This window comes from Mustela nigripes, chromosome 5 (assembly GCF_022355385.1).
Source record: "Mustela nigripes isolate SB6536 chromosome 5, MUSNIG.SB6536, whole genome shotgun sequence".
NCBI lineage: Eukaryota > Metazoa > Chordata > Mammalia > Carnivora > Mustelidae > Mustela > Mustela nigripes.
This window is the reverse complement of record NC_081561.1, coordinates 146317358-146389446: the sequence shown is the minus strand read 5'-3', so window position 1 is coordinate 146389446 and position 72089 is coordinate 146317358. Positions and strand designations below refer to the sequence as shown.

Genomic DNA, 72089 nt, shown 5'->3' with positions numbered 1-72089 from the left:
GAGTTGTGTAATACATATAGTAACTTAGGTGTATACATGTGTGTGCATGCAGTCTGTCTGTCTATCTCCCTGAGGCAGGAGATGAACTTGAAACAGCAAAACACAACGCAGTATCGCTGGAAGGTACCAGTGTGCACAGACCAGATGGCCAGGAGGCATTTAAATGATGGGTGGCTCTCAAGTCAGACAAAAGACCCCTTGGATTCCACATTCTGTCATCTAACAGAACACATCTAAGACATGGAGAGCTGACCAAGGGGGGTGGGTCTAAATGGGCACCGTCAAGAAAAACCTGAAATCACAGGCCGTCTGGGTGTCAGGGGGAGAGCAAGGTGACACCGAGGGAAGTGTGTTTGGGGACAAGATGGATGGCAGCTGGATTCATGCTTCAGAAGCCTCCCAGCTCCGTCTTTGCTAGAAGTGGTGAGATGCACATTCCAGGGAGTCCTGGAAAAGACCCAAATCCCAGGGTGTTTGGAGCGCCGACTCTTATTCGCTGGCCGTGGATGATGGTGAACTATCCTCAGAAGGGCTTACGTGGCAAGTCCCATTTCGACATGAAGCATTTTGTTCGTGTTTATTAGAAATGACTCATTTACGGCAGGAGTGGGACGGTGAATGACCCGTGTGGTATGCATTGGCCACTGCAAGTGTGGATACAGATATACTCGGCTCGGAGCTACAGCAGAGGTAAGTATATAAGATCTCTATTAAGAAAACTAGTAAGGTGCTTAAAAAAAGTATGCCCAAATAGTGCTGGGAACCATGTAAATTAGTGCAAATATTCTGGAGAGCAATTTGCAATGCAGATTCGCAGCATAAACATGTGTGCACTTTCGACTTGGTAAGTTCACTTCTAGGAATATCTCTGATGAAAGGAACTGAGGGGGGACACTTACCTCGCAAGGATGATGGTAAAACAACACATGTTTTTTTTTTTTTTTTTAATATTTTATTTATTTATTTGAGAGAGAGGCAGTGAGAGAGAGCATGAGCGAGGAGAAGGTCAGAAGGAGAAGCAGACTCCCCGTGGAGGTGGGAGCCCGATGCGGGACTCGATCCTGGGACTCTGGGATCATGACCTGAGCTGAAGGCAGTCGTCCAACCAACTGAGCCACCCAGGCATCCCACACATGATGTTTTTTAAAAAAGAAATGTGTTAGGGCAGCCTGGGTGGTTCAGTCGGTTAAGGGTCCGACTCTTGATTTCGGCTGAGGTCCTGATCTCCTGGTCTTGAAATCAAGCCCAAGTGTACTCAGCAGGGAACCTGCTTGAGATTTTCTCTCTTCCTCTCTCTGTCCCTCCCCCTGCTCATTCCTTCTCTAAATAAATAAATAAAATTTTTAAAAATAAATAAAAACAGATGCACCAAAAAAATCCCGTTTTTCATGTAAGAGACTATTGGGAACCAATTAGAAATCATGCTTTTGGAGAATATGTAATCGTTGGAAAAGTAAGACTCGCATCTGAAGGGTAGCTTAGAGGTGAGTTTTTCTTTCTTCACACTTTTCTCTATTTTGCAAATTTGCTGCAATTTCAAAGTAGGATTTTAGCAAATATCTCAAGCACGATTAGACAATATTTGAACTCAGCATACAAGGTCAAGGAACAAAATACTTCAGCTCTTGTATTTCTGAGTTGAATCCAATACACAAAAACATGGTTAGATTAGATATGGCTAAGAGGAGCGCCTGGGGGGCTCAGTGGGTTGAGCCTCTGCCTTCGGCTCAGGTCATGGTCTCAGGGTCCTGGGATCGAGCCCCGCATCGGGATCTATGCTCAGCGGGGAGCCTGCTTGCTCCTCTCTCTCTGCCTGCCTCTCTGCCTACTTGGGATCTCTGTCTGTCAAATAAATAAATAAAATCTTTTAAAAAAATATGGTTAGGAAAACCGGTCCCAGCTGCTGTCAACTTCATGCGTAAAGGCAGTCGCAGCTTTTCCTCCCGGATGCTCTTCATAGCATACGAGTGTATTAACGGATTTTATATATATTCTACCAGGATATTAATTATGTCTTTTAATTATGGAAATGAATGGCAACAAAGCACTTCATTCTCTCAATTAGACCAGGCCTGCCTGTCGATGACCGCGTGGGCGCGGACCACGCACGCTGATGGCACCTGTCGCATTTCGCCCTTTATTCCCAGGGTTCCCGCACACGGTGTGGGCCGTCCGTAGTGATGCATTCTTGGTGTATTCCTTTTGTTGTGGGGAACTGTCTCACCTTTGGTAATTTCTAGTGAAAAATCGGGCTCCTGGGGTGCCCCCTCGGGACTGGGGCCCCACACCGACAGGAGGCTTCCGGAGGACCCGGTGCAGGGTGGCGCTGGGCGGGCTGCCGGGGGTGGGGTACCCAAGTGCAAAGCTGGGCGATGGGAATTCTCTTCAGATTCGTGTTGGCCTCTTTTCCGAATATACTCGGACTTTTCCGTCTTAGCTTCTCTCGCACAGACTTGTCTGCATCTAACAAAACCCGTTTCTCTCGTTCCGGCGCCGTACTTGCTGTTCACGGATTTCCGATTCTCCCTGTTCCGCCGGCCCATGTCTCGCCGTCTGGAGTCTTCATGTTCTGTTGCTGGTGAACGTTCATTTCTCCACTTTGCCAGAGAAGTTCGCACCATTGCGGTGAAAGCAGTAAAGCCGCAGCAAGCAGGCATCGTGGCCCTGCTTAGGGCACACGCAGGTGTCCTGCCTCATGATGGAAGAGAGACGTGACAGTGGCGCGGAGCAGGAGCAGGCACCTGCGGCACGTTCGCTGCTGCTTGGACCATGGCTGTAGCTCAGATGTTCTGCGATTATGAAAGTTTACTCGAGCTGTACATGTCTGGAAACTTTTGTTTTGTTTTGTTTTCTGTGTAGTGTACTAGTAGAGAATTCAAAATATGTAATGTCTCACTTACTGGAAGGGTATACTTATTTTTTTTAAAAGTGTTTATTTATTCATTTGACAGAATGAGAGCACAAGCAGGGGAAAGGGAGAAACAGGCTCCCCACTGAGCAGGGAGCCCAACGTGGGGCTCGATCCCAGGACCCTGCCATCATGACGGGAGCTGAAGGCAAGCACTTAACTATCTGAGCCACCCAGACATCCCCTGGATGTGTACACTTGTAATGATATTTTTAAAAGGAAACATAAGTTCTTTATTTTTTTTTCTCTCACATACTCAGACACATATACAAGGGATATATGTATTTAAATATTTAGCCAACAGAGTTTGCTTACTTATTCTGTTTACACTCTGCTTGCTTTGGAAAACTTTGAAATTAAAAAGAAGAGTAAGACTGGAGTATTTAAATGTTGCAAAAGTGGTAACTATGGTGAGATAAAGCATAGGTACTGGCAGAAAAAAAATTTAAAAATCTGTATTAAAAGCCCTTGAACTTAGAAAATATACTTAAGAAAATAAGTTGTCAAGTTAGTTATAAGAGTCCCCCATCTTGTTCAAATGATTTGAAACTAATACTTACTAAATGTAAATTCAGAAAATAAACCCATTTATTAAAGGAAAGTACATCTTTTTCTTTGATAGATGGATGTATGCAAAGTTTATCTCTTGGATGGATTTGAGTATAAAGCGGTAAGCATTTATTTTGGTTTGTTTTTACCCAGAGGAGCTGTCTTACAATTGATGGACTATTAATATCATGCTTTGTGGTCCACAAGTAAATAATAGAGATCGGAAGGAAATTGCACCTTGGGCATCTATGTGAAATGAATTACAAATTGTGATAGTAAAGCCAGAAATGTTATTAATAGTTGATGATGACATCGGTCAATGAAAAAAAATCAATAGAACTATAGCAAATAAGTACATGAAAAGATGCTTAACCTGGCTGGACTTTAGGGAAATGCAACCTAAAACCACCATTGGCCACACCTACTACTTCGAAAGGAAGGAGCAGACTGGAGAGGGCCTGGATCTCTCGTTCGCCCCTGGCATGACTGCCGAATGGTGCATCACGGGAACAGAGTTGGGCAGTTTCTTGACAACTTAAACATATACAGGACTCAGACATCCTGCTCCTGGCATCCACTGTTGAGAAATGAAAACACACATCCATACAGAGATTTCTACGCAAATGTTCCTGGCTATCTTACAGTTGCTGCAGACTGGAAAACACAAAACAACAACAACAAAAACCCAAATGTCCATTTGTAGATGAATGATAAGCAAAATGTAGTCTGTCTGTATGAAAGGATACTAGCCAACAATAAAAAGGAATACACTATTGATACAAACCACAAGTGGATGAATCCCAAAATAACGATGCTGAGTGAAAGAAACAGAACAGAAAAAGGTATAAAATACATGGTGTTGCTTCTGTAAAATTCTTTAAAAGGCAAATATATCTGTAATGATTGAAAGTAGGCCAGTGGTTCTTGGGGATGAAGATGGAGCAGGAGGGTAGGAAGAACGGGTTTCAAAGTTGCGAGAACAGGGTTTGTACGTGGTTCATACACCCAAGCTTAATAGTGGTGTAGAAACTTGTCAAGATACCAACAATGGTGCATTTTAATATGCACAGTCAGCTGTATATTAAATATATCTCAACAAAGCTGTTAGAAATACAAACCAAAAGTAAAAAATAGTAAAAACAAAAAATATATTGTAGAATATGGTCTATCTACCTGATAAAAACTAATTATTATTTTGGAAATTTCAATGGCACGATGTGCAATTTTGCTAATCTAGAGTGCTCGCTTTCCTGGAAGTTTGGCACCCCGACTGCCCGGGCTCAGCTCCTCCAGCTCTCCTGCCCATGTGTGACGCCTGTCTCTCCGGACCAGCGACTGGGGACAGCGGTCCTTACGTCAGGCTTGACTGCTTGTCAGGGAAGGGCAGGGAAGGGGATTCTTCCTCTGGGTGAGATTGCCATGTTACAACAAGAGATTTTGTGATGAGGTGCCTGGGCTTCTCCCTCCCCTGCTCTGCTTGTGTGCCCCCCTCCCCCTCTCAAATAAATAAATAAAATCTTAAAAAAAAAAAAAAAGACAAAGAACTTATGAGGATGTTTACCAGTCAGCCATTGACACACTTAATGGAAAACATAACTTATTTTGAAATATATATGTACACACACATATATCCACAGTTCTGACTCTGTTGAGGCAGAAGTTCTGAGTTCTCTCTTGCTTCGATACGTACTGGGACTTGCATGGTCGCCCTTGTCTCCTCAGCCCGTGTGCACAGCTCATTGTTTATACTTAATTGCGGGGGTTTTGTGAGTGTTTCGAGCAACACCTGTCACCTGAGGCGGTCTTCTGCCTCGACTGTGCTGTGTCCGGACAGGCCTGGGGACGGTAGTCACTACGCAGCAGGATGACCACATCCTTCCTGCTGTGGTCTCTGGCTGCCCGCTTCTAGAAGAGTATGAGCAAGACCGATTAGATCTTGGTTTCCTGGCATCAGCCCCCATCATTCCTTTAAAAAGCATCTGCTGTATGAACGGGTTATGGACACAGGACCATTGCACCACACACTGTCCTGGGCAAGGGTGAGGGAGGAGGGGGTCTGTCCTGGTGGTGATCCTCAGCAGGCTGGCCAGTAGGTGTCCTCTGGAAGCCTTGGGGTGGAGGACCGGGGCTGGCACCTCTTGGGCGGAAGCCACGGTGAGCAGCAGCGCCCGTCTCTGCTTGCCTTGACCGGCTTGCCCGGCATCCCTCTCGGCTGTTGGGCTCTGCATCCTTGTGCCTTGGAATCTTCTGTCCCTTTATTCTTCCCTGCTGGGGAAGGCCAGGACATGGACAGCATGCGGGAGGCTCTCTCTGTGGTCAGTGCGCGGGATTAGGTTGAGATCATGCAGAGGGCACGTCTGTGATCTAGGAAGCCAAGGGGGACACCCCCCACTGGCCAAGCCTGAGATCCCGGGTGCTCAGAGGACTCTTGTTGTGGAATAAACACATTTATAGAAGAATAAACACATTTATATTCTCTTGGGGATTAAAAAAATAGCCAAGCGTATCAGGTTATACCTGCTAATTCTATTCCAACTCTACATCTAGGCATCTGAATGTCCTTTGCCACAGTGGCATATTTGACATTGGGCTGGCAGGGGTGTGCTCGGTGAGGAGGAGAGCCAGGTCCTGCCGGTAGGCGGTCACGACCACGGTGGGCCCTGAGGGTCTCGCTCATGGAGGAGAGCCCATGTGAGGCCCTGCACTGTGCCCTTGGAGCAGCTTCTCTGGGGCCAGACGATTGCAGGGGCTTTTGGCCCTTATGAAGAAGGCCAGCGGACCGTTCAGGCAGAGCTGGTGAGAGAGAACAACGGAATAGATCTCATTATATGTCAGCCAAGCTCAATTCTAGAGTCTGAAGTGGCATGAAAGAGGCCTGTGGCCTCCTTGGTAATCAGGGGAGCTAGGACGTCTAGGATGGCAGGTGTGGTGGTTCATTTTCTATGACAACTGGCTGGGTAGTGACGCCTGTCGCTTGGGCACAGAGCAGTCTGGGTCCCTGCGAGGGGTGCCCTGCAGAAATGGTGGACATGTGCCATCAGGTGACAGGAAGCAAGACACACTGCCCTCCACTATGTGGGTGGGCCTCATCCAATCTGTTGAAGGCCTGAAGGGCAAAAACAGACTTCTGGGAGGAGAAGGAACTCAGCCTCAAGACAGCAAGGTCAACTCTTGCCCGCCACGCCATGGAGTTGGGCTTCCTGGCCCCAATGATCCCACAAGCCCTTTCCGTAGGAGAAGTCTCTTCCTCTCCTGGTACCCTATTGCTGATGCTTTTCTGGAGAACTCGGACCATGCAGCACGAGAGGAGCCTTTAAAGGCAAGGAGGAAGTTGTCACGATTTGTCCGCAGGTGACTTACCTCCTGAGGATCTGAGGTCTTGATCTCCTTCATGCTGACTCCAGCAGCGCCGGCCCTGCCTTGGTCTCCCTCTACCTCCTGTCTGTGCCTGGGGAGGTTGGGTGAGAGGTCATGGCTTTCTGGAACCTGTGGCTTCCCCGTTGCAAGCCCGAGGCTGGGAAACAGGGGCGCGGAGCCCGTTCAAGTCCTTATGATTCTGCAACAGGCATGTCATTGGGGCACATTCCTCCAATATTTAAAGAGCTCTCCTCACCAGCCTTGGGATGAGAATCTGGAACAGCCCAGTTCCACTGCGGGACAGAATGTGCATCTTCTGACGAATGTTCCCCACGTTAGCGGATCTGTTCCAGGCAGTGCTTTCAGCTTTTCCCTAAAGGACTCAACATCACACTCCCTTTTCTGGAGGCAGAACATGGCACCAAAGAGGCCCTTCTGATTCAGCATTAAATACTGAATAAAGCATATTTCTGTTTTCTTGCTGCCCGAGAAACGCCGCCTGTTGCTGGTCCCAAAGCCTTTGGGTTTGGGGGGTCTTAATCACACAGGTTTGGTCGGGATTCCCCAAACTCTGATCTTTCCAGGTTCACACCCTTCTTTTCAGTGTACTTTGTTTTTCTCACAAATGGCTAGGATTTGGCCTGTGATCAGTTCTCATTTGCAAAAGGTAAGTAAGAGGGGGAACATGCCTTTGGGCTCTTGTGAGCCCAAACACCCATTTTACCCTAATTCTTTATAGTGTGATCGTTTTGAAGTTTGAAGGGTAACACACACACACACACACACACACACACACACGGACACACGGGCGTGCGTGCACGCTTCAAGCATGAAAAGAATTTGAATTTAATCAGGCACCATGGAAAGGGAAGGAACTCGAAGAAGAGAGATGTGCTGAGGGCTCTGACAAGCCTTTTCTTTATTCTCTCGAGCTAATTGTGTCACTTGACACGCTGGCATGAGGAATAGTGAAATTCTGACAGGCTAATTTGAGCTTGTGGTTCCAGTGAAATGTACATAAGGCACTTATTATATTTAGTGACAATCAGTGTTAATGTCTGTTTCAGAGCGATCGGATTATTTGGTTGCACGTGAGTGCAGTGGCCCTTTGAGGTGAATTAAATGTTGGTTCGTGGCCTAAGTCACAGCTGGGGCGCTGTGGGGTCTGGGGCAGGACGGCAGAGGGAAGGCAGGGCTGTTGGCTGGTCTGGATGGGGGGGCAGGCCCTGTGGAAACACTGAAAAATGGCTACAATGTTGCATCTGAAATAAAAACAGGGCTCCAGACTTGCCTCCCTGATTTGCCCCTCTTCCGTGCCAAGATCTTACAGATTTTGACGAGCAGAGATCGAAGTGGGGATTTTAACTTGATCATAAATCTGACTTGTGGTTTTAGGTAGAAAGATAAGAGCTAAATCTGTATGGCTTTAAAAGAACCAGAACAGTCTTAGGACAAAAACACATATAAATGAAACGAGAAGGGGAACAGAACCTTCCTTTGCCGGTAGGTGGCGGCATGAGACCGTGCCCGGGCGCTGCGCCCTGGCACCCGTCTAAGGGCGGAGATCCTGTATAAAATTTCCTGTGGGCACAGAAGGTGAAGTCAAGGGTTGTAATAAAGACCACTCCGAGTCTTTGAAAATGCCGCGTGTCAGCAGCGACGAAGACTGGCCCTTAAAAAGAAAGGCTCAGGAACGAGGTCGCCGAAGAGGGAACTGAGACAGTGTCCTTGAAATCATGTCTGATGTCGTGGGCGAAAAGAGGCGTCAGAGCTTGGGGGCTCATCCCAGCCGCCAAGTGGTCATGTTCATCAGGCGACTGGAAATTTCGCTCCGCTGCCACAGAGAGAGCCGTGTTAAAATATATTTTTATACAGTTGGTTTCTTAAAGAGGTAAAGAAGGTGTTCTAAATAATGCATCTGTTAAACCGGCCCCTTCCCCGCCCTGAATCTTCGTGCTCGGAACAGCAAGCAATGTTGCAGGTCAAGGTAGTACGGAATTACAGTGCCAGATGGGAGACTACTTCTGCCAACCACGATTCTAATTTAGTCCCTTCCTTTACCCAGTACTAAGTGGCCTCTACTTTCCGGAGCCACACGCAGCCAGATCCACCGAGAGGCCCATGCAGCCTTCTGATGCTGACCATTGCCAGCACGCCGCATTTTTAGATCAAACGAAGATAAGATACCAATGTTATAAGAATGACTGAGTTTCAAAGAGATGGCAGAATCATTTTTTAAGAGGTTTTATTATTTTTTTGGAAGATTTTTATTTATTTATTTGAGAGACAGTGAGAACGAGAGAGAGATTACAGAGAGGAAGCAGACTCGTCCCTGAGGGGAGAGCCAGAGGCTGGGCTCGATCCCAGGACTTGGAGACCACAAGCCGAGCCAGAGGCAGATGTCCAACCAACTGAGCCACCCAGGTGCCCCAAGATGGCAGAAGAATTAAACATAGTATAAACCAGGCTGAAATGGGTCTCAGACCCTATAAAACCCAGCTGGAGGGGATGAGGGTGTCCCGACAGGTGGCTGGAGGAACTAAGGTGCTGCCTCCTTAATGTCGTGCCTGAGCTATCCCAGTAAGGGGATAAGATCCCAGTAAGATTTTTTTAAAAAAGACTATTTATTTATTTATTTATTTGATAGACAGAGAGTTCACAAGTAGACAGAGAGGCAGGCAGAGAGGGGGAAGCAGGGTCCTTGCTGAGCAGAGAGCCCGATGCGGGGTTCTACCCCAGAACCCTAAGACCATGACCTGAGCAGAAGGCAGAGGCTTAACCCACTGAGCTACCCAGGCGTGCCTATCCCAGTAAGATTTTTACTCAAAAATCTTTATGGAGTCCATTGATTTCCCCCTTACTGAGTGATCATCAGCTAAGGCGTCTCTTCCCCCACATCACTGTAGTTTTGGGGCACGGGAATGTATTTAAGTCACAGATGTGCTATTTTTCTAAAACAGTGGTCCAGTGATGAGCCCTTGCAAGTCTGACTTCTCTCCAGAGAGATGTGCTCATTCCAGAATGCTAGGGAGGAGCAAATATGGGGACAGGAATGGAAGAAACAGGGCCTGAAACATTGGTGAGTGAGCGGAAGAGTTCAGAAGAATCCCGGCGCGGTAAAAGATGACCAGGGGGGTATAACTGTGGAGCCCCCTATTTTGTTTGGCTCAGCTTGTTTCCTGCCTGGGAGGGCAACTGCTGTCGAAGTCCGAGCCCTGTGGAGCCAATTATGGCATTTTCCGAAGGGAATTTAGAGTTGGTCAAGTTCGTGAACTCCAGTAGGTAAATTCTTCATTAATCCTCATAAGACCCCCTCTAGCTAATGCTACTTTATTTATAAATCTTCTAAGTCACTCAGTCCCAACGCATACAGTTCCTGCTACAAGCATCAACTCTTATCCTGGCTTTCTCCTTGGGGAAGGAGACTGGACTTGGACTTAGAAGCCCCGACTTTGTCTCACGTCTGGAATTTGCTCGTTCTTGGCTCCACGGCATCCCAAACCAGCCGGACTGTGCTGATTTCACTTTTGGAACTTTCTTCTCACTGAGGTCTCCTTTCCACATTTCTGGATGCTCTGAGAAAGGAGAGGGGTTGTCAGGCTCTCGGCTCTCCTCTGTGCTTCTGGAAGGTTATCCCGCCACGAGTTCCTAGTAGCCCCTTCCCTTCCCGATCCCCACCTTCGGATTATGTTGTCCTCTTCAAATTCTTGATGGCCCCAGTAGTCCACGGACCTTCAGCATATCTGAACGCCTGCATTGGGGACGGTGGCCAGCCTGTCCGCCGCGTCACAGGATGTGACAGCGCCGGGGAGAGATGGACCGTCTTCCGGGAACACAACGCTCCTCCGTTCCGCTTGCTGCGTCCACCGCCCTTCGTGCTCTCTGTCCTCTGTCCGCAGCCAGATTCCGTCTTCCCGTCCATCCGTCTTAGAGCAAGAAGAACCCTCCTCTCCAAGGCAAGCCCTTCCACTTGGCATTTCCGTGTCCTTCAGGATTTTAGTCTTTTCATTTTTCCTTTCGCCATTTATTTTAACTTTCTCCCTCTCCACAGCTCCTTCTCTGTGACTTAAACACAGAGAAGATATTCCCGTAAGGTACAGATTTTTCCCATAAGGATAAAAATGACTAAACATTCTTCTGGAATGTTATCAAGGATCCGTCTTAGTACCGAAATCAAGGCCCTTTCGCTGGAAACCACGTCAGAGAGTCAGCGTGTCTCCCTGGGTTCTTGGCTTGCACACGTGCCCCTCTATTGCTTCCCCTACATCAGCACTAATAAAGTCATTATGTTTGTTCCTGCTGTAGAACACCCTCCAGTGTTCCGAGGACACTCAGGATAAAGTGCCAGCTCCTTGCGGCATTGTGCAAGCCCCAACCCCAGAGAAGGTGAAGCCTGCCTGGGTCCCTTGCCTGGCTCTGCGCGGCTTAACCCTTTCTCGTCCACTGGCAGCCACTGCGTTGACTTTATCATCAGGACACACTGTGCTCTTCGTGCTGCCGGGCACTGTCCCCTCTCCTGGAAGGCTCTTCTAGCCCATGCCAGGGTGTCCTGTCCCATCATCCCGCTTCTTTCCTCTCTCACACCAGCACAGCCTGGATGTTACTGTTTAGCAGACTTGTTTAGTTTTGTCTCCTGAAGGAAAATGTAAGCTCCAGGAGGGAAAGGATTTTTTTTATTTATTTTTATTTCTTTAAGGATTTTATTCATTTATTGGAGCGAGACCAAGAAAGCATAAGACCAAGAGAGCATAAGCAGGGGAGGGGAGGAGGGAGAGAGAGACAAGCAGACATCCTGAAGAGTGGGGAGCACAGCCCGGGGCTCGATCCCAAGACCCTGAGATCACGACCTGAACCACAGTCAGACGCTTACCTGACTGAGCCCCCCAGGCACCCCAAGGGCAGGAATTCTTTCTGTTTGGCTCTGCCCGTACTCTCTGCACCCACTCCATGCAGTGTCCTCAGATTGAACTGTTCAGTAAAGAACTTACTGAACTAGTGGATGTGGATTCATAAATGAACGGATGAGTTAATGAGCCCTAATGACCCAGCAGCCATCTGTGCCTCTGTCCAGTGAGTCCTGCCGTCTCTGCTCTTCTGCGCTCTCTGTGAGCCCTCGCTGTCCTCTGGGGCATCCATCAAGCAGACCTAAGGTTTGAGACACAGACCCCATCTCTTCCATTCTGATGACCCCAATCCTAACCAGTGTAAACGAAAGTTGTTGCCTTTTCTCTGAGTCATAGTATATTCACCTTGACTGTTTACAGAAAATGTAGCTTTTTGTGAACACATGTTTTGTGCTTTTTGCTGGATTATGGGTCTTGACAACAAAAACCATGTATACTATCTTCTCAGTTTCCGAGAGCTCTTTAACACTGTAGTGATTGACAGATAGATCTGAAAAGGAAGACTGAAGCAGACCTACTTAATGTTTAAACTTTCATGGAGACAAAAAAGTCATGTAAGAGGGAACACCTGTGACTTTCCTAATCTGTATTTACTTTGCTCCAAGGTTCCCCTGAACCGTGTTCAAAAAGAAAATATTTTGAAACAACAAATGATACGCATTCTACTTCAGTGATTTTGACAAATATGGGATAACATGGGAGACAAGAAGGTGTTTCATCAATCCTTAGTGCTCCATCTTTGGAGAAGAAATTCTTTCTTTCTTCTTCTTCCTTTTTTTTTTTTTTTTTTTTTTTAACAATTTCTCAGGTAGTGTGAGAAACCACTTACCCAAGAAAATCAATGAATGGAAGTCAGGGAACCAGACTGTTGTCAGTTTTGGATCCAGAGGGGTTCTCAAATGAGTATTCTTTTTTTTTTTTTAAGGTTTTTATTTTTTTATTTGTCTCAGAGAGAGAGAAAGAAAGAAAGCACGGGAGAGAGGGCGTGAGCAGGGGGAGCGGCAGGCAGAGGGAGAAGCAGGCTCCCTGTTGAGCAAGGAGTCTGGTGCGGGACTGGATCCCAGGACCCTGGGATCATGACTCGAGCCAAGGCAGATGCTTCATGAACTGAGCCACCCGGGTCCCCCTCAAGGAGTATTCTGACAGCAAAGGACAGCACAGTCTACATGCAGAGATGGGGGCACTTGTGTGTGCCTACGGTAATGCAAACTGACTGAGTGGTACAGCCCTCAAGAGGTGTTGTGGGTGTGGCCAAGACACACCTAAAACCACGACGGTGCCACACACTGTTGGAGAAAAAGGTTCTGAAATTGATCCAGACGGCTCCGTGGTTTGACTCTGATTGGACTGGTAGAGTGACTTGACCCACTGTTCCCACCGTCATGCTGAGCTAATCAAGCCACATGGGAGCAGGGTGTTAGAGGCCCGTGTCATAAACTGAGAATTAAAAAGGTAATGTAGCAAAACAGATTTGAGAGGAGTTAGAAATGGAGGTATAAAGATAGAAACTGTAATTAAAAAAATAATGTAACGTGGTTGATTGTCACTCAAGTTTGAACAAATAGCAAACAGATTTTGGGGAGACTGTTGGATCACAGCCAGGTAGTCCAATTAGAATTGGATGTGAAGATGAAGTCAGAAGTTAGGAGGCGAGACAAGATAAGGAAAGGTGTAGGAGAAGAAGTTGCTTGGCTTCCCTGCTCATCTCTTGGGGGAAAGAGAATCCAGGAGACTGGATTGGTCCGGTTCTTCCCTGTTTCCTCCCAAATGCCTTTAGGGAAAATCTGATTCATTCATGTGACACACACTGAACACCAGCTGTGCTCTAGGCATGGTTCTTGGCACACGGGATTCTCAGGAAGCCCAGCAAAGATTCTTGCCCTCTGGAGTTCTTATTCTCATGGAGGTGGTGGGGATTTGTAGACAGAAAATAACAAAACAGACAACATTTAAGCTGTACCTCGTCAGAAGATGGTAAGTCCTATGAGAAGAAACACACGAAGAGGAGGCAAGGGTGGACAGGATGTGGGGAATGAGAGAGGATTCAGAGTGAGGCGATTTGGGTATGAACAACTCAGTGCAAGGTCAATGTGAAATAAACACATTTTTCTCACTATTTTTCAGGGTGTCACCTCTGGGGATAGGACATGGGCTAGGACACTGGCACATTTAACTGAGTAGAAGCACCATGACCATCAGTCCACGTCTAATTTGGGCCAGCTTGTTTCTTACAGAGAAAAAGGTTTGCTGCCTGAACGCATCTACTGGAACCATAAGTTGATTACAAAACCAAGTGGGCAAAAGGTAAGGACAAAGAGGCAGAAACTATCTTCCCCTAGAAACAAGTATCTTATTGATTTTCTGAGTCTCCCTCCCTGTGGGAAGCCTGGCAGGGTTGACCAGGGGGGTTGTAGGTCTCAGTGGACCTGAGTGGATAGGAGGAACATCTTTGGCTTTCAGCCTTATGTTTATGACCCGGAGAGACATTTCATTTGAGATAAACTTATTATGGGCTGACATTAATTACTTGGGGCTCTATTTCTAAAGGGAAAGCTGAGTGTGAGCTTGCTCAGTGAAACCAGAGTAAAAAGCCACAACTCATAGATGCGGTGAGAATGAGGGAAACAGGTAGACAGGTGGGAGATCTGGTCAACCCGAGAGATAGGGAGCAACGGTCGGGCAAGCCTTGCTCAGATTATGACTGTATGATTGTAAAATCTTCAGGTGGAGTAGACCCTAAAGGGAGTCTCTTGTCTCCTCTGATTTTTTTCTGGGTGGCCTATTTTTAGATGCCTGTAACTTTGGGGAATTGTGCCTGTCATAATTACCAACTGGCACATTTAACTGAGTAGAAGCATGTTTCTGCTGGGGAAGTGGGACATTACATAAAGCTGAAGAAGCTCACGTAACTATAATGATATACTAATATCAAGTCACTTGAATATTTGGGTTGGAGCTTTAAGTCAAGAATGGAGGTTGGATGAGTCCTAAGTGGTGACTTTTTCCTCACATTGTCCCTGGATCCCATATGGTGAAGCTCTCAGCCAGCTGTACAAATGGCAGAAAAATTAAAGACAAAGATCCTAGGTTGTTGGTTTTTTTTTTTTTTAATCTCCCATGACACCTGTGATGGTTAAATTTGTGTCGATGTGACTGAGCAATGAGGTCCCCAGATCTTTGGTCCAGCATTATTCTGGTGTGTCTGCAAGAGCGTTTCTGGATAAGATTAGTATTTGACTCTTAGACTGAGCAATACAGATGCCTTTCAACCATATGGGTAGGCTCCATCCAATCAGTTGAAGAGCTGAATAGAACAAAAGACCTGACTGGCCTGCCAGGTAGAGGGAATTCCTCCCTCCTGACTATCTTCAAGGTAAGAAGTCATTTTTCTCTTGCTTTTAGACTTGATGTGTCTATAGGTCTGGAGAAATGCAGTTCTTTCCCAGTGTGTTTCTCTCCTGTGAGTCCTCTTCACTGGTCTCAGCAAACACTTCACTACTGACAGTCCGGTTAGCAAATGTGTGGAGGCTTTTCCCCACACCAAGTGAGTCTCTGGGACACCAGTTGTGTGTCTGGCAACCCAGCTCAGTTCTGACACTGATTACCTGGAGGTAGCATCAGATCTCACAGGTGATGGCTTGGCCCCACAGTACTGCTACCCTTCCCTAGTTAGACCCCCATGTGAGCTTCTGACCAAATATCTCTAGATCAAAGGTTCCAGGGAGCCCTTCCTTGGGTTTGCTTGATTTGTTAAGGCAACTAGCAAATACTTACTCAGGTTTATCAGTTGGTGGAGGAACAGCCAGACGGAGAGATAATAGGATGGGGTCTGGGAGGGTGTCGAGTGCAGGAGCTTCTGTCCCCATGAGCTGGGGGCAGCCCCCTCCCCGTGCGTGGATGTGCATTGCCAGCCTGGAAGATCACTGAACCCCAGACCCCTGGGGTTTCATGCAGGCTTCCTCATGTAGACATGATGAGTTCCTCCCTCCATTTCCAGGCCCCCTGTCCTCTCAGGGGAAGTGTGGTGTGGGGTTTGGGGGTGGGGGCAAATGTTCCCACCTTCACGTCCTGGCTGCTCTTCCTGGTGCCCAGAGCTTGTCCAGGTGACCACCCCGAGTTGCCACGTTAGGACAACTGACGCTCCTAGTGTTCTTATCCCTGAGGGATTTATAAGGGATTCAGGAGCTCTGGACCACAGACTGGAGGTAGAGACATATATATTATATTTTTTTCCTTTTTTTTAATTATAAAGATTTCAGATTGTTGTATGTTTGACATTCCGTGTTACGTGAGGTTCAGGTGTACAGCGTAGTGATTTGACTGTTCTCTCTGCTCTGCACTGCTCATCACGGCAAGGGGAGTTCCTGTCTGTCTCCACACAAAGTTTACGCTTCCTATTATCTCACATACTGAAACGTTAGCTCTTCCTGTCTCCAGCCTGTCAGCCTCAGGGCCAGAACCACACCATCAGGGTCACCATGACCTCCTTGTTAACAAATGAGCTGTGCACTCCCTCTCCACAGTGCACTGGGCTGTTGAATGTGGCCTGGGGCAACTCACAGCTTGTTTGTTTGTTTGTTTCTTTTTCTGAAGCAGTGGGTCTCAAAGGGGGTGATTTTTGTACCCAAGATGTTACTTGGTAATGTCTAGAGACATTTTTTTTTTTTTTTTTTTTTGGTCATAAATGGGTGAAGTTACTCCTTGCATCCAGGGGAGAGAGGCCAGCAAAGCCCCCATAACAGAGAATGACCCAACCTAACATGTCACCATCAAGTTCCAAGGTGCTGAGTATACCTTTGTGTGTAGCTGCCTGATTGCCTGGGATACTCCTGTCTTATTCGCTGTCTTCCCACTCTCCAGATAGCTTCTAAATATTTGCTTTTTATGAGATTTGGTCCTGGACCCCATTGTCTACCTATATTCTTCCCCTGGGTGATCAGATACATTTCCATGTCTTAGCAGACCATCGTGTGCAGATGCCTCTAGCTCTTAGCCCTTCATGGCATCCAGACACACAACTAATTGCTTACTTGATGTCACTGTGTGAATGAATAACGGAAATCACAAATGCCATGTGTGCAAAATGGTATTTGAATTGCTTCACTGAATTCATCCCTTCTCCACTTTTGCACTTGTCTACAAAGAGTCCTGTAACCTCCCCAGCACCTGGAGCTTGAGGTGTCCTGCTTGATTCCTCTGCCTCCATAATGCCAACAGTTCCCCCATCAGCAAGTCCTATCAGCTCTATTTATAAGGGATTTCCTGATTAGCTGAAATTTCTCCAGCTCCCCAGGTGCCCATCCAAGGCACCACCACATAGTGTCTGTATTACTGCAATTACTTGTCGATGATCACTCTGCTCGTGTTCCTACTTTTTGCAGCCTCTTACTACCCAAGTTTCTGAAGTACTATTCCAAACACATAAATCCCACGAGCTCCCAGTGACTTGCACTGCGTCCGGTAAAAGGCCCCAGTCCTTGACCGTGGCCCGCTTGCTCTGACCCACCTGGCGGCTGCCCATCTCTCTCACCGCATCCCCTGCGCCAGCCGTCATGGTCCAGATGGCAACAAGAGCCCCGAATATCATGTTCCCAGATGGGTGACTCTTTGTGATGTGACTTGGAAGCTTCTCTCGTCAAGAGACGAAGGCTGTTTCTCTGCTCCGTGAACTTGGCTCGGCCTCGTAACCGGCTTGAATAAAGGAACGCGGTGGGAGGGATGCGGCTGCAGGACGAGACGCCAGCGGAGCAAGGACGAGCTGCGGCGGCCCAGCCAGCCTGAGAGCAAGGAGCCCCCGGCAGACCCAACGGCGGACCGCCGACACGACGGTGAGCCCCGCTGGGACAGAAAAGTAGCGTCTCTCTTGACTTGTTCAAGTCGGTGTCCCACAGGAAAGGTGAGCCGGGTGCTTAAAGACATGAGCAGAGTTTGGGGTGGTTTGTTGACAGTGACACTCGCCCTCTTCCTGTTGCTCTAACGGGAAAACCAGGTCCCTCACCCAGGCCGTTGTGTTTGCTGCTCTCCGCCTAGAACACCCTTCTTCAGCTCTTTCTGGTTTAGCCGCTCCGGAGTTCCCGTGATCAGAGAGAACATTTACTTTTTTTTTTTTTTTTTTTTTTGCATGGGTTATCTCAGTGGATGCTTATAGCAGTATTATTTACACTTTCCAGATAAGAACACTCAAGTACCAAAAGGTTAAGTATCTTGTGCAGTTTTCACAGGTGCCGGGGGCTGGGTGGGGGGCCGGGGGGTGGGGCTGGTGCTCAAACCAGGAGAATTATGATGACAAGAGCCGGCGCTTTTAACAGTTGTGCCATTCCCTCCCTTTCTGTACGTAGAGTAAGATATTAATAAATCTAGGTTAAGTGAAGATAGTGCTTAAATGATCGTGTAAGGCGAACATGTAACAGAAATAGGAACAGCCTTCTTCTGGGCACGCAGGGCTGGGGGCAAAGCTTTTCTTGAGAATGCTCCCAAGCATTCGTTGTTAGCACTGAAAAACTAGTGGGGGAGAAAATATATTAAGGACATGAAACACTGATGGTCATGACAGGTTTATGGAAATGATCTGGGCTCAGAACAGTGAAGGAGGAACAGCTCTCCCTGACTGCTGCCATATGGCCTTTTCCCCCACGAAACAAAAGTTTCGGCAAATTTCTAGTCAAATTCACATATTGATAGTTTCATGCACTGGAACTAAACCCAAGCTTCAGGTTCTCATGCAACTGAAACTGTCTCTTTTTCACTTATCTTCTGGCCTGACCCATAAGCCTACAGTGAGGAAGAAAATATAGTTCGCCTTTTTGCTCTTGGCTCTTTTTCTTCTCTTACTCTGTTTCCTCTGGTCCTTCTGGGGTGAGTAGCGAGAGGAGAGAGCTGGGAGAGTTAAGGTCCTGCTCGACCCACACCTTTGCAACCCCAATCCCGTGCTGATGCTTCTACTAGGAAAATGAAGAGATTTCGTGCTGGGGTATACCTCACCGACGCTTCACCTCGATGTCCCCTCCTCCAAGCTCTTTTGCTGGTGGTCCACGTGGCCAGTCTCGTCCATGGAAAACTCCTAGCAGGCCACTGTCATTTATCATGGATAACTTCAGCCAACCTTTTGCATTCAGAACCTTTCTGGATGAAGGTCAAGCTCCCACTCTCTGGGTCTCTTATAGTTTATAGGGTAAATGTCATACTCCCCTTTGCCAGGCTTGAATGAGAAGAAATACAGCCTTTGCCTGGATAGGAGGGCTCTCCAAAGGGCTTCCTGTCTGGCACATGGCTTGTCTTGGCTAGCATACATCTTTAGAACACTGTGATCCCTACTACTCTGCAGAAATTCTGACTGGAGAGGCCCAATTCAACATATTTAACAACTTAGCTCCTTGAAAGGCAGCTCAGATCTGATTACTGAGCAAACCAGGGGTGAGAAGTTGAGGGGGTGGCCTGAACCCACCAGGCTGGGCAGCATGCTCCCAGGAAGGTCTCGGAATGTGGGAAGGGGCGCTGCCCGCTTGTGGGGGCCAGGCCAAGGAAGCCCACAGCAGAGTACCAAGTATGTGCCAGCTTACATATAATTAGTCTAATTTTTGCAACAACGATCTGTGATACCGTTATTCTCATGCTGCCAATGAAGAAGCAGACATTTACAAGAATTGTATTATTTTTACTGTTTTCTAGGCAAAAGAGAGGACAAGTATTTTGGTTGGTAACATTCATGAAAATATTATCACCCAGTAAATATGTATTTTATTGTCTATGTTCAATTTGATAAATAATTTTAGCTACACTGCTTTGTTCCTTATCTGCACTCTAAATGAGTAGAATGATAATTAACTTTAACGTCTCACGTGGTAATTATTTTAACTTTCATGTTTCATTTCACATTGAATTCTCATCTACCGGGTGATGGATACGTTTTCTCAGTATAGAAGGGCACTGACGCTCTAGTTAATTTCTATCCTCATGCATTTAAAGTTTTTCCAGTGTGGGCCATTACAAAATAAAAATTCATACGGACATCCAAATGTGCTCTGTTTCTCCCACTCTTCTCTCAGACCCTTCCAAGACAACCTCACTCTTGTCAACTCGACGACCTTCTGTATACATACATCTGTTTCTATGTTAGTCTGTGGTATCTGGATTCTGAACAAATATTCATTCAGAATGAGGCAAAAACACTCAGTGGATGATTCCAAGGGACACCAATCACGCTCTCCTTATCTGAACACACACAGAATGTAAGCGTCGTTGTCAAGTACGTTTTAGTCCATGTACAGATAAGAGACTTTGTTCTCACCTTCCAATTCATCATTGCCCGTTGGAATGTTTTTCCTGTGTCAGGAAAACCTCCCCAGACATTGATTTTCTACTTGAATAGCCTGACAGACAGAGGGGCCAAGTGTTTTTTTATTTTTTAAGCGCTCCCCATTTTCATCACTTTTACTGTTGTTGGTCATAAATTACATGACACCACAAACTTGACTGGGTTCTTAAAATACACGCCATGACGTGATAAAGGTCTAGGTCTTAGACAGTTTGGACGGAACGGTGCTGGATTCTAGCACCAGATTGTGGCTTCTGCTGCTGCCTCGAAGAGCTGTGAATACATCAGAGTCACACGATCCGCCTTTCATATCCGAACTAATGGTTTGCAGAATTTAAACAGAAAATAATCACAGCAGCGCTGTCCGCACTCCCATGGCAGGAGCAGCTGGGCTAACATGCTGCCGCCTCTCTCCCCGAACTTGCCTGCATGCGTGAAGTCAGAGGTCACCGTTGCTTACAGCTGCGAGTCCCTGAGATCCTTCATCAGGGTAACCAGCTCCTGGGCGACACCATCTGTCTTCATTTATCTCTGTAGAATGTCCAGGTTAGAAAAATGAAATGTCCGTGTGAGTTAAGATTTTAGGATGATTGAAGCCAAGCTGAGATCTCTATCAATTAGCTTATCCCACACTCTCACCCCACTATGGTCCAGTCTATTAATACAGTAAACATTAAATGCACACAGATGCCATAACACTGCAAGACAAAGGCATAGAAAAATTGCAGGAATAAGACAAATCGTGTGACAACTATTAGTATTTTCCATGTGTCTGGCGTACGAAAAGGCGGCTGGCATGATGAAATGTTCGTTGTCTGTGGGCTGTAGGGACAAAGGTCGGCCACAGCCGGGTCCAGGGCAGGAAGCCCAGCCGGGTCAGGAGCACAACATGCGGTCTGGGATGTTTTTTGCTCGAGGTGAAGACGCCGAGAGCCATTTCTGAAACCGAAACGACATCAACAGTGTTGGGTTCACAAAATATGACTACGGGGACTGAAAACTGACCTGGCCACAAGCACAGACGCTCCATCTCTCACTCGAGTGCTGTAGGAGGCCTCCAAACGGACCTTCCAGCCTACGCACTCCCTCCCGCCGCTGTGACGTGCACCGGCTTACAACGCCACCCTCACCCTGAGCTGTTTCTGTCGCAGATAATAATTCTGACCATTTCTTTTTCATCTCTTGCCCAAGACACGTATTAAAAAGTTTCTTGTAGCCACTGCTGGTCTGAAGCCCACGTAAAACACTAGAATTTGACCACGGCATGGGCCAATGATCATTTAAGAAGAGTGTATCGGATAATCCTTTCTGGAGTATTTCTCTGTCTCTAGTCTTTTTCCTTCTGCCCCTGCACCAGCTCGGAAGGACGGAGGAGGGATGCAATTTAAGACAGTGCGAGGCTTCACCGGTGGTTCAAGCTATTGCTCCCACGTTCCTTCGGCGAAAAGTGTCCCCCTACTTAGTGTATTTACCAAATCTTGTAACGACAGGTGGGCCACCCTTCCCAGAAGACCTCTTTTTTTTTTTTTTTTTTTTTTAATTTTAAAGAGTGATTTATTTACTCGAGAGAGAGCCAGGGCAGTTGCAAAGGGAGAGAATTGCCAGTAGATTCCCCGCTGAGTGCGGGGCCCAATGTGGGGCTGGATCCTGTAACCCACGAGATCATCACCTGATCCAAAACTAAGAGTCTGACACTTAACTGACTGAGCCACCCACGTGCCTCCTCAAAAGACCTCTTGACACAAGTAATAAGTGAGCTATGACTTTGGAAAGAAAAGTGGTCCTGGCAGTTCCTGCGAGAGCGTGGGGAAGGTTCAGTCAGTTGGAACATGAGAGGGAGTGGGAAAGAGCCTCTGCTTGTTGGAGGCCAGGGTGAGGAGAGCAGGCTTAGTGTGTGCCCTACGTGGGTGACGGGGCCCTCCACGCGCGAGGGCTCCACGTCCTCCACTCCCTGTTCTCGTCTTTATTTTCACGCTCCTCGTGGGTCTGAAGCAGAATCTCATCGTGTATCAGATTTGCATTTCCCTCATCACTGAACCTCTTCCCTGTGCTTGACGAGCATTTGTGTATCGTTTTTTGGGAAAGCATCTCCTCAGATCCTCTGCTCCTTTTTATTTGGGTTGTCTTTCTGTAACGACACATTTTTATATTGATATACTATCTTAAGCAATCTTGAAAACCACCACACAGAAAGTATTGTTAGGATCTACAAATTGTATTTAAAAAAAATGTTTAATGTCCATCTTATGTTTAGCTAAATCACCTTCATCAGTTGGGAATATGATGCTCTAAAGATACCAGTAAACATTATGATAGGACAACAAATAACTATATACTCCCTTGCTGACCTAAGATCATCTGCATAATGCACAAGAAAGAATTCAAATCTTAGCAAACCGCATTTTATTAACAATATTTGGAGCTTCCTCGACAAGTAGAGATATCTCCCACATTTGAATGTTTATGTTTTTGTGATTTTAATGAAGCTGCAATGATGACTGTTTCACTGGTTTTATTTCGAGAGCATTTATGGAATGCCGACTGTAGGTCAGGCACTGTAGCAGGAGCTGAGGTTGTAAAGAAACAGAGTGATGAGTGATGACGGATCCGAACTTCCAAGAGCTGCTCCATACATGTTCACCCCCGATGATGATACCGCTTGTCCAGTGCAGGTTGACACGAGAGGAACGGCAGTACATAATTAGTCGTTACGCACCTCCCTGGGGTAGAGCAGTTACTCTATACTCATTTTAAGATGAGATGGTCCTTCCTGCGCTCACCCACTCATGCATTCACTTGTTCAGTGAACATTTAATGATCTCCTGGGTCCAGTGTTTGTTCTTAAGTGGGAAGTAGTGAGCCCCACTGGTATACACTGGCGTCTAACGAATGGTGGTGACAAACGGGCATGAGAGCAAGAACCTGCTGTCAAGATGTTCACCTGTCATCGGGATTCCAAAGGATCAGGAAGGTCGACTTTCAAACAAAGTGATGATAAACGGTAACTTTTCACGGGGGAAAACGTTCAGGAAGCTCCACAGAAGAACGATTAGGAAGGGGGTCCCTTTGTTCCCTTTTGTCCCTTCCCTTACGTGACATTCCAGACAAAGACGAGTGGATCCAAAGGAACGTTTCAGGCTTGTTTGGGTTTGTTTCTACTGCTGTCTCCTTTAGTCACTCTGCTGCCCTCTTGCTTCTGACTACAGTTGTGGCAAAATTTTCTTGCTCACCAGGGCTTTTGTACGGATGCATTGCCTCGGGCGATGGTGGGGAGTGGGTGGGGCACTGAAGCCCCAATCCGAAGAGTGGAGACAACCCGAGTACAACAGACAAAGTCATTTAAGTTTTATTTACTCATCTGCATATAAGCAGATACAAAGGGATGCCTACAGCTCTCTGGGTCTGTATATCCGTCTCTCTGTCCACCTTGGTGTGTCTGTTTCTGTTTCTCCGTCTCTTGGAGGAGAAGATTCGAATAAAATTACACATGTGCGGGAGGCAGAAGAGAGTTGAGTGAACCTTCTATTTTATATAATCTTAATTTTGGAAAATTTAAAACTAAGTAGAACATTCAACTTTTTTATTCGGCTTTACTGAGATACAGTTCACAGGTGTGCAATCCCCCCATGTAAAGTGTGCGATTCTGCATTTTTTTAGTATATTGAGATTGGTGCGACCATCACCACCACCAAATTAGGTGATTTTGATCACTCTTCGAGAAACCCATACCTCTCAGCAGCCAGTCTCTGTGGCCTGCTCCCCAGCCCCCACAGACCGCTATTCATCTGCTTTCTCTGTCTGTCGATTTGCCTGTTCCTGACGTTTCACAGGTGGAATCATTCAGCCTGTGGCTTTTCGTGACCAAGTCCTTGTGGGTAGTGCACGCTCAAGGTTCATCCATACTGGGGCACGCCTCGGTGTGTCACTGCCACAGCTAGGTAATGTGCCATTGGATAGATATGCTACTCTGATTTTCCGATTTACCAGCTGAGGGATTTTAAAGTTGGCTTCACTGTTTGGGACAATGACAGTAACACTGCTCTGAATATTCCCTACATTTTTGTGTGTGTGGATAAACATTCACCCCCCCCCCTTGTGCAAACACACAGGTGTGAATTGCTGGGCTAAACAATCATGCCGTGTTTCATATTTTGAGGAAACTCCAAACCACTTTCCTACACTGTTTTCTAATCCCCCTGTGAATGAGGGTTTCGATTTCTTCACAACCTTGACAACACTTAGGATTGTCTGACCTTTTATGGTATGTGTCTTAGTGGGTGTGAAGTACTTGCTCGGTGTTCGGATTTGCGTTTCCGTGATGACTGCCAACACTGAGCATCTTGTGGGCTGTTGACCCTATGGATCTTCTTTAGAGAAAGGTTTATTCAAATCCTTTCTTCAGTGTTTTAATTGTATTATTTGCCCTTTAATCATTCAGCTTGTTTCACTCATCATGATCAATTTGAGATTCATTCATGATGTAGCTTGAACCAAGCGTTATTCTTTTTTTTTTTTTTTTTTTTTTTTTGCTGAATTGTATTCCATTGGATCATAGGTAACCGTCTGTTTATCTGCTCACCAGCAGACGGACATTTGAGTTGTTCTGGTTTTTGGTGCATTTGAACCAAGCTACTAGAAACATTGCAGTCAGGTCTTTGGGCAGATACGTGTTTTCATTTCTCCCGGGTAAATACCCATGGGTGGCTGTTTTCCCAGTGGCTGCAGCACACTGCGTTCTCGTGGGCTGTGGGGGCCACTGTTTCCTGAGGCCCCACGTCTGCACCCACCCTCAGTGGCTTCAGTTTACTGGCCGTGCCTGCAGGTCTGTATGGTGGTATCAAACCGACCTCGTAGCTGATGATGTCTGGCACGTTTTCAGGTGCTTATTTGCTATCTGTATATAGCTCTTCTTCAGTGAAAGGCCTGTTCGAATCTTTATCTTATTTCTTTATTGGGTATTTTATTTTTTATTATAGAATTGTAAGTCTTCCTTTTATATTTTTGGTGATGAGTCCGTCATCAGATATATGTTTTGGAAATATCTCCTTTTTCTTTTAGCTTTTCATTTTCTTAGAAGTCTTTTGAAATGTCTTGTTGGAGAACTGACCACTTGATCATTACGTAATGCCCCTCTTTGGTCCTGATAACTTCCTTGCTATGTCTGAAATCAATAGATCTTCTTCTGCTTTCTCCTGATTAGTGTCAGCATGCCATACTTTCCTGTATTTACTTTTAATCTATGTGTATCTTTATATTGAAAGTGGATTTTGGGGGGTAGACAGCATATAATTTTCTTATCCACTTTGACAATCTGTATTTTAATTGGTGCACTGAGACCATTGACATGCAAAGTGATTATTGATATACTCGCCATAATATCTTTCACATTGTTACTGTTTTCCATGCATTGTCTTCCTTCCTTGTTCCTATTTTTGTCTCTTCCACTCTTTTTCTGCCTTTTAAGGTTTCCATTGAATCTTTTATGTGATTACATTTTCTCTCCTCTCTTAGCATATCAGCTACACTACCTTTTTTTTTCCCTTTCCTTTTTTTTAGTAGTTACCCTAGAGTTTGCAACATACATTTATATCTATTCCAAGTCCACTTTTAAAGCATGCTATCCCCTTTCCGGGTGATGTGAGTACCTTATGGTAACAAAATAATCCTTTTTCCATCCCCCATCCCGTGTATCATAGTTGTCATTTATTTTACTTATATGTAAACATACATAAGCATATAGGGACATAAGTGAATATATATACATATGTACACATATGTGCAGCCATACATTATTGAATATATTGTTGCTATTATTATTTTGAACAACTGTTTTTGATTAGATCAATTAAGAATAAGAAAAATACAAGTTAAAAAAAGAAAAAGTTCTTATCTTATTCCTTCTTTCATGCTCTTACTCTATTTAGATCTAAGTTTCTTAGCTATAGCATCAACCTCCTCTCTGAAGAAATTCTTTTAATGTTTCTGGCAAGGCAGGTCTACTGACAACAAATTCCTTCAATTTTTGTCTGAGAAAGTCTTTACTTCTCTTTCACATTTATTTACTTATTTGTGTATTTACTTAGTTATTATTTTTTAAAGATTCTGTTTACTTATTGGAGAGAGAGAGAGAGAGCACAAGCAGGAGGAGTGGCCGGCAGAGGGAGAGAGAGAAACAGACTCCCTGCTGAGCTGGGAGCCGGACGCAGGGCTCCATCCCAGGAACCTGACATCATGGTCTGAGCTGAGGGCAGATGCTGAACTGACTGAGCCCCGGGCACCCCTCTCTTTCACTTTTAGAAGATAATTTTTGAGGGTATGGAATTCTAGGTTGGTGATTTTAGTTTCTCGACATCAAATATTTCATCCCTCTCTCTTCTTGCTTGCATCGTGAATGTTGATGTAATTCTTACCTTTGTTCCTCTAAAGAGAAGGTGGTTTTTCCTCTGGCTTCTTTCAAGACTTTTCTTTATATTTGCTATTTTTTGTATTTTGAAAATGTTATGCCTACGTATTTTGTTTTTGCTTTTGACATTTGTCCTGCTTAGTGTTCTCCAACCTTCCTGCATCTGTGGATTAGTGTCTGACATTAATTTGGGGGAAAATTCTCAGCAATTTTTATTTCAAATATATTTTTTTCTGTTCTTTCTTTCTTCCTTCGCATGGTTTTCCCATTATGCGTATGCTTCACCTTTTGTCATTGCCCCACAATCCTTATAAATAGTCTGTCTGTTTTTTTCAGTTTTTGTTCTCTTTGTTTTTCAGTTTTTGAGGATTCTATTGATGCATCATCTAGCTCAGAGATTCTTGCCTCTACTGTGTCAAGTCTACTAATGAGCCCATCAAAGACATTTTCCATTTTTGTTACAGTGCTTTTATTTCCAGCATGTATTTTTGGTCCTATCTTAGGATTTCTGTTTCTCTGATTATATTCCATTAGAGCCCTTACCATATTAATTATAGTTGTTTTAATTTTAGGTCTGATAATCTCAATAACCCTACCATGTCTGGTTCTGATGTTTGCTTGTCTCTTCCAAATGACTTTTGCTATGCTGTGTAATTTTTCCTTCAGAGCCAGACATGAGATACTGGCAAAAGGAGCTGCTGTAAATAGTACTTTAGTAATTGGTGCTGAGGTGTGGGAAAGGGGAGCCTTCTATAGTCCTGGGTAATGTTGATATAAGTATGTTGACATGTGCTTACTTACAGCTTTTAGGGTTTAGGGATACTGAAGATTCTGGGATGATGCTAAGTGTCTTTGGGGACAACATGGCAGGGATACAACCATGATCATTGAAAAGGGATTTTTATTGGGAGATATTTGGAAGGGAAGCAGTCAATTCATTTGAGAATATGTTGTCTTCGGATTGTCTGTGGACAACCAGCTATACATGGATTATAGATATTTGGCACCCAAATATATCTGAGCTGGAGAAATATATTGAGATTCATGCACCTCGAAAGTGGAGAGAGAAGAGTGATTGCTTTTGTGGAATTGTGGTTCCAATATGGAAAGAAAAGCTCAGTGTTTTGTTTTGATTTTGACAGGAAATCAGAACTCTCGAGATGAAATGCATTGTCGTTGTAGAAAATGCCTCTTGATGTATCATTTGTCAGGGTAGAGCTGCTTTATGGGGTAAACGCAATATCCATTTATTTTGTACCTCTCCTGGTTACTAAATCTCTTCAAGGATGGATAATGTATGAGAAGATTAAGTGATTTGATGACAGTGACGTGAAGAAGAAGGAGGAGCAGGAGGGACAAAGGGAGAAGAAGATGGGAGGAGTGGGGGGAAGAAAGATGGGAGCAAACTGAAGACAAGGATAATGCTAGCCACGTGTCCTAATAAGGCCAGCTTGAGTTCTATGAGTAAGTCTTAAGACACTCTCTTAGCTCGTGTGACAAAGAATACATATATCCTATATATTTTAATATATTTATTTGTATTCATTACTTCTTTATATGTTTATATATTATATTTATAATATGTATGTGTACATATTCTATATTTAGAATTGGAACTAATCTGGGACCAATATATGGTAAGAATTCAGACTTCAGAATAAAGAATTACATTGCATGTAAGATAACAAACAAACAAAATCTTCAATTGTATCTTTACAGCAATAATTTTGTTACAAGGGAATGCTTTCCCCCACACCTGAAATTTCCCTCCATGTAGAAGGTGCTTTATTAAAGAAACACTCCTGGCCTCTCTCCGTTCTCTGATTTTCTTTGTGAGGTGGTGGAAAGCAAAACTTCGCATGACTAGTAAACTGTTTCTCCCTGTCCTTTAGGGTGAGGTGTCTGTTGGGACCTGGGCTTTCCTTTGCTTCTCTAAGTTACTACCTCTTATGCACAAACTCTTACTGCCATCAGGTATGATGGAAAAAGTTGCCAGTCCATTATTGCTTAGGAGCGGTGGGGCTCATCTCCTGATTCTGCGAATTAATCCTAGTAATCCGATTGCCTGAAGATCCTTTAATATTAGTATATCAGTCAAAGGATGATATATTGGATTTCCACTTATTTGCTTGTTTGCATATCTCTAGTTGGCTCTGTGCTTTCATGGCCACGGGTTGTATACTTATAGACCTCTAGAAATACAATTATTTTGACAGAGTTGTTTATTTTAAAGATAATCAAGGTAAGTTGATGTCATAAAAAGAAAATGAAATTTAGTATAAATAATTCTGCAGCATACAAACTTGATTTGGGTACCATATTTTGCTGGATTTTCTAGAGCCAAGAATATATTTTGAATGTCTAGAAAAGAGTGGATGGTGTGCATGGTCTTGAGTTCATTTTGTTTGCAACATAGTCAGAAGAGCCAGTCGTTTGGAAATTAGGAAAACTTTATTGCAGTTTTTCCTCTATTCCTTGATTAAGGGTTTGAGACATGTCAATGAGTATCTGGGGAGTTTCTGCTCCTCTAAAGTTCTGCTCTCCAAACATGTGGACCACACTACTCAAAAGCTTGTCCTGAGTTGTATACCAAAGTTTCTTTTCTTTTCTTTTCTTTTTTTTTTTTTAAGATTTTATTTCTTTATTTGACAGAGGGAAACACAGTGATAGAGGGAACACAAGAAGGGGGAATGGGAGAGGTAGAAGTGGGCTTCTCACTGAGCATGGAGCCTGATGCAGGGCTCAATCCCAGAACTGTGGGATCATGACCTGAGCCAAAGGCAGATGCTTAATGACTGAGAGGTGCCCCCAATGATTCTGAGCTCGAAAGTCACTTGTGAGCTATGCTTGCAATCTGGATTGAATCAGCAGCTCAGTGTGAGAAGGTCTCTTCTACTCTGCAAATCCATGGTGGATTGCAGATTGATGGATCACATTGTCTGTCCCTTCCTTTGTATGTTGCCAGCCACACCATACCCAGTATCATCTGCACATGTATGTTTTTATGGAGAAGCTTTTCCAGATGGACCAATGATACTGCACCTGCTGGGGGCTGCATACAGAGCATGGCAACACTATTTTACACTCACTGTTAGTGGGAAGACTCCAGGTGCGGCAAGGATGAGAGACCGGTCCCCTATGCTTGGGGTTGGAGGCCACATGCAGTCCGAGGTTTCAGCGGCTAACTGCCCGATCTGGGTTGCTGTGAACATGGCCCCATTTGGCTTGCTTCAGATCACTCATTACTCATCTGTGTGTGGTGCTTCATGAAGGAACAAAAGTTGCCCACACCTAGGAGCCTGGGGCTCACAGTGGAGCTCCGACAATGCAACCTGTCAGTCGACTGCTCCCAGACATGAATAAAGACTCTTTCAGACAAAGTGTCTTGTCAATTCGCAGCTTGCAAATTTGCATAAATAGGGTTTTTGATGTGATGCCTTGGAGCAGCCCCACATATGCTTTGTCAGTGTGCTGTGTAGATCTGCAGAGAACCGTTAGGATATTAATAGTGTCACAATAGGCCAAGCTTATTTCAGGGCCAGTGAGGCAGATCCTATGGAAGTGGCAGGCTATGGGGTGAGGAGCACTAAAATGTGAGAAGAAAGGGGATTCACTGCTTTTTTGGTTGTTGTTCATAAAAGTACAAGAGATAGATTATCAACCTTTGGTTGTTGGCTGTCAGGGCCATTCACCAGGTACAGTTTGCCCCACACATGATTCAGGAAGGGGCTGACTTAGGGACAGCTTATCTAGTCAAATCCCCTCACTGCAAAATGAGGAAGATGGATTTCAGAGATGTGAAGTAATTTTTCTAAGATAACACAGCTGGTTGACACTGGATCCAAAAATGTGAAATCATTTACATTGTGAAAATAGCAGCATGATACATTCTTCCTGTCAATTTCCGACTCTGAAAGTGTTATTTTTTTCATTTTCTAGCTGTCGTGCCATAAGCATATATATAATACCTGATGACTTCCTAATTTATGCATTAAATGCATTATTATCTTCTTGTAAATCATTTCCCTACCTTCTTTTCAAAAATGATATGCATGTCAGTGACTCTGTGGGTTTCTGAAATGGAGCAAAGGCTGGTGACGTGAACTTTGCAAAATTTGGTTGACATGGAGCCACGAGGGATTCAAAGACAAAGGAAGTCCTGATATGAAGGAGCATCCCATAGTTCGCTCAAATATGCATTTCTGAAGGATATGCAGATTATTCAATTTTAAAAGGAAAGCATTAGCAGAAAAACTCTGAGATGTGGACTGAAATGGAGTCTGAAACCCTTGTTTCGTACGGTGAACAGCAAAATGTTTAGTTGCGTTAAGCCAGTTAGTACCTGTTGTGTTATACAGACCTTGCTAATTCAAGATGGAGGCTCTGGAGACCGAATCCATGGTCTCTGTGGAAAATAGAGGGGCCCAGAAACACAGGTTCTTGTTCTCTTTTCTTTTCTCATTAGAGGGTTAAATGTGTCAAACGAGCTATGGTGAGACGCATCATGATATGATTTCCCATTTCCCCTTTCATGTGGTTTTCATTCCTGGAAAGAGAAAGAGGATTCTGGCTTTGGGGCAGAGTTTGAATAAAGTTTGTGATCATGAAACAGTCCGTTTCAGCTCTTGATTACAAATTGGTGAGAAAGGGGGTGCTGTGCTAACACAGTGCCAGAGCCTGTTAGGTCGGAGATGAGGTGAGATGCAGGAGTCACTTCTCCAGGTGGCAGGCTGGGATGATGAGGTCTCTGTGGCATTTTCTGAGGAAGAGCATTTCTTCCTTCATAGACTTTTGTGTTGATCTGTTGTGTCATGCAATTTTATTGTCAGTATTATGGGATTCTTGGGAGTAACTTGGGACAAGTGAACCAGGAGAAGGTCCCATCATCTCTCATTCAAGGGCTCATACATCACCTGTATCTTGAATACCCACCATGTACAAGAAGCTTGCTTAGTAGCTATGGGGATTGCCAGAGTGAGTAAGATACAGATGAGCCCCACGCCCAAGGACAGGGGGAGATCCCAGTTCTTTTTAAGGGGCTCTGAATATATGAAATGTAGATGTCCTATTACTTTCTCCACTTAATGTATTTAAACACTGAACTCATGTCAGAATATGTAGATATCATACTTTTCCTTCAATACACTGTGTGAGTCGCCTCTTAGGGCATCACATGTTCAAACCTGAAGGTCCAGAACCATGAAAATGGTGACTCCCCTAAACTCCTGGACCCCTCTAGATGCTGAGATAGGGCTCAAGAATATATATGCTTCTGATGTAGGTCATCATACTTTGAGAAGAAAACCCTGTCTTAGAATAACATATTGTCTTTCATTCCTAGCCTAGATATTAAATCGGAAAATTTTTAAAAATCATGTGGTCACTATACTAGCTGCATAAAAACAACAATTTTGCTATGCCTTAGATTTTATATATTTGTAATATTAATAATTGGTGAAATCCTGTGTCTGTAAACATCAGTATTGGTTGATGAGGCCCTGGACAATCTTACAGGCTTTGTGAAAAAGAAGCTTTGTCATATTAACCTGATATCCCTTCTAGTGACAGAATGAAAATCCTGGGGAACCAGGAAGGCGAGGGTTTCAGTGCATGCTGACCTAGATAGGCTTTGTAATTAGAACACTCCTATGGCACAGTGTGGCAGCAGCAACAGAGGAAAAGCAGACTGACACAAAGAGAGGGGACAGTCCACAACTCCACACCTATTACAGCACTGCTGTCCTGGACACCCTCCCATGTGACCTCATCTTACATCCCAGGGAAAGCATTTTGGCAGGACTTAGCTTTATTTTAGAGAGGGATGGAGAGTTATTTCTTGAGCAAAGACTTAATGTGGTTAGAACTCATCCCAAATTGTCGGATCTCTTGGCAAATCAGTTTGGTTCTCAGGGAGGAGAATATCAGGTAGTGTTAAGGGTAAACGTGGAAATTTGGGTGTGAGGTAGGTCCCTGGGGAAAGCCCTTCCTTGTACGGCCTCCAGAGGAGGAACAGGCTAGGACAGAGTCCAGTAGTCCTCACCACGATTGAGGCCTGTGTCATGGTGAATCCAAGAATTCCTATTATTTGGAATTTTGTTTAGATGGCAAATGCCCATCTTGTTGATTTTGTTCTGTGTTTAACTAAAACCTTCTCAATGGGGGTTATTTTGGAATGCAAGATATCCTATTCAGAGAAGCAAATGAGTTATACAGAACATTTAAATATGGAAATTCAGTACACTTTGTGAAGGAATCACAGGCACCTGGAGAATGCACGTTTGCCATAGTCCTTAATGCCACAGCCCCACAACTCCTGGATTTGGCCACGGAGGAAGGAGCGAGGGGATAATGGTGGAGTGTGATGGTGACTTCTGGTGTAGCGATGTGTGGTCCTACACAACAAATTACTCTACAACCTACAGATGAAGACCACAGACATACCTTATCTCTCACAGTATTTGAGGGCCAGGCTTCTGGGAAAGGCTTAGCTGGATGCTTCTGGCTCAGGGTTCCTGTGCGCTCACAGCCAAGCTGCTGGCTCAGGCTTCAGTCACCCGAAGGCCAGACTGGGGTGGGAGGTCGGCTTCTGATGCTCCTTACATGGCTGCTGGCCAGAGGCCTCAGCTCCTCTCCTGTAGGCTGCTCTGTGGGGCTGCTCCAGGCTCAACAGCTGGCTTCCCACAGAGTGAGTGATGGGGGCTTTGGGGGCGGGTACAGATATATACAGAGAAAATGAATATGCAAGATGGAAGCTGTGTTTTTCATGCCATTATCTCAGAAATGACATATCATCACTTGTGCCATATTCTGTTGGTCACAGGGGCCAACCCCAGTACAAAGGGATGTGGGCTTATTGGGGTCATCTTAGAGCTACTATGACCTTCATAGAGCTACCAAGATCCTTCAGTCCTCTGACTATTTGATGAATGAATGTATTTGGAAATGAGACCATCTTCTTTTCCTCATTGGACCAATGAAATGAAAGTAGGAAAGGCAGTAACAGACTTCTCATTTACGGAGGCGTAGATATATGGTGAATGCCGCAAATGCCTTATAATACTCGTAATGAAATGGAATATATTTTGTAAACTTGGACCTCTTTGTCTATGGCCCTCATAGCCTCCTGAATGTGAGGAGGAAAAGAGCTCTGTAGAACTATGAATGTATCCCTTGGAGCTGGATGCTAGGACCAGAACACCTTTGTAGAGACAAAACTGGAGATTAGAATCCTAGGAATGCTGAGACTACCCTCCTCACATGGTGTGAGCTCTCTGAGTCCTCACAGTACAAATGGTGGAGGAAAGCAAGTAGGGGTCTAAGCGGGTGTGGACAGAAAGAATCTTAGCTGGAGATGCCTAGATGATTCACAAAGAAGCCACGGAGAAAATGGGTCCAAATCATGCTCCTCGGCAAACTGACATTGACTTGAGAGGCTAAGTCTGGGTAAAAATATCACAGGAGTTGTTTTGTTGTTGTTGTTGTTTTCCCAAAACACCACTTTGCCAGTTCAAATAATTCCCTCTAGTTGGTGTCCGGGCACACTTCAGGCCTCTGCAATGTCACCAGTCCAAGGCAATTGCATCTAATGAGATGGAGACCCATTGAAGGATAGGATTAGTGATTCTGTGAGATTATGTCCATCCTCAGGCTGTAAGAGGCTTACACAGTGGTGGAGATCTGTGCAAATTGTATTAACTTCAGCTAATTAGGACCTCTCCAAACCTGAGAAATCTGAATTCCAGAAGCAGAGATGAGAACACTTGGACCAGTTTGCTGAATTACAAAGCAGCTTACATTTGCCTGTGGCTGGCACTTGTTTAAATCCATAAGCTGTAAAGGTTTTAGCTGAGGGTACTCAATCCAGCTTGAACAGAGCAACTGTCTACAAGATTTGGATTTGTCCAATGAGGTCATTAGGATTTTGATTATTGGATTGTGATGGTTCAGACAGGGTCCACCCAGTCCAGACCATTTAAAAATGTGCCCACTTTCCAGGAGAACAATGGAGGAAGCAAGCATGTGTGAATACCATATAACCCCTTTCCGAGTGAGAGAGGCACAGGTATTTCTTTCCAGATGTCCAGAGCATGGAAATGCCACTGGTCCCGATGGTGACACGCAGACGTCTTGCTGTTCTTCCGGTTCCACCTGACTTAAGAACAAAGCTTAACAATTGTCAGGGAATCATCCCTCCTCTTAAGATCAGTTACCTCCAGGTTCTCCCGAACTTACCTCCACCATCTCGGGGGTTTGCCTGATGAGCAGGAGGGTGCATGTCTCAGGCCCTTACAGACATGCAGACACTTCTTGGCCTTTGCTTAGGTCCATGGTCAAGCTTCCTTGGATATGCAGGTTTAGGAACTGGTTCCTGACAAGGTTTGGGTTTTTCAGTATGTGCTGAGAGGGCTGGCTGCATGCCCCCCCAGGAACACTCCCCTAACTCAGTGTCCTTGGGTTCCCCTCTCTGAATGCAGCTGGTTTCCATTCCCTTCTGAATCCTCCAGCACATGGAGCTAAAGATGGGTGTGGAGAGGAGTCCTGTCCCGACTGGGCCTATGGGGGCGAATCCAGGCCTTTGCAACCACATGAAATGTTTCTCTCCAGAAATCCTGCACTTCCCTCTAGCACAAGAAAGTGTGCCTGCAACAGACACACACACACCACAGAAGCAGGGTTAACTCCTTCATGCTGACTTTTTCTGTCCCAGACTACTCTTAGCTTACTTGCATTCAAGTCTAGAGGAGTGGTTAAGAACCCCAGCTCTGGGGTCACACTCCCTGCATCTGAAGACTGTCTCTTCACGTTGGACCTTGAGCAAGTTACTTAACTGCTCTGTCTGTTTCCTTATCTGAGAAGTAGATATCTGTCATCTATTATCTATCTATCTATCTTTATCATCTATCTATCATCAATCTTCTATTCATACCTCATAGGTTGTTGTGAGAATTAAGTTCTTACATGCAAAGCGCTTAGAACAGTGACTGGATGGGGTCAATAATAAATGTCGGCTTTTAAAATCGTCTCGTGGTGCCCTTAAAGTTGCCCTTTATAGCAACCGACATTTTCTGTCTCCGTTTTTCTTGCTTGCCTATGTGTCCTACTGTTTGGCTTTATCTTTGACTGTTGTGTACATGTTCCTCCCTTTTATACTGAAAGGCAGGAAAGAAAGTTGGAAATACTGTGAAACTGTTGCTTCTGACTCAGCAAGTAGACCTATATATTTAGCAAAACTGCAACCCAAACCTTAATGCTCTTTCTCTTAGAATCGGACAAGACTTTATCTGAAGTTTATACTGGAGAAGTGCTTGCAAACAAAGATATATTTGTAGGTTAATAATGGGGTCCCTTGCCATATGAGACATCGCCCTGATTACCCTGGGTAGGATAACTGGAAGGACTTCCAGGCTCTGTAGGGTCCACTCATATATGTAAAGATGAAGAATGCCTCGAGGTGGAGAAAGGGCTGCTGCTCATGGCCACAGGGCTGTGAAGACACACCCGCTGCTGCTACCTTCCGTCCCCCACCGCATTCCCACTTTCATGGGATGTGCTTTGGGAACCCCTGGCAAATACCACTCAGTGTCAGAGGAGACCAGGTGGAGGTGCACTGAAGGCATCTAAAAAAAAAAAAAAAAGATTCATTTATATATTTTAGAGAGAGGGAGTGCTCTTGAGGGCATGCACGGGTTGGGGGAGGGGAGATGGAGAGAGCCAGTCCTCAGGCAGATTCCCCTCTGAGCACGGAGCCTGACACAGGGTGGATCTCATGACCCCGGGATCATGACCTGAGATGAAATCAAGAGACAGACACTCGAACTACGAAAACACCCAGGCGCCCCAGCAAAGGCGTCTTTTATACCCACTGGCGCCCAGCTCAAGCCAGAGAGTGTAGCCTGGGAAGGCAGGTGCACAACCTCCACGACAGGCCCCGGAGCAAAACAGACACGCGTCTCCAGGGAAGGTCCCAGCCTTCAACAGCCCATGACAAAGCGTCGAGCCAACCCACCTCATCCTTCTCTTGGCCAATTGTCAGGACGACGCTCTGAGCACCCCCAGAGGTCAGCAGGGTGACCCTGCCCGGCTCGGAGGTAGCCTTTCTCTCACACGGTTCCAAGAAGTACTTTAAAACCACAATATTAAAAACATCGTGGGCTGGTGAGGATCTAGAGCAATACAAGAATGAAGTACGTATTAAAATCAGTGCTGGAGGGACGCCGGCGGAGAGGGGGCGGGAGGTTCCAGTCGCTAAGCGTCTGTCTTCCTCTCTGTCAAATAAATAAATAAATAAATAAATAAATAAATAAATAATCTTTAAACAAAATCAGTGCTGCGCATCAGTGAGGAAAGGGTGGCTCGTTCACCAAATTGTGTCTTAGGATGTTCTAGGCATTTGTTGTTGTTTACTTGGAGCAATCATGTCTATTGCATGATAAAAGGGACCTTTAATTTTACTTCCCAGTAGCTTAGGGACTCTTCTGATGGTAAAATTGTAATAAGATGCCAAAAATACACAGGTTTCAGGAAAAAAAAATATTATTGAAGTTTCTGTAAAATTTTTAAAACTTTACCATCCTCCATGGCTCTGGTGCCATAGATGTTGGAGAAGTAGGACAGAAAAATCAAAGATAAAAATATCGCATTTTTTGTTTGGTTTTAATTTTTATGGGAAGTCCTTGAAACTTACTGAGGAATCTCTTTTTACTTGACTTTTAGATATTTTCTTTTTTAATACAAGCCAAATGCATGTCTAATCATGGACTTTAACACCATTATTTCTTATAGTGTCTCTTTTTATATTGTAGCATTTTCATACCATGCTTTAAAATGTCTTAAATGCAATTAAAAATGCCTTAAAATGCAGAATTAAATGTATGTATTATTTTCATCTATCCTTTGTGCCTGTCGAGGAATGCATTCAATTCTGTCTTCTAAGCTCACTTCTGGGACAAGACGTTTCTTGGACCTGAGTGTACATATGCTGGTCATCAGAAAATTGTCTGTTTTCTCATCATTATAAACCAACACATTGGCATTCTGCATTGTAATCTGCTGGTCTGGCCTCCGGAAGGCTGGGTTAGTTTCAATCCAGTCCCTGGAGCTTTTGTTCTGTGGTCTCTATGCCCCAGAATTGAGAATAAAAGGAGCATTTCACAGCATAGGTCAGAAGCAAGATGGCACTACAAAATAAATTATGGCTGGGGCATATGATGGTTGAACTAAGGTGTTTTCAGGGCCATTCCTGGTCAGAAAAATCTAACATTCCACAGCAACTCTGTTTATAATAAGATAATTATGTTATTGTATGGTAGTGTTTGGTGTGTGCACTCTGCCTCTGTGTTCTAGTTTTATACTAATGACTAATTCTCAGCTAAATACACTTGCACATTTTAATAGTCAAGACACATGTGCAAAGGAAGCAGCGTTGTCTGTGGATAACTGCAGATGAGAACAGAAACTGATTCTGTCAGCACAAATGCACTCTTTTTCTGCCCTTTATGAATTGGAAAGCTTCGTCAGTGATTGCTTTAAATTACAGGCTCCTAATCTTACCACCTAGTAGTCACATCATTAGCAAGTCCTTATCTGTTGCCCACTAATTTCCCATTTGTGATGTGTCCGTTTTGGAATGAGAAGGAAGCTGCACAAGAGATTCTAAAACAGGAAGAGGAGCAAAGATAAAAACTTGAAATGCTCTGGCAAAGAAGAGAACAGCCATGCTCATTTCATTTCCACTTGTCTCCTTGTCTGTATCACAGTGTCTCTTGAAGACCCCAGCAGCAGCTGGGCTATTTGCAGAATGATGCTGATGTTTCAAAGTAAGGTACAAGTTGGGCAGCAACATTAAGTCTGATGCAATAAAATAAACAAGTGAACACGTTCAATCTTTAATGCTAATGGAGACCTTGGCTTCTTTCTTTTCTTGAAGTGAATTATGCAAACACCTGTTGCCGATGTGAATGAGACTCTTTACTGCTATGTATGTATGTTTGTGTGTGTGTATATATATATACATATAATATATATATTAAATATTATAATGTATATGTAATTATATACACTGGGCATTTATAGATGTTTCCTGTATTGACTTCATAAAGCAGAACAAGATAACTGAAGAATGAGACCCATGTGCTATTTAAAGTACAACAAACATGGAAGGATCATGTTTAAAATACCAGGTCTTTAGGGGAGCCTGGGCGGCTCCATCGGTTAAGCGTCTGATTCTTGGTTTCAGCTCAGGTCATGATCTCAGGATTGCGAGATCAAACCCTTCATCCTTAGTGGGGAGTCTGCTTGAGGATTCTCTCTCTTCCTCCCTCTCTGCCTCTCCTTCCCCTCCACCATCTCTCTCTCTCTCTCTCTCTCTCAAATAAATAAATAATTTTTTATAAAGTAAAAAAAAAACAATTGAGTACATGATCTGAGTCTGGGTGAGCAGCGCTAGTGCAGAGCACAGGGAGGAGGTTGGAAGAGCAAGGTGAGCTGCGTTTCTTTGGGCCACTAGCCGGCTCACTTGTTCCTGGCTGAACCAAGTATGTTACACTAGAGCTGTGAAGCTCTCAGAGCTTTACCATGGCTCTGAGATGTTTGCACATCCGATCATCACCACTAGAGTGTAGGGATTTTAAAAGTTCGATGAACTACACAATGAGAAGCATCACACAGACCCAATGTTTAATCTTGCCTGATGTGTTTCAGGAGCTATGCGAGGCACCATCATTACTGATTCTTCTAAAATAGCCCCATTTAACAACTAAAGAAACTAAGAGAGACTTGGATTGAACATGCCAAGGTCACACAAGCAGCAGATGGCAGAGCTGGGATATACTTACGATCTGGTACCTCTTCAGATGCAAAGCTGTTTCCCTAGGTCTGTGACTTGGCATATTGTCCTCTAGATTATGGTCATACTAATTCATGTTATCCCAGTTGTTTTACATGTAAATCAGAAGATAATATATACTACAATTTGAAGAGATGCTGAAGGAATATTTGCTACTGATACTTGAAATTATATATGAATGGTTATTTTGGAAATAAGTGCCTTCTAATCAGCTTGCATTATTAACCCCTTACAATACATCAGTATAACTGATAACAGAAGTGAAAGTTCTTCAAGTTCCCTGCTTGTTGGCCAGAATTTACTGATATGGCCATTGTCCTAGGATGCAAAAACAAAAGTTGAGATTTTTATTACTAGCAAGAAGGGGAAATGGACACTGGGTAGAAATTGAAGTTTGATCACGTATCAAATAAGGAAGGGCTCCAGAACTAGATAATAAAGCCACACCAAAGAAAATTTTCTGGAATTGAAAACAGAGATGAATCTCGAGTATGATGAAACACAATAAGGCTCAGTTGTAGCTCACAAAACCAAACTTAGTCAGAGGTACATTATTTGAAAAACATGGACCATCAAATATAGGGACAGATACCTGAAGAGCTACCAAAGAGAAAAGACAGAATGTCCGCAAAGGAGTGACAATGGAAAGGTCTACTCTTGAGGGGAAGTAAATGTCATCAGATAATGAAATGGGTGAGCTCTTGTGTTAGGTGAATAATGGGAATGACCTGAGCCAGAAATTCTTCACACATCTTCCCAGAAACAGGAGTCCTCAGGGAATGTAAGTAAAGTCGCACATAAGCCCCACCACCCTAATTGCTGGGAGGTAGAGAATACCAAAGATTTCAGTTGCCTAAAGAAGAAAATGTCAAATTCCAAAAGAGTTTCCATCACAGTTACAAGGCATCAGGGGCAGAACCTGGGGGAAGGAGGGATCAGAGACCCACGAACAATGGGAGAGGAGAGTGGGAACCAACATTACATACAGGGGAAATCACTCTCAGAGAAAGTCTGACATTGAGTCTACCCTGCTCAACCTTGGTCAGAGCCTGGCTGCACGGTTAGGGATCGGAAAATGTACAGCACTGACTCTGTGGCTTTAGGGAAACACTGTCTCTTGGAGAGAATGAGATCTGTTGGTGGGGGGGGGGTGCCTCTCAGAGATATGTCAGGGGAGAGAGAGAAGGAAAATAAGGAATTTGCAGAAACAGAGAAACCAGATGCTCCACTCCCTCTGCTACCAATACCAAAATCACCACATAATAAGCTTGGCTTTACTGAGCTGATGGAAGAAGTTTCTAATGATGAACCCATCCATAAATGACTAGGAATGAAAAAAAAAAAAAAAAAAGCAACTTCATGTAAAGTTTCTCTAAAAAAAAAAAATGCAAAGCAACTTCATATAAAGTTTCTCTAAAAAAAAAAATGCAAATCATAACCTTTCCACTGATAAAAGTTCTCCCCCCTCAAAACAACCATGAAGCAAAAGAGAAGGAATAGAATACTCCAAACAGAAATAAAGACTCTTGGGCGCCTGGCTGGTGCAGTGAGTTAATTGTCCAGCTCTTGATTTTGGTTCAGGTCATGATCTCAGGGTTGTGAGAAGGAGCCCCGTGCTGGGTTCCTGCTAAGGATTCTCCGTTTCCGTTTGCCCTTCCCCCATTTCTAAAAATACTCCCAAACCTCTCAAACAAGCCTTTGAGATCAAATATATATTTATTTATATATATACAAAAATTCTGAATATATAATCTAATTATATGTAAGTATGTAACCTGAATATGTATATGTATATATAGTCTTTATATACATATAGGTGTGTGTATAATACACACACATGGATTTTATATATATATATAAAATCTGGATAGGTATAATTTGAACATAAATAAACTGAACATATATAATCTGTGTGTGTGAGACCAGAGTTAATAGAAACTTTTTAATGGAAAAAATAAAGGCAAAATCCATCAAAGAAGTAAAGAAAAATTATTTGATGTCCTAGGGTGAATCAAGTAAAATGAAAATTTAATAAGAACAATTAGAGGAAAATAGAAAAACAACTAAGAAGATGAACATTACATAAACAAAAGTAAAAATGATTAGAGGGAAGGTGGTCGAAATGGAAGACAGAAAATAGATAGAATCAGAATTCTTGAGGAAGTAAAACAAGATAAAAGAAAATGATGAATATTTAAAATAATACTCTACTTTCTAGTTAAAATAATACTCTAATTTCCAATATTCTGGAAAAAAAGAGAAAACGCATAAATGTATATAGTGGAAGGGGCTGTTGTTTTTCTGGGAAAACTGAACCAAAATGGCTAAACCTGAGACCTAGCCTATTCAAAGCATACATCGAGACTTTCCAAAACAAACTTACTTAAATGGTTGAAGGAGCTGGGCAGGCTTGAGAACCACACTGTCCTCAAAGTGTAAGGCTTTAGGAACAGACTGTGAACATGTATGTAAGAGCTTAGGGAGCCCCATGATCATGAGCCCAGGAGACCCCGGCTAGAGGATGACAGACTTCTGGCCGGCGACAGGAACAAAGGAATGCTGATAATTCAATACTTTAACTGATAAGCCAAGATTAAACCAAGAATGTTCTATGTTGTCATATAGAAAGTGCAAGTAAAGGAAGAGACAGAGGGGAAAATAGAATGAGAACATCAACAAATCTTTACAAAATGGGTGTGAGACAGATGACACTGCTAGTTAAACCTCACTAAGATAGTGACGCTGCTAGTTAATCCTCACTAAAATGTAACTTAGAACTGCTATAAGAAATATAAACATGCATTTAACAACTAGAACAAAAAGTTAGCAATTCCAAAAGTACCAAAAGAACTTGAAAAATACTAACAGAGATGATCACCATGTAAAGAGACATAGTTAATATGACCTGATACATAGAGTTATTATAACAGAAAATTTTATGACAGGTTGGAAACCAACAAGTCAATCATATCAATAAAAGATGAATGGGCTTAACTCACCTATTAAAAGAGAACTATCAAAAAAAAAAAAAAGAGGGGGAGAGAGAGAACTATTTTCACAGTAGCACACAACATAAAACTTAGCTCTATGCTATAAAGAAAGACATACCTAAAATTCATTGAGTCAAAAAGCTAAAAATAAAGAGATGAGAAAAGTATACCAGGCAGAAGGAAACAATGAGAAGATTGGTGATATAATTCTGATTTCAATAGGAGAATTCAGGCAAAAGAGCATTAAAAGAAGATATTGTATAATCTGAAGAGTCAAAACTTACAATGAAGATACGGATATCTATGTATCAAATGGTCACTATTCACATAAAGCAGAAACTGCAGGAGATAGAAGGAGAAACATATATTAACATTGAAAGTATAAGAGAGGTCAAATGCCTTAATAGGTAAGAATATAAAGAATCTATAGAGTATCTAAAAGAAAGTATATAATGTTTATATGTAACTTCATCCTGAAAATAAAGAAGACAACTCCCTCACAGTTGCATATAAACCATTCAAAAATTATATATTATTATATATCAGATTATCAAAAAAGCATTAGTAAATCCCATATAATAAATATATCATAAACAAGCTAGACCAAAATATTAAAAACAACCTAGAAATTAAAAAAGGAAGTATAAAAAAGAGAACTTCCCCAATTCTTTTCATTTGGAAATTTAAAGCCTTCTGTTAAGCAACTCCAGGAAGAAAGGGGAAATATGAATTGAAATTTAAGAATTTCTGGGAAAAAAAGAATTTACATTTTAGAATCAATGGAATACACTTAAAGCAGGGACTAGATGAAAATTCATAGTCTTAAATAAATAGCTGTAGCAATAAAAGCATACGAGTGAAAATAAAAGGATTGAATTAGGAATTTGAAATATTATTCAAAGTAAGAAGTGAATAGAGCAAAACATAATAAAAATATTAAAAATAAAGGGAAAAAACCTAATGCGGTACAGAACAGAAAATGTCAGATCAAATTAATAACTCAAAATCTTGGTACTTTGAAGATTTTCTTGAAGGTATTTTTAAAGAAAGAAAAAAAAAAAAGAAAATCTACTAGCCGAGTTCATCAAGATAAAGGAGAAAACACAAATACGTGAAGTATCTATTGATAGAGGGAAAATTGGAAACGACAACCTAATTTTTTTTACAGGACTGTGCAAATACATTTGAAAACCTCAGTGAAATTAATAATCTTTTAGGAAAATAAAACTGATCCCATTACAAATAAAAAACTTAAACCAGTTCCCACAGAAGAAGCAGAAGGTTATCACGGTATCAGCCTGCAAAATTCACTAGCCCCAGATGCTATCACAGAGGGGGTCTACCAAATATTAGACCAGATAATCTCAAATTTAAAAACATTGTTTCAGACCATAGAAAGTGAGTCAAGACTTTTAAATTCATTTTATGAATCAATATTAGATACAAATAAATACACCAAAAAGAAAATGTAGATTGTTGTTGCTTGTTAATATCAATGCAAAAACACAAGTATTAGTAAATATTGAAAAAATTAAGACAAGAAGGACACCATGACTAAGGGGAATTTTTACCTTGAATGCGAATCTGATTTAGCATTAGGAAATCTATTAATACAATTCTCCATGCTATTGGATCTAACAAAAATAAATCATATGATTGTTTCCAAATGAATTTAAAAACACTTTGGAAAAATTCAACATCTGTCCTATCAAAAACTTCCAAGAAAATAGGCATGGATGGATACATTTTTAACATTGTAGCATATAAATACCTCAGTATTAAGGCCGGACCCTTGGGGAGATGAGGGGCATCGCCTTCATGGTCAGGAACAAAGCGAGGATACTAAGCTTGTTAGGAAAGCTGATGCAAGTAAGCAGGGATTACAATTAGGGCATAGGACAGAATACAAGGGAGACTGGTACTAATAGCTGTATGATGGCAAGCCCTGCACGCCCGAGAAAGGCAACAATAAAACTATCTCAAATCACAAAAGAATCCATCGGGGTAGTAGGATCTGAATTTTACACACAAAAATCAATAACACTCCTATGCAGAAAAAGTAACCAGTTACAGAATAATGAAGGAGAAAACCCCATTATAACAGGAACAAAGCAGGTCATGTATTTAGAGATCAATTCAATAATTTAAGTGGGTTCAATGTCCTATTAAAGACAAGTTTTCTCAGAATAAAGAAATCCAGCGACATGCTATTTGCAAGAGCTATGCACCTAAAACACAGGGATCTGGAAGGGGTCAAAAACATAGAAAGGGCAAAAGAGAAACCAAAAAGGCATTATTTTAAAGAGAGCAATATGATCTACCTCAGGAAAAAGAGGGAAAAGCATGAAGAAGGGTAAATAAGAGCAATCTTAATGATACAAGCAATGATTAACCAAGTAGGTACGAAAATCATGTTCTTTCCCACGTAATCCTGAAACCTCAAAATAGTCAAAGGGATAGAAAACGTGTGGATCATTAAACTTTTACATGACAAATCTATCTGCATAGCAGGTATTTAAATAAACTTATAGAAGAAATTGATAGAACATTACCCACTGCATAAATTGAATCCTTCAGTCCCTGATAATCCTCTGAGGTGGCTAGGAATTTAACTCCACTGGAGGAAACTGGGGGCACAGAGTAGTTAAGTAAGTTGCCCAAGGACACACAGCTAATAAGTGGTGGACCCAGAAATCAAAACTTGGCAATCTGGCCCCAGAACCTGTGTGCTTTAGTTCTGAAGGTGGAAAGAAAGACCTAGTGGATTCGATGTGACTTAACTTACCTTAAAATAGCTTGCTTGCGTGACCTAGGTTCTCAGTGCACCACTTGTAAAATACAGCTGACCCTTGAACAATGCAGTGTTAGGGATGATGACCCCCACTCCACTGTGTATTGAAAATTCACAGAATGTTTGCTCCCCTGAACTTAACTACTAATAACCTACCGTGACTGGGAGCCTTACCGATGACAGTACAGTCAACGAACCCCTGTTGCACCTTCTCCGTGGCACATTCTGCAGTCTTACAACAAATGAAACTAGAGAGGAAGTGTAATTAAGAAAATGGATGTGTTTTGAAGTTTGGGTTCAAGGGTGACAGCCAAGAATTCTTGAGATGTTTTTGGTGCAAAAAAGATGATTTTATTATAGCCTGGGAACAGGACCTGTGGGTGGAAAGAGCTGCTCTGGGATTGGGAGGCGTGATTGATTATATAGTTTGTAATTAGTGTGCTTGGGGAGAGCGTAAGTCTCGCGGGATCGCGGGAATGTGGAAGCAAGGCTTTCAAGACCTTGAGGGTCAGGTGCTGTGACGGTAAGGTTAGTTGTAGTCTCTAGCAAAATACCAATGTTAAGGCCATCATGGGCTCTGGAGGAAGGTCATGCTCTGTGTGTTTCGGGCAGCATTAAGCGGGCTGTGGGCTGCAAAGCTGTAAGGAGATTTAATTTAATTTAAGCCGGATTTTTCTTGCCTTTGTTTCCCTTATCAAAAATTAAACATTAGGTTGGAAGTTAGTTTGAAAAGCCTTACTACTCAGCGTGGGCTACGTATGAGTTTATGCTCAGCCACAGCTGGCTGGACGTTTAGTGGGTACGATCTCTCTGAAAAGGAAAGTTTGTATCTGAACACTTTTATAAAGCCCGCGTAACTACGACCCTGAGGCAAACATCTGCGTGGTGGTGATGATGAGTATTTACTGAGTCTGTGATGGGCCAGGTCTTGTTCTGAGCAGTTTAACCCCAGCTGTCCCAGGCTACCTGGAGATGTTTGTCTCTCACCGGCAGCCCATCTCCTTCCCGAGGGCGCTGAGACATGGCCAGGACCCTCTCCGAGGACGCAGGGAAGATGGGAGCTCATAGTCTCTGCATTCTCTTGCTCCAAGTTCCCCAGCCTGTCCAGGGAAGGAGACACCAAGTCACAGGGAAATTTCTAGACTCTCTCCACTGCCCTTAAGTCCCAGACAACTATAAGGCTCAAAATTATCTTCATTGCTGAGTCTGGTGGACCATGGCCATGGAGGAGCTGAAAGCACAGCTGGGCTTGGGATGGATTTGGGGGCTGCTGTGGGCGATCCCCTGACCCCTGGATGGGCCTCCCAGTGGGGTCAGACAGCTCAGGGGCTGTGCACCCTGTTCATTGCTTTATCTCTTTCTCTGCATTTTTCGGTATGTTTTCTCCTGTCTCTGTTACAGATTGTTTTCCCTTGATGGGGAACAATATGACCTGCTCATTCCCACATCTTCCAAGGGACACATGCTCAGGAACAATGCAACAGCTGATTGACTGCTTCCCTGCTCCGTGAGTCACCTCGTATTGTCACTTGCTATCTCCTCTTGTATTGTGAGCAAAGCAGATTACAGGAAAGAATAAAGAAAGTAACTGTAGCCTGGTGTGGTCCCATCTAGCACGGTCGACTAACGTGTACAGCTCTGCGTTTAAGCTCTTCCACAGACAGGCAGCTGAGGCACATTATTTTCTCACTCAAATTATGTTTGTACTTCCTTGGGTTGACATCTCAAGTTCTCTGTGTAAGGGTCGCATTTAGAAATATAAAGAAAAAATTAATTTTTAAAAAAGATTTTATTTATGTATTTATTTATTTGACAGAGAGAGTACATATAGCAGAGTGAGCAGCAGAGGGAGAGGGAGAAGCAGGCTCCCCTTTGAGCAAGGACCCCAACGTGGGGCTCAATCCCAGGAACCCTGGAATTATGACCCTAGACGAAGGCAGACATTCTACTGACTGAGCCCCCCAGGTGCTCCAAGAAAAAAAATTGAAATGAAACTTTTATATTTAAGTGCCCCCAAAAAACATTTTCAAATGAAACCTTTACATGTTACATTTTTTCAGGTCAGCAAAAGCAATTATGGAATTATACAGCACAGAGAAAAGGAAAAGAAGAAATAAACAGAAAATCACCAGACATGGTTTACCTCTCTATTGGAGTATTTGGCCTCATTTGAAAGGTTGCTTTTGACTTAGGGAGAGGTATCATTTTTTTTTTTTTAAGATTTTATTTATTTATTTTTATTTTTTTAAATATAATTTTTTATTTTTTATAAACATATATTTTTATCCCCAGGGGTACAGGTCTGTGAATCACCAGGTTTACACACTTCACAGCACTCACCAAAGCACATACCCTCCCCAATGTCCATAATCCCACCCCCTTCTCCCAAACCCCCTCCCCCCGGCAACCCTCAGTTTGTTTTGTGAGATTAATTTGACAGAGAGAGACACAGCCAGAGAGGGATCACAAGCAGGAGGAGCAGCAGAGGGAGAGGGAGAAGCAGGCTTCCTGCGGAGCAGGGAGCCCGATATGGGGCTCTATCCCAGGACCCTGGGATCATGACCTGAGCCAAAGGCAGCCGCTTAATGACTGAGCCACCCAGACGCCCCAGGGGAAGGTATCTTTGACCAGTGGTCATACTGACAATTGGAAACCAAATTATTGTGTTCTTGGAGCGTCTGCCCTAAAGGGGTTGGCCTTGGTTATATATTAGATATTCTCCCATCAACTAGGAAGTGGGATTAGATGCCAATCAGAGTCCGAAAAGCAAACTAATGAATTAAAAAAAGAATAAAATAGATATTTAATAAAATCATCCATTTAATTAGTAACCCAGTGGTTTAGATTTCAAATTTCCAATTAAACACCAAATTGATTTATTAATTCAATAAATACACCAACCTCTGTCCTGGGATATGGAGACCACTATGGCCATGGGGTGGGTTATGCCAGTAAGAAGCACATGGTCCAGCAATTTCTCTGAAAATGTATTGCACCATTGATTCAAGAGCTGGTGTTTCTGAAGATGAGAAACCATACAGCTCTTCAGAGAGGACATGGTTTCCATGCATACTCAATAGGTTTATTGCTGGGCTTATTCAGAACATATAGATTTCCATGGGATGATCCTCAGTAGATATTTTTCAGAAGTGCTGAGAAATTCATTGACTTTCTTAAAAACTGCACCCTCTGGGTGTCCATCATATTTTGAATTTTAAGTAGTGGGGCTAGTCCTTCAGAATGTCTCCCTGTGCTGTTCCTTCCGGGGGCTCCAGTCTCACTGGGCTCACTGCGGGGTGGGGGGGGGGCAGCATTCTGTCTGATACATTGTAATTTCACTGTAACGGGTGCTCTAATGTGGACTTCAGGTGGCCGACGGTGTTTCACGGAGCCCCTCCTGATGGCATTTGAGCTCTAACACTCTCTGGTGTGTTTTCTCCCCTTACAGTTCTGGCCTCCATGCAACAAGCCTCTCTTCTTTTAAGCAGAAAAATATTACCCGTATTTTTTTTTTGAAGAGGAAGAAAGAAAACTCCCAAGAGCAAAGACAGCCCCCTCTTGAAATGTTCTGGGGGAGGGAGAGAGTGTTTAGAAAGCTGTTTAAGCTTCCTTTTACAGATGGCTCACTGCCTTTAAAACACCACAATCATATGGCGGCTTTTATAGTAAAAGAGGGAATGCGATAGCTTGGCAGAGACTGCGGTGTTTCCATTCGCTGATGGTGAATCGGCTGGGCTCCTTGTTGATAAAAATTAGTGGGCCTTCCTTTAAAGAATATCGAGGTGGTTTCTATACAGAAGAGAATCTTTGATCTTTTCCATTTTATGAAAGCACATGGGTAAAGGATTTCTCTGGCCTTGGAAGTCTTCAGCAGATGGCCAAGGCTACGAGGAGCCAAGAAGCCACACTAAGGATCCCAGTGGCAGTGCTGCCTGCAATGGCCAGGCCTCCCTCTGCCGCCACGTCCAGGACCTTCAGAAGTGGGCAGGGCCACTAAGGCCACTTAGGCCAGGGACCTGCGCCATCTCTGTGACCTCATCCCCTTCTACCGCAGCTGGGGCCGCCTCTTGCTCCTTAGGCAGGCCCAGAAGGGGACCTCTTCTCTCACTTTAGCGTCTCACTCTGATGTTTGGGTTCCTGATGTGTCATTCCCTCACCAAGCAAGTGTTTGTCTATGCACCTGTCGTGGCCCAGGCACTCTTCAAGGGCTTGGGATGCACAGCGAAAGTATCGATCTAGATCTCCACCCTGACAGAGACTTCTGGGATAGTGGGACTGAAGCATCCAGTGTGCGGAGCAGAGTCTGGAGTGGAGGACGGGGTGGAGGACGGGGTGGGAAGCCAAGGGACGGGGCGGTACGAGGATCCCGGATGCCCGGGCAGCGGGCGGGGTGGTCTGTGCTGTGGCAGGACAGAAAGCCGTAGTTGTCCTCCTGCCTGCTTGACTGTTTGGTCCAGTGCCTCTCTGGTGTTGGCTGAGTCAGGAATAAGAACTAGAAGGTAAGACGCAGGAGTAAGAACCAGGAGGTAAGACGCAGGAGTAAGAACCAGGAGGTAAGACGCAGGAGGGTAAGGCTGCAAGTCAAGAGTGATGAGTTGGCCAACCAGCCTTCTTCTAGAGCTGTGGGAACTGACAGCTGCAGGGGAGGCGGGGTCTCTCATTTTCTGTAGAAAATCCCCTTTCCAACGCCTGGGCATTCTTTTCGCGTGTTCCAAAGAGTGTGTTTGTCCTTCATGAGTTCTGTCCTTCAAGGAAGAGGGTGAATTAATGAGCTGATGTTTCTCCTGGCTTCAGAAAAGAAAGTTTATGCATATATTTCAGTGCATCAGGCGTTTATGAGGATTACGAACGGAGAATTTCTAATCGGTAGCTCAAATGTGGTCTGGTGATTTTTAATGCTGGCAAAAATAGGTTTTTCTAGAGACATGTAGTGGGAAAGCCGATAAAGTGTCTCCGATCTGCTCAAGACTAGTGTCCAACACACAGTCAAGCCGGGTTTTTGGTGCGGCCAATGTTGGCCGAAGGCATGGCGTACCCCACTATGGGACAGAGGGGAGCACCCAGAGGGGCAAAGTCTCTGAGATGGACCTAAAGCAAACACTTCCATCACTGCTGAAACTATTGCCTGGGGAAGAAAGATGATCAGTCTGGTGAAGACCCAGCCTACTCTCAGCTGTTCTGAGCTGCTTTTGAGGAGAAACCTTTTTGTAAAAAAGCAATATTTGGAATTGATGTTTCTCCCCAATTTAGGACAGTAAGTCAGCTGTACCTCTCTTCCTCCCGCCACCTCCTCCCTCCCCTTCTATTTTTCTCTCTCACATCATGGAGTTAGGTGTTGACATTTTAAACTTAGGTGACAATGATTCAAATTCTTTATCATAAAAGAGATAGATAAATATGGCTGGATTAGATTTTAGTGGCAAAATCTCTGTCTAATTGAATACATGTTTTCGGTGTGTATAACTTCGGGATCTAAAATAACTCAGTAATAATTTATTGAACATGTATTTAGGCAGCACTTAACCAAATTCCTACAACAGGGGAGGGGCCTCTGGTCAGGCCCTCAGATTAACAGGATGGTCAAGAATCTGTCCCTCTTCTCTACAGTCTCAACATCCAGTGAGGGAGCCAGGCACGTCGGTCAATGGTTTTATTCCATTGCAGACGAATGGTAAGTAAAGCACAATATAATACTGAGGGTCAAGAAAGGAGATGCCAGTTTTATCTGTGGAGATACAGATCTCGGTCTCTATCTATATCTATATGGTTAGTGGAATGGCTTCTTGAAGAAACAGGAATTGGAGAGATCATTTGAAAGAGGGTTGAAATTAAGAAGGATACTTCATGCAGAAGACACAACGTACATGAAGACAAAGGACTGATTATGTTAAGGGGAATGAACTTCATCAACTTGCAGGATTTCTAAAGGCCAGGGTGAAAGTTTTAAATAGAAAACTACTGAATATTTTTAGAACACCTGGCTGGCTCACTGGGTTAAGTGTCTGCCTTCAGCTCAGGTCATGATCCCAGAGTTCTGGGATCGAGCCCTGCATTGGACTCTCTGCTCAACAAGGAGTCTGCGTCCCCTCTCTCTCTGCCCCTACCACCTGTCTTGTGCTTGCTCTCTCTCTCTCCCAAATAAATAAATACAAAATTTAAAAAAGGAAAAAGTTTGGGTTAAAAAAAAGAAAACTGAATATTTTATAGCAAAGGAGTGCCATTCTTTGCTCTGTATGTATGAAAACATGATGGTCATAATGGATTGGGAAAAGGCAAGATGGTTGGAGACGGGCTCCTTGTTCAGCTATAACTGTGGGCAGCAGTCCCACAGAAATGGATGTGAAGAAATGGACTTCATTATTGTTGAGAGCGGCGTTTGAAAGGCTTTAATGACACATCTGAATAGGAGTCATGTTTTATAGGTCTGTGGGGATTAGGTGGTAAATTCTACCTAAAGATGGTTGTTTTCAGGGTTTGTAAAACCCCACATCAAGATGTGAATCAGGCAAAACAAAACGTGGTTTTGCGGCCCATTAGATGGATCGAAGCTGCAGGCAGGCGTCTGTAGGTCACCAGTGCAGTAGCACCCGAAGCCGGGAGGGTAGAACACGTTGCCCAGGGAGGATCCGTGGGGTGGAAAGGGAAGAGCGTGAGGATGAAGCTGAGTAACAGCTACGGCAATGTCAACAGCAGCACCAGCACAACCGCACTGTCCACGGCTGTGGAAGTGAGCTGCCAACGTGACCCCGAACGCGTCTCAGCCCCTGGCGTTCTTGTTTATGCTGAGGACAACCCCCTGAAGCAGACCTCCAAGCCCCTGTCCAGACCAGATGATCACAGCCCCTGAGGCATCTTGACTACAACTCCTGACCCTGACCCGCCTGGCTGAGTGGACCCTGGATTCCTGCCCCACAGAAACTGTGTGAGATACTGAGTTTATATTCTTTTTTTTTTTTTAAATTTATTTTTAATTTATTTTCAGCATAACAGTATCCATTATTCTTGAGCTGCTAAGTTTTGGGGGTACCTTGTTATACACGAATACTGCTTGGATTCCCGTTCGCGGGGAGAATGGGGATTCCTGTTCTTTCCTTTCCCTGGCTACAGTTGAAGTCAGCTTGTGGATTGTGACTGAATAACTTGCATTTTACTTCCAGCACATGCAAAGTTTGGCTCCTGAAGCCTTTTTCAAGACCTACCCAATAATCACGGATTGTTTTTAGACCAGGATCATGGTTTCTTAGGCTGTACCCTTCCCTCTGAAACTGGGTTTTTGACCTGTTTGTTTCTGGTCGGCTGTGTGGGGGAATGACCATACCCCCGTTTATTCTGAGACATGACTTGTATCTTTGGTTCCTCTGGCCATGCTTCCTGGTGGACAAGAAGCTCAGGGTGGAGTCTGGTATGGAACATGTATCCAGGTCACTGGTCAAATGAAGAGTCTTAGTAGCCTTTGTTGTCCAAAGCTCTAGTTGGTCTTACTCTCTTCTGTTTTAGGCCAGAAGCACTTGGCATTTCTAATCAAACTTCCTTGGCTTTGAATGTTCTCTTTCCTTTACTTTCTTTCTTGAAAACTGTCAGTGTGTTTCCCAAGCTTATTGCCTACCTTGCTAAGGGCAGACCAAAGGACCCCAAACACTGGGATGCTCTGACTCCCTCCGAACCCACTGTGACTCTGCTGACCAGATTAGGTCAGGACCACTGACCACTGACCACATTAGCTCAGTTTTGCCAAATACTTCTCTGTGGCATGAACAGATTCTCTAGTGTTCTTGGCTGCCTGCTGCCTGCCTGCTAAAACAATGCCACATATTTTAGGGTTTAATTAGGACAATACCCCACTTCAAGATAACAATTTCTGTATTGGTTATTATAAGCTGATTGCTATAAAAAACAAATGCCCAAGGTCCATTGGTTTAACAGAGAAGAATAGAGAGCAGATGACTTCTAATTACCTAGAATATCTCTGATCTTAAAATCTGCACTGAACATGTGGGAGGAAGTAAAGCATGAGTCCATTAAAACTATCTCTGTACTGTATAAAACAAGCTGATTTAGTTAAGCTGATTGGTTCTCCAGGTAACCTGATACAGTTGAGAAGAATGGAGGTTTTGGCTTCAGGCCCATTTGGGTGAGAATCCCCGATCTGCTTCTCCAGCTGCCAGAACCTCTTGGAGTCTCAAGATCTCTATCTTTAAAATGTAGCAATCACACTACTGATATTGGACAGGTTTGATAGGATTAGGTAAAATAATACATGGACGTCCTCAGCACAGCGCCCAGAACATAACAAAATATACAGTGATAGCTACTTTATTCAATTCATTTTTATAGAAAGAGTCCAAGCAGTGGGTGATTCAGCATAACCCATACGGGGCGTGAGGTTTTCTAATCCCCTTTGCCCTCGGGGTGAGTCAAGCGGATGAATATGAGGAAGGCGGTCCTTCAGCAAAGAAGACTTTTATACTTTTGCAAGTAAAGTCAGTAGAGCGTTTGGATGGAGAGGATGAATGGTTAGAAGAGATTTTCCGATGTTCTTTTATGATTTCTTTGCCACTTAGAATCCTCTTTTATGGTATTCGACTTCCTTAGAGATGATGATGAGGCATGGGCCAAGATTCTTCCAATGTGGAAAGAAGTACTTCTTCCACCCCGCTTTCTACTAACTCCAGGTTATAAAGCCAGCTAGTGGCAACCCAGGGGACCCAGGAGAGAGTAAGCCTTGGATAGGCTACGTGAGCTCTTGTTTTGTCTGGGCTTCATTGGAGGAACAACCAAAACTTTTTTGCTGATAGCACACTAGGAGTGTTTATGAAGGTTTGAGGCTGAATTTCTAGTAATCACCCATGTGCTGTTGTTTTTCCCAGAGTGCCTGTCGTGATATGTGCCCATAAACCAGCAGAGAATGCATTTTCAGAAATTCTGATTCTTGGTTCTCTTCCCAGAAGAGAGAGCATAATAATGATAAGAGGACAAATAAAATAAGTAAGGAAGAATTCCACCTGGAACTGAATTGTGTTCCCTCTCTAGTTTGTATTGTTTTGTTCTCTCTCTCAATGAATAGTCTATCATCTTTTATTTTAGTAGATGTCGGGAAGCAACTCATGATTTCTAACCTACATATGGGTACTGCTTCGTAAAGTACTGCTTTCCACACTATAAATGGTTCACATCATCTTGAGTATAGTTTGCTTTGAGCAGTTTCTAAATATGAATCACCGCCGGAGTAAATAGATTATTGAACCTCTTTTCTAATCATTATCTGGGTGGCCATTATGTTTTTGTGGTAACATGGTTACATCTAATTCTGTGCTATGCACTGAATAAAGTTTTGAGGTCTGAGGAACAATTAAATACAAGCCAAAAGTACTAATTTAGTAATAGGGTATTAGATCATTACTTTGTTTCTCAGTAATACAAATATTTTTATGATGTTACTTGTTTTCTACTCTAATTTTAAAAGGAATTTAATCTCATAACAAAATCTATTAGAAATAGGAAAAGTTGAGGGAAACTTTATAAATTATTACCTAAAAATAATTACTGATACATTTTTGTGTTTGTTTTTAGCAGCTTTTTTCTATATAAGTACACATATATAAACTCCTGTTTATATGGTGAAAATATTTGCTTATATAAATATGGATATGGAGAACAAAATTGGGGTAACCCTCTATGTGACATATTGCGTGTGACAGAGTTATGAAACATTTTTGACTTACATAATAAACATTTTTAGATGTTAGTCTATATATATATATATATATTTAAAAGATTTTATTTATTTATTAATGAGAGACAGAAAGAGAGAGAGAGAGGGAGGGAGAGAGAGAGGCAAAGGAGAAGCAGACTCTCCGAGGAGCAGAGAGTCCGAGGCAGGGCTCTATCCCAGGACCCTGGGATCATGACCTGAGCTGAAGGCAGATGCTTAACTGACTGAGCCACCCAGGTGCCCTTGTTAGTAAATATATTTTAAAAAATAACCTAAAAGAACCACCTAAAATCTCAATATAAATTTTCATTTTAACCATTCTCCCATTATTGGTGCTTTGGTTTTCTGTTACAAATAATGCTGTGAATGATACTTATTATTACAGTTTCTTTGTAAAAAATTCCTGAAAGTAGAATTACTGATTCAAAGAGCACAATCTTTTTTAAAATACCTGTGCTGATTTGCATTCTTACCAATAATGCATAGTCACAAAATAACTGCTTAAAAATCTTTACTAAGATTAGAGATAAATATACTGTAATGCATCATTGTTTCAAGTTGTAGTTCTGTAATTTCTAAGATGGAATTTCCCCATACTTTTATCAGACATTTGTATCGTTTTAACCTAGTAGAAAAAAACAAGGCAGAAGGTAGGTGGAAGAGAAGAGCTGATACCAACACAGGCACCTTTCAACTTGAGGGCCACAGGGAGGCAGGGCACCAGAGGGACTCTGTAGCAGTGCCTGCTGGGATTTGTGGTCGGTCTTGTGCTTCATCGGTTGGGAATTTTAGGAGGACCCCCATAGAAGACCCAAAAGAACCCCACTGGATGAATGTCTCCTGAACACTCCGACAGTGGGGTAGAAATTAGGCCCAGCAACTTGTCCTGCACCTGAATATCCAAGGAAGAAATCTGATTGTCATCCAAGTAGATGGGGAAGGGGTTCAAAGAAAGGCACATACATACCCTGCCTATTGGTTAAAAACAAAACAAAACAAAACAAAACAAAACAAAACAAAACAAAACAAAAAACACTTTCTGCTTAGAGCTTGACTTATTTTAACAACAAATAAACAAAGTATTCCATGGAATACCAAAATGGAAAGTGAGTAACATCTTGAGTCATAGAGAGAATGTAACATAACTTTCAATTGCTTTATTACAGGAATCAGAAGAAAAATGTAGAAAACTGCTTGAAATCCTTAATAGGTCGTAAGATAGAATGAACTCTAAGAAACACACAAGAAGAGAAGAGAGAGGATAAAAACTCAACAGGGTAGAATAAATACGGAGATGCATGAGGGAAGAAAGGACTGTAGTGAAATTAAAAGTAAAAAACACAATCGTATACTTAAGTCAGTGTGAAGGATTCATCTACAAAATGATGACTGTATGTTGGAATGGGAAGTGAGAAGAGATTCATTCCACAATCCACATAGGTATTTTTCCTTCTTTAAAAAAAAATAGACTTTATTTCTCAGAGCAGTATTAGTCTCATAGCAAAATTACACAGGAAGTGCCGAGAGGCCCTGTATATTCCTTGCCCCCACACGTGCCCAGCTTTCCCACTAGGCTATTTTTCTTTTTAGTTACAAGAGCTTGAAAAGGTTCTGGAAGTATTGAAGTATGAATAGTTGACATTCGAAGGTGCAGAAACTTAACTTGTCCTCCATCATTCCCTCTGTACCCAGTTTCAGAAGACAGTTTGCCATAGTCAACAAATTTTGAGCTAAATGCCTGTTACCCAAGAAATATGTGCCCAGAGAAGTTATCTTTTATGCAGAAAGTCATTTAAAACCTGTCTAAATATAGAACTGGAAAAATATACTGTAAATTTGCTCTTCTTAGGGAAAAAAGAATACTTTGAAAAAATCCAGGATGTATTGAAATAATGACTTTAAGAGCAAAATATTCATGGGTTAAAAGGGCTTCCAAGGCTTCCCTTCCTCATTTTCACCACAGATCCTGGCGTCCAGCGGAGCTGTGTGGGCTAGCAGGAGCTGCAGGGGACCCAAGATTCCCTCAGTGGGCACACATGATGGCTCTTCTCATAAGAAGCCCTACTCCAGCCACATCCCCCACCCAGAGAAACAATCTCTTGCTGAGCTTCATATGCACTTAATACGGTTATTATTTTTCTCTACTGAAACTTAATTCTGGTAAAATAGTTCCCTGGTTTGGACTCTGAGAATAGAGAATTAAAACATCAACAACAGAATCTAGTTTGAAGTGTATGATGCTATTTCTATTACAGAATCTCCACTTTCTTAATTTCATCCCTAGGGTTATTTAAAATCTCTTCTTTAGTGACAATCAAAATATTCTCAAGGTTCATTAATTTAGGATTCTTTCAACATGTATTTATTTTCCAATCGTTTTGTGCAAAGTTCCTGGGCTGGGCACTGGGAATAAAATGATGGTAAAAAACAAACATGAGCCTTGTCTTTGAATCAAAGAGATCTTGACCAAGACACATCATAAACTTGCAAAGACAAAAAGAAACTTAAAGCAGCAAGAAAAAAAGCAAGTTATCTCTTATCCTCAAAAATACTAACATCTAGGGGTGTCTGGGTGGCTCAGTAGGTTGTGTCAATCTTTGGTTCAGGTCGTGATTTCAGGGTCCTGGGATTCAGCCCTATGCCAGGCTCTGTGCTCAGCAGGAGTCTGCTTAAGGGATTCTCTCTCTCCTTCTCCCTCTGCCCCTCCCCTTGCTCTAGCTCTTTCTCTCAAACAAATAAATAAATATTTTATAATAATAAAAAGTAAGAAAAAGGAAAAAAAGATCTCAAATCACTAACCTAGATTTCTATCTAAAAAAATAGAAAAATATGAGAAAAGTAATAAAAAAAGCAGCTGTAAGAAGAATATAATAAAGATTAATGTGGAAATAATGTAATAAAGAATAGAAAGCAATAGAGAAAAATCAACTAAACAAAAATTTGTTCTTTGACAAACCTTTAGTAGACCAACAAGAAAAAAAAGGGAATCAATATTCAAGTTACTAAAATCAAGAATGAAAAAGGGGACATCACTACCAACTTTATAGGAAAAAAAAAAAAAAGACTATAGGGCATGCTGTGAACAATTGTGCCCCAAGGGCTTTTACAACCTAGATGAAAGGGCCAAATTCCCAGAAATGCATAGATTTTCGAGAGGGGCTCAAGGCAGAAAAAAATATGAAGAAGTGAAGAGGTGAAGAGATTGTTTTAATGTCTTTGTGTTATTTTCTAATGTACCATTTTAATTCTCTTATTTATTCTCCTATTATTTATTGAACTAACTTTATTCCCTGGAATTACAATTAATACTTTAGTTTATAACCATTTAGTTTATATTAGTATCATTTTAGCTTTAGTAGTACACAAAAATTTCACTCCTTTTCAGCTTTACTCTTTCCCCTCCATTGTCCTATTATTGTGCAAATCACAACTTTACACACATATAATCCATCAACACAATTTTTCTAGTATTGCTTTATGCAGTTTTCCTTCAGCTAAGAGGTTGAAACCATTGCAAGCAAAAGACTGTTTATGCCATCTTTACCTTTACTTATATAGTCACCTGTACCAGCACCCTTTCTTTCTTCACATGGATTGAGTTTCTGTCCATTGTCCTTGCATTTCATCCTCAAACACTCTTTAGACCTCTTCTTGGGGATGCCTGCTACTGACAGATGTTCTCAGCTTTTGTTTTTCTGGGGATATCTTCATTTCTCCTTCATTCTGGAAGGGTAGTTTTGTTGGATATAGAATTCTTGTTTGACATTCTTTTCCTTTCAGCATTTTGAATGTGTCATTCCACTGCTTTCTGGTCACCATGAGAAATTAGATGTTAATATATATACACATATATGTATATATATTATGAAATATGTATTATAAATAAAACATATATACCAATAAAATGTAAGCAAATATATACACCAATAATATATATGTATATTTTATATACACATATAAAATATGTATCTATTTTAAAGATTTTTACTTATTTATTTGAGAGAGCGAGAGCATGAGCGGTGGGGAGGGCTAGAAGTAGAGGGAGAAGCAGACTCCCCTCTGAGCAGAGAGCCAGATATGGGGTTTGATCCCAGGACCCGGGGATCATGACCCAAGCTGAAGACACTTAACTGTCTGAGCCAGATGCCCAGATGTTAATATTTTTGCTTCTTTCTTGATGGTTTAAGTTCCTTTCTTTGTCTTCGATGATTTATGATGTATCTTGGTCTAGACCTCTTTGAATTTTTTCCTATTTGGAGTGAGTTGAGCTTCTTGAATGTGTAGATTAGCACTTTTAACAAGTCAAATTTGGGAAGATTTCAGACACTATTTAAATGTTCTGTTTGCCCATTTCTTTCTCCTTCCTCTTTCTGGGACTCCCATTATACATATGTTGGCCCTATTAATGGTCCCATAGGTCTCTGAAGCTCCATTAATTATTTTTCATTCTTTTTAATTTCTCTGCCTCATCCTGTATAGTATCAATTGACTGATTTTAAAGTTTACTGACTTTTTCTTCTGTCAGCTCAAATCTACATTAAGCTCCTCTAGTGAACTTTTCAATCAAGTTACTGTACTTTTTGACTCCAGAATTTCTATTCAGTACCTTTCAAAATTTTCTGTCTCTTTTGGATATTTTCTATTTGGTGAGACATTTTTCTCATATTTTCCTCTAGTTCCTTCGATATGGTTTCTTTTATTTTTGAACAGATTACAATAGCCGATTTACGCTCTTTGTCTGCTAAGCCCAGCATGCCGGCTACCCCAGGGATCCTTTCTGTTGACTGTGTTCTCCCTGCACATGGGCCGTATCTCATTGCTTCTTTGAATGTCATGTAATTTTTTTTGCTGAAAACTAGATTTCTAAGTAATACCATGTGAAAACTCTGGAAATCAGATATTTCTCCTGCCCCTCTTCAGAAGTAGTTATTGGTGCTTTTTTGTTGTTTTTGTTGCTATTTTCTTTCCTTTAATGACTTGATTGAACTGATTCTGTAAAGTCTATTATATAAAACTACTATAGTTTCTGCGTCATTTATCTTGGTGGTCAGCTATGACTAGACAGAAATTTCTTTATATACTTTAAGCCATGAAATCTCCAGTGCTTGCTTATGGCTCTGAGTGCATTCCATCTTCTGTGCTTCTGTCATTTCCAGCTCTGCCTTGTACTCACCTCACCCTTGCATAAAGCCTCAAGATTCCTAAGATGAGAGCATTTAGGACGTTCTAAGGTGTTTGCTGGGAATACATGTAGCTTTATGTGTACATGTGGGCTTCTAGATATCCAGGAGCATGTTGGAATTTTCCAAAACTTTTATGGATGTCTCATTCCTCAGATCTTTCCTTAACGTTTGTGTGTGTGTGTGTGTGTGTGTGTGTGTGTGTGTGTGTACCTCTTGTTTTATCTTTATCCCTTCATCAGGCAGCTGTAATGTTAAATAATCACCACTGATTATTCTCAATAACAGTCTGGAGAAAAAAGCTGTTGAGCGTATCACTTCTGAGTAAGGTAAAATAAAGAAAGACTCTGAAAGTGTAGGGCCATTTAAAACACCAAATCCTCCCTGCTTTTACAGAAGTTATGTCATTTCTTTTGAATAAATTCTTCTTGGATTATGCAACTTTTTTTTTTTTTTTAATTTCTAGAGTTCTTAAAACATTGAATTTCCATTTTTGTCCTGTCATGATTACTTCTGCAGGAAGCACATTTTCATATACTTATGTTTTCATATACCTATGTTAGTAAGAACTAACATAGGTGGTCTTTACTTCATTATTCTGAGTGTTTCCTCCCCCTCTCCCCATTCTTCTTACCAGGAACATTGAAGACATGTGTGGAGTTGGAGCAGAATCTCATCACAATGAACATGACAGTCCAACAGTAAGGAGAGTGGAACAAGATGATAAATAGAATGTAAATTCTTTAAAAAATATATTTGATTTATTTACTTGAGAGAGAGAACACAGAGGGAGAGGGAGAAGCAGACAGTCCACTGACCAAGGAGCCCAATGTAGGATCCCAGGGCCTGGGATCAGGACCCAAGCCAAAGGCAGATGCTTAACTGACTGAGCTGCCCAGGTGCCCCTAGAGCCTAAATTCGTTATAATGTTGAACCATAATATCAAATCTGCAGTGAAATTCCTATTTGTGGTAAAGAATCCATCCTTAATTAAAAAAATCATTGTGTTTTCATTGTTGCTGTTACTGGTAACAACACAAGCACAACATGGCATATGGCAAAGAACACTTGTTTAATAAATTATTTTTGAAGAACACTAGTTGATAATTTCAATTATATACGACTGAGTATGGGTTCACTAAGAAATGTTTCTTCTATGACAATTAATGAAAAAGCCATTGGAGACTTAACTTGAAGGAGTTCAATGGGCTGAGCAGGGCTGGAGGAAAGGGCCAGGAATAGAGCATGGAGAATGGCAAGGAGGTAGAAAGGGATTGGGGTTCAAAGAAGGTGAGGAGGAAATGGGGTTCCATGCTGGGATTTGGATGGAGAAAGTTGCTTTTGGTCAGACCTCAGAGGGCCTTCAGTGATGTGTTAGGAGTTTGGCCCTTCTATCAAATGCAAATAGGTGGTGGAGTCTCTCTTTTCTGAGACGTTAAGAAAAATCCCCTTAAAGATACCTCTAGCCTTTGCATTAAAAGAGTGAGAGCTACACACCACGATTTTTCCAGCCTGCTAGCTCTCAGCTGGCATGGAGAGATAGGACCAGCCCAATTTCAATTTTGCTATCTCGTCTACAAACACGTTAGAGCATGACCAGCAATAAAAATGGAAAACTCGTCCTCTGGCTTGATAAATACCTCTCAAGAAGTGCAAGTTTTCCCAGGGGCATTTTCGTCTTATACAGGATGGGAGGCCGAACGAGGAGGGCCACTCCACAAGTGTGAACTGATGAGGAAGAAAATGCATAAAAGATTTAATTTAAATTCTTCCCAGTAACATACTATTGTTTCACAGAATTTCTCCACAACAGTAATCTTACATGTCTCTTTAAAGCAAAACAACTGCATTAGAACTGTTTAACAATTTCTGGTAAGAGACCTATCAGGTAGAAAGGAAAAATATGGGAATGGCTAGACTTTGTAGCATGAGATGTGTGGAAAACAGGTCCTATGGAGAAATGTCTAACATACAAATCATCACCACATATAAAATTTACCTGAGCTGTACATGGCAGTAATTATTAGATGTTGCTCTCTCCCACCCCCAGCCCCTAGAGATTGTTCCTAACTGCGGCCTGGGCTTATGTGTGATCTATAGAAGGACCTTATGAAATGCTATTTTCGTGTTATTAATATTCATCTCTGTGAACTTACCGAAAATAAGAATCAGTAAAAACACATTCTTTCTGGTGGGAACATATCATCCCTCTAAGGTATGTATTTAAAAAAGAAAACAAACAGACAAACAAAGAAATAGGTTGAGAGAAATTAATCTCTTGCCCACAAGGACAGTAAAGGGTGGCATGTGAGCATGGTGCACACTTCCTTCTCAATCCGTCCCGTGTCTGCTCTCACATGTCTCCCTTCACACTTAAACAGCTTGCAACTCCACAGATCTTTACTTATAGGTTCTCACTAGATTGTGTGAAAGAAACTTCATGGGTTACTTCCCATGATCACCTGTCTTGTGTTTTAACCAAGAACCTTCTGAAATAATCATTTTGTTTCACAAAATAAAAACAACGAGAGCTTAAAGTTTCCATTACACAGCCACCCTACATGCTCCTTCTAAATAGTTTACTCTATCAGTATAGTTCTGGACAAATAGAGAAACAATAACTTACTCCATTTAGATCTCAAAATAGTGTGCCTTCCTTGTGCATAATTTCTGATGAGTGCTGTCCAGTAGAACTTTTTACAGTGGCCATTGAACACCCAACATGTTGGTGTGACTGAGGAAATCTTACATTTTTTTGTTGTTAATTAACTTAAATTTAAATGGACCCAAGGTATTAGTGGCTACTGCACTGGATAGTGCGATCCTGGATAAACTCAGGGTGGAGATTAAACCATCATAACTCAAAAGTTCATTAATTCATGGTGGAATGCATACTTCCCTTTGAGCTCCAGGTGAAGATCTCCATGTATGTATGTGTGTGCGTGCTTCTGTCCTTGCATTTTATATTTTTAAACTAAGAATTAGTGAGGTCTAATTTACACATAATAAAACTCACCAATTTTAGTTACAATTCAATGAGTTTTGATAAGCATGTCCACTTCTGTAGTCCCATCACAACCACAGTCAGGACAACTGGACATTTCATTCCCTTGAGAATATTGCCTCGTACACCTTCACAGTCACCCATGTCCCTCACCCCGGCCCATGACACTGCTGATATCCTTCTTGTCACTAGGATTTCACTGCTCCTTTTTGTCTGACTTGGTCTCACTGTCATGTTTTTGCCTGTGTTGTATTTTGTATCAGTGCTTTCTTTTACTGATGAATAATATGCCATTATACAGATCTGACACAGTTTGTCTTTACACCTGTTGATGGACATTTGGATTGTTCACATTGTTTTGTTATGATAAATAAGTCCGGTTGAAAAGCATTTTTAAAATTTATTTTTGGTAAGTTGGAGAGAGATTGCTGTGTTGTGTGGTAAATGCGTTTTTAACATAAGAAACTGCCAGTCTGTCTTCCAAAACATGGGTCCATTTTGCACACCTGGTGGTCTTGTACGAGAGCTCCAGTTGTTCCAGAAATCTGCCAATAGGTAGTAAGGTTCGTCTTTTAGTATTTCACTGTTCTAGGAGTTGGTGCTGATGGACATATGGTGAGATGTGAGCCAGAAGAACTCAAGATATAAGGTCAAAGCCTCAACTAGATCAGAATGCTGATAATACGTTTGGGCCATATTCATTTTTCCCCCTAGTAAGCACTCCCACTTAGTGTTTGAGAGCACAGGCTGGGCATCTTTGTCATGTTAGCTGTACAATGGACACATTATTTGTCCTCTTCATCTCAGTGTCTTCCCCATTGCTTCAGTATCCTCAGCTGAAAACAGGTTGAAGGTTATAGCATCACGGGATGGGGTGAAGATCAGAAGGGTGACCCATGTCAGAGCTTTAGGCTGGTGTCTGGCATGAGGTTCAGTGTCCAACACATGTTAGCAATGTTGCCCATCCATGGTGGCATCTGACTACCTGCAGGGCTCCAATCCCTTTTTCTTGTCTCTGAGCAGATTTGATCTAATGATTCTCCATTTTAAACAAAAATGATACAGTTAAATACTCTTATCAGGATTAACATTTTTTTTTATTGTTTTCCATAATCTGGCATTTGTTCTTCACTTCTAATTACAACTCTTATTAAAAGACCCTAGATTCTGAACACTTCCAGAAGGCAAAATATTTTATGACAAAAAATATGGAGAAAGGGTTCTCAGCTGGCTCAGTCAGTGGAGCATGGGACTCTTGATCTTGGGGTCATGAGTTCAAGCCTCATATTAGGTGTTGATATTACTTTAAAAAATGGAGAACTGATGAAATAGGACAAGCCCATTAAACTGGAACATCTGTCGTTTCCTAAGTGTGACTTTCAATTTGCCTCTTTCTGGATTTTTATCCATAGTATCCTTTTCTCCAATCCTACTCCTGCTTGAGGATCTAGCTTATGCATAAAATCCTCCTGAAGCCTTCCTTTCTCCCTGAACCATGGTGAACCTTCCTGTACTGGTCCTCACAGGAAGTCTGGGATAGAACTCTCTCTGCATTTAATCTCATGAGTCTGTGTGTACTTCCACTCAAACACATATTACATTTGTCTTGTGTGAGAGTAACTTGTAAAAATCTCCCTGAGTAAAGGGACCCAATTTTATATGAATTTTCCTCAAAACACAGTGTACATTTAGTACACTAAAGCATAGAGTGGGTCCTTATCATGTCTTCAATAAATGGGCTTAAGCTAGAATGAAGAAAGCATCAAGATTTCAAAATAGAAGAGTGATGTAACCAAGAATAAAAAAGTCACACGTGCATATTCTTGTTGCTGGTCTTAGTCACTATTGATGGATGAGATGGTTCAAAGTGGTTCATTTATGAATGTAAATTGTGTGTTTAAACAATTGGTCTCATCCTGATTCCTCTCATTAGCCTCTCCTGGTATAAAGAGTGTATTTCTATACACATTTCACACATACTACATTTCTTATTAAGTGTGAAACTCAACTACTGTTGGAATGTGCTAATGCTGTAAATTAGGAAATGAATCTTAAGGAATTCACCTTGAAATAAACACACAAATTATAAACTTAATTACATAAATGAAGAACTTCTTGCTAGGGCTTTCTTATATAACATTTGGTTATTATCTGCAACAAAGTTTCAATTGTATAAAGAAATATTTTTGTACATTTAGAGTATTTTGGTCATAGAGTTAAGTGTACATACACACATACACACACATCACACACATTCACAGTCTCACACACATACACACACACACAAGCATGCACGCATATGTGCATGACCAGTTCACTCAAGTGAATAACTGTTGTCCCTTTAAACTGAGAGTCATTCATTTCACTTTCAGACATTGGATTTTTTTTAAACTTCAACTAAATTTAGCTTCTCAAGGCTTTCCTCATGTTTCATGTTACTGGACTCTAATGTAGGACTGGTGCCAGTTTTTTAGCTTTCACACATTAGTAAAAAGTCTAAGAATAATCCCCCCCCCTTCCCATGGCTCATAAGAACGTGGAGAGATGTGAATAACCTGTAGCTTAAAAAAAAAGGGGAAAGTGGTGACCGTGGACATTGCTGCTATAAACAGATGGCTCTTCTTTTCATGACATCTGTATTTTGGGGGTAAATACCCAGGAGTGCAATTGCAGGGTCATAGGGAAGCTCTATTTTTAATTTCTTGAGGAATCTCCACACTGTTCTCCAAAGAGGCTGCACCAACTTGCATTCCCACCAACAGTGTAAGAGGGTTCCCCTTTCTCCACATCCTCTCCAACACATGTTGTTTCCTGTCTTGCTAATTTTGGCCATTCTAACTGGTGTAAGGTGATATCTTAATGTAGTTTTAATTTGAATCTCCCTGATGGCTAGTGATGATGAACATTTTTTCATGTGTCTGATAGCCATTTGTATGTCTTCATTGGAGAAGTGTCTGTCCATATCTTCTGCCCATTTTTTGATATGATTGTCTGTTTTGTGTGTGTTGGGTTTGAGGAGCTCATTATAGATCCTGGATATCAACCTTTTGTCTGTACTGTCATTTGCAAATATCTTCTCCCATTCCGTGGGTTGCCTCTTTGTTTTCTTGACTGTTTCCTTTGCTGTGCAGAAGCTTTTGATTTTGATGAAGTCCCAAAAGTTCATCTTCGCTTTTGTTTCCTTTGCCTTTGGAGATATACTTGAAAGAAGTTGCTGTGGCTGATATCGAAGAGATTACTGCCTATGTTCTCCTCTAGGATTCTGATGGATTCCTGTCTCACATTGAGGTCTTTTATCCATTTTGAGTTTATCTTTGTGTACGGTGTGGAAAGAACCAAGATGCTCTTCAACGGATGAATGGATAAGGAAGATGTGGTCCATATACACTATGGAGTATTATGCCTCCATCAGAAAGGACGAATACCCAACTTTTGTAGCAACATGGACGGGACTGGAAGAGATTATGCTGAGTGAAATCAGTCAAGCAGAGAGAGTCAATTATCCTATGGTTTCACTTATTTGTGGAGCATAAAAATAGCATGGAGGACATGGGGAGATGGAGAGGAGAAGGGAGTTGGGGGAAATTGGAAGGGGAGGTGAACCATGAGAGACTATGGACTCTGAAAAACAATCTGAGGGTTTTGAAGGGGTGGGGGGTGGGAGGTCGGGGTACCAGGTGGTGGGTATTAGAGAGGGCACAGATTGCATGGAGCACTGGGTGTGGTGCAAAACTAATGAATACTGTTATGCTGAAAATAAAAAATAAAAAAAATTTTTAAAAAAGTAATTGATTTAAATTAAAAAAGTGGTGCCAAATAGAGCTGTAGCCAAGGAGCAGTCCATTTATTACAGACAGCTCACATAATTTAATACATTTATTTTCTCACAAAAGGGACAAATTAAAATCTGAGCAAATTTTGAATGTTTGACTAGAAGAATAAGTTTTATTAAGGAAAAAATCTCCTATACCTCAAACTGTTCCAATATTAAAACTAAAGAAGTGTGACCCTTGGAAGGCGCCCAAAAAAGCGTAGTTCTACAGAATGTGCTTTTGACTAGATAGATGGATTTATGAGGAGGCACTTAGGACACAATCTGACCTGAGGAATGGGACATTCATCTAAAAGTTTGCACTTTTATCTTTTTATTGCTATTTTTCACCTTGATAATGTTCATACAGTTAATACTTCTGTAGAACAAATGGTGTAGTCACTTGCATTGTACAACCTACAGAGCTGATTTTGTATGTTATCATATTTCATGCTTTGTCATATTTGCAATAAATGTACATATTCTTTTCTTAAGTATTAGGGTTTTAAGTTGTTAGAGTGGACAGTTGGAGTGGGCACTGTTTCCCTAACCCCTGCTTCCCTGCCTTGCGCAATCAGGACCATGGACAACTGCCAACATATTCGCTGTATTCACACTGTCTTTCAAAGCTGAGACTTTCACAATTTATGTTTAGTCTTTCTCTTTCTTACTGAGGTTGGGCCCTAATTTTTTGAACATGATGGATTTTCCTGTATGAATTTCTTTTTTTTTTTTAAAGACCTAAACTTTATTTATTTATTTATTTTTACAAATTTGGTTCTTAATTCTACATCAACATGCATTTAAAAAACAATTTTAGGGCACCTGGGTGGCTCAGTGGGTTAAGCCTCTGCCTTCGGCTCAGGTCATGATCTCAGGGTCCTATGATTGAGCCCCGCATCTGGCTCTCTGCTCCGCAGGGAGCCTGCTTCCTTCTCTCTCTCTCTCTGCCTGCCTCTCTGCCTACTTGTGATCTCTGTCAAATAAATAAATAAAATCTTTAAAAAATAAATAAAAAAACAATTTTAGTCCGACTTTATTGCATTTGACACTTTCTTCCATATTCAGAGCACCTTTACTTTGAGTAAGGGACTTACATACGATTTTCCACTGAATACAAGGGTAGTGCTCTGTTTGCCTCCAGCTGCAGGATATGAGTATCCATTTACATATTGCCAAAGAAGTTTACTGGCTTTCACGTTGAGCTCTAAATTCTGATGAATGGCTCTGAGCCCATCGCTTCTCTGTTTAAGGAATAGCACTTAGGAATATCCACCCAAATTACAGTCCTTATAACTCCCACTTCCCCTCCCCTCATTTTTTGTTTGTTTATTTGTTTGTTTGTGTTTATTTGCAAATGCTGGAGATACTACAAGAGCTGGTGTATTTCCTTCAGTGTTCTAGTTTACACAGGCAGAGACCTTAACACTCATACCTCTGTGTACCTGATAGGTCCTCTGAATATACCTGCTGTCACCAATCACAGCAACTGCACTGTATCCCGGCTTCCAGACATCCAATTTCAGAATCCCAACCCATCCAGAATCCCTTCTTAGGACCTCGACTGTCACCAGCCACATTAGACCGAGTTCCCTAAAAGTAGCTCCCACTCCAGTGTTCAGTGGGTGTGATTTACTGAGGGAATGTGCCCCGGGAAGGAGCTGTAGGTGGTGAAGGCCAGGAGAGCAGGGGAAGAACTGAGCAAGTGGGTCTCAGGTCAAGTGTGCTTGTTGTGGCCTGATCAGCAGAGGGAGCGTGGCAGTGGAAACCAAACCAGGGGCATTGCAGGGCACAGATGTAAGCCTTTAGCAGCCACACTCACCACTGGGGGGATGGTTTGCTGGACCAGTAAAGGTGACGCCGGCAGGCCACCACAGCACCACGGGCAGCTAGTTAACTAAAAGCATGGGGCCTAGAGAATCATGTAAAGTCCAGAATGTGGGCGTATTCATTTGCTGGGGGATAGAACAAAATACCACAGGATGGTTTAAATAGCAGAACTTTATTTTCTTACAGCTTTGGAAGCTGGAAGTCAGAGATGAAGGGGTTGGCAGGCTTGGGTTCTCCTCAGGTCTCTGTCCTTGGCTTGTGGGTGGCCACCTGTGTGCTCATGTGGTCCTTCCTTTGTGTGCCTGTGTTCTTGTCTCCTTTTCTTATAAAGACACTAGTTAGATTAAACTAAGGGCCACCCCAATGACCTCATTTTAACTCAACTACTGCTTTAAATGATGTTTCTCCAGATACAGTCACATGCTGACGTACGGAGGATGAGAGTTCCAAATATGAGTTTTGAGGGAGTATCATTTAATGCTAGTCCAAATGGGGAGGGGGGACCTGTTATGGATTAAAAAAACACCAACACAGTGTAAGAGATGAGCCTTTCTAGATCCTACTTGAGGCAAGTCAACAATTAGAAGTTATTTTTGAGTGAATCGAGAAATCCAAATTCAGACTGGGAGCTGCAAGATATCAAGAAATGCACTTTATTTTTTTAAAGTGCATTAATGATAGTTTTATTTTTAGAAACATGTCCTTATATGAAAATGGATACTGAGCACATATGGGTACAAGGGTGTTGATGTCTGGGATTAACTGTAGTGAAGCCTGGATGTGCTCGCTCCCACCAGAAAAGCGGAAGGTGTATTGATGAATTACTGAAGGTAAAACTTAGATATTTTTGAAATTGGGTGGTTGAAGTTTCATTATAGTACTTTTTCTAAATTTTTGCATTTTAACAATGTTCATAAAAATGGTAATTAAAAATAAATTAAAAAGTATGTTCGGGGCACCTGGATGGCTCAGTGGGTTAAGCCTCTGCCTTCGGCTCAGGTCATGATTCCAGGGTCCTGGGCCCTCTGCTTGGTGGGGAGTCTGCTTCTCCCTCTCTCTCTGCCTGTCTCTGCCCACTTGTGATCTCTGTCTGTCAAATAAATAAAATCTTGAAAAAAAAATTATGTTCATGTTGTTCCATGTAAAACCTTTCCTTTGCATGTTGAGGTGACTAGAGTAGGTTTTTTTTTGTTATTCAGCTAGCCACAATCCTTCTTCTTTTGTCCTACTAGAGAATTCCTTTGGGACAGCAGTCATTTACTCCTGGGTTTTCTGTTTGCATCGTAAAACAATGTACCAGCTCTGACCATGGCCTTTCAAGTCCTAAGATAAAATATTCTTCGGACCATTCCTGACTGTTTCCCACTTCTACTTACCACGTACTGACCACACCCCTTACTTTCATTGTACTCCAACCCATGTTAGGGTAAGTAATGTCTTTGTTTTATCTTCACTATTCAAATGGGAGTTCCTTGAGGGCAGATAGTGAGTTTTATTTATCTTTTATATCCATTACATTTTTCACAGGGTCTTGCACAAAGCAAATTCTCAAGAAATATGGGAATTAGCTATAGATTAGAATGTTAGGTTCATATCAACATTAAACATCTTTTTTTTTGCATGCATTGTTTTCTATCCCAAATCATTTGGATAATTCCCCTAGGGTTTTTTGTTTGTTTGTTGTTTTTTCTGAATGATTTTAACTTCTAAATTTCTCATATAATATCATTTGATCAGTAAAGACAAGACATATATTTAGATAACTCTCACGCAAAATTTAATAGGCATAGAAAAAGAGGTAGCACGAGTAACAACTGAAGCTTCTTCTAAATACTCTAAAGGATCTATTGTTATAGAGTTGAGATCACCATACCGATTGATGGCTGATAGATGAAGATGAATATTTATGGAGTAAGTTAATATCTATTTCAGACCTATTCTTTTTAAGGTCTTTCCCCAGTTGATGTTGAAAGAGGTGACAACCAAAGTTGTTGTTTTAAAAGGTTTATTAATTTATTTTTGAGAGTGGGATGGGAGAGAGGAAGAAGAGGAGGGAAAATCTCAAGCAAACTCCTTGTGGAGCACAGATCCCAGTGCAGGGTCCAGCCCAGGATGCTGAGATCATGATTTGAGCTGAAACCAAAAGTCGGATGCCCAACCCACTGAACTACCCAGTTAAGAGGTGAGATAAAGTATTGAATTTCCTACTGACTGAATGCCAGTGCAATGCTTAGGTCTCTCTGGTGCAGGTGACAATACTGAAGCACGGGCCTATTGGTCTGGCTTCCCCACCCCCAGTCTTCTAGGAGATAATGACAAACAGCCTCTTCCGTGCTCATGGCTGGCACAGGGAGCTGTGTAAGAGACGGGGTAGCCACCCACTGAGGTCAGCAATGGCAAGTCTCAGGCACTTACGGGAAGACCGTGTGGTCCTGCTTCTTCCGCCCTTTCTCAAACTCAAAAGAAAAGGACAAACCCAGAGGCTAAGGCGTCTTGATATAAAAGATTTTACTTTGGAGTTTTGGTTTCTTCCCCTGCAGACTCTAGTCTCCTTCTGCATTTAGAATATCTCTGTTGACAGCCTGAAAATTGCTGAATGTGCTGATAAAATTCAGATAGCAAAACTAAGTCCCAGCTGGAAAACAGGTCCTTTGGTTTTTGGATATCTTTGTGGTGATGCATAAAATTTCTTCTTTTCTGCTTACTCTGTTCTGACCCTTGTTTTATTTATTTAGTGGAAACCTGAAAAATCTGCCATGGCTAAGAAGTATCATGTTCTAGAAAGATTAATTCATGAAATAACTTGTCTTTATGGGCAACATATTGGAATTTTAAAAGTCCTTAGTAAATAAAAAAGAGTCCTAGGGACTCTTTCCAAAGTCTCAACTGAAGGGCACATAATTTAAATCAATTCTACCTTATTTTTGTTATTTCACTTTTTTTTTTTCTTTTTAACTAAGCAGGCAGAAACCTCAACAATAACTCCAGCTTGGGAAAAGGCTTAAAAGCATGCCATCTCATAACACAAGCTGCTAGTTCCCTTTGACCTGCACTTCCTTTTTGACCTCCAATTTCCATTTGGATCCATTTGTACTAAACCAGCAATAACAAAAACAAAATACAGTGAAAGCAGCCTCATTATTTCCCAGCCGAGGACACACGTGAGCCATACGGACCCCACACTGATGTTCAGCTCTTCAATCTATGGCACAACATTCACTTCCTATCTCCAGAAGATCAGGCAGATGGAGAAGCCATTTCACATGCATGGAAAACTCCTATTCAAAGTGCAAATAGCTGAGATAATAAGGAAGGAAATTCTGCAAAAAGGTAAACTATTTTCAAGTGATTTTTCTTTCCTTTTATAACGTTACCAAGTATGAGAATTCACAGAGGTAAAGATGTGGCAGAGAAGAAAAACAAAACTGTAAAGTTTCTATTTTAAGTGGAGAGCTAACAGCCATGGATCAGTGGGTCACAGAAATCCCGATG

The 72089-nt window shown here is 42.4% G+C and overlaps 1 long non-coding RNA gene across 2 annotated transcripts; it reads left to right on the top strand.

Moving 5' to 3' along the window:
• Positions 1-14866: 14866 nt before the first annotated feature.
• LOC132017527 (uncharacterized) lies at positions 14867-69995 on the top strand. Of its 2 annotated transcripts, none has more exons than XR_009404313.1 (3): positions 14867-17614; positions 46462-46567; positions 69830-69995. It is a non-coding gene; the product is annotated as an uncharacterized LOC132017527 (long non-coding RNA). The 2 variants fall into 2 exon arrangements; XR_009404314.1 differs by lacking the exon at positions 69830-69995 and adding an exon at positions 47121-47189.
• The last annotated feature ends 2094 nt before the right edge of the window (positions 69996-72089 follow it).